Here is a 72,089-nt window from a genome sequence, read left to right as displayed (position 1 = left end):
ACGGCTAGGGTTGGGCTGCCGGCAGCAAAAATGGTGGTGGTGGGGCTGGGTTAGGGTTAAGAATTTTTTTTTTTAAAAAAAAAATTTTAAAATTTTTCTTTTTTTTTTTTAGATTTTTTAAAATTGAACCAATCATATCATGACATGTGTCATGATTAAACCCTAATGACTAACAGAATTAATGGTCGTTAGTCATTAATTACACTCGGTGATTTTTTTAAAACTCGCTGGCATTTGGTGAATTTTGAAAATCTTAATGGCATTTGGTGAATTATTAAGTGCTAAGTGGCATTTGGTGAAATAGCCGTTAAATCATCCCCAATAACTTTTTTTAATTCACCTCACATCCTTCTTCAACAAAATCAAATCCCATCAAAATTTCAACTCCAAACCCTAGAACATTCATCTTCTTCCCTATTCTCTCTCTCCTCAATTTCGACCTCACCCTCTCCAATCAATGGTCGGTTCCCCGACCTCGACGGGTTGACCAAGTTTTTTAATTCAGTCAAAAGTGATCTTTCTTTTCCTTGATCCCAACCTATCCTCTTTATAGGACTTACTTATAAGGCGGTTGGACAAAAGACACATTTGAGTATGAATTTTAATGTTACAGAAATGAATGGCTTGAATAAAGACACTTGATCGGCCCGACTTTCCCAAATTCTCACCATCGGCCGTGGTGATTTTTTCTAATGTAACTCCAGATTTTGTAACATGCGATGATTTTTTTACAGTAATTCGGATGAAATTTTCTAACACATAATTTATTTAGTTTTATGCTAGTATGTGCACCAACCCCTATAACTATAAGTGGTGATGTGGTATCACTCCACTTAAAAGGTTGAGTATATGGTGGTGATGTACTAATTTGCATCATCACTCCACGTAATTTTTCATTTTTTTTTTGTTTTTTTTTTTTTATATCATGCTTTTGTTATTTTCAATTGAGGAGTTAGGTTTTTTTTTTAATTATTTTATTTTTATTTAATTTTCAATTGACGAGTTAGGTTTTTTTTTTAATTTAATTATTTTTTATTTAACATCGTTAGTAGCAATCTAAATGGAGTTAGTTTTTTTTTTTTTAATTTAATTTCTTTGAGGAGGGTAAGTTGTTAAAACAGATCAATGCTACTGCCCTTAATCTAATTCCAAAGGTTGAAAATGCAAATATGGTCACACAATTTAGACCAATTGCTTGTTGTAATATTTTGTACAAAGTAGTTTCTAAGTTGATTTGTGGAAGACTTATGGAAGTGCTTCCTGAGCTGATTGATCCTTGCCAGGATGCTTTTGTGGCTGGTAGGTCAATCCTTGACAATATCCTAGTTTGTCAGGATATGTTAAAGAATTACAACAACATGAGGAAGCCCCCCAGATGTACTATCAAGGTGGACCTGAGAAAAGCTTATGATTCTGTAAGCTGGGAGTTTATCAGAGGAATGTTGTAAGCTTTGGGCTTCCCAGGGCAGTTTGTTGGGTGGATTATGCAATATATGTGTACACCTTCCTTCTCTCTCATGATCAATGGTGGTCTAAATGGTTTTTTTGCTGGGAAGAAAGGGATTAGGCAGGGTGATCTTATGTCCCCTCTAATCTTTGTGATAATCATGGAATATCTGACCAGAATTTTAAGGAAAATAGGAAAGAAAAAGAAGTTTAAGTTCCATCAAAGATGTGATCAGTTAGCATTAAATCACTTAATTTTTGCTGATGATTTGATGCTTTTCTCATATAGAAATAAAAGGTCTATTGAATTGCTAATTAGAGCTTTAAAGACTTTTGAGGGAAGATCAGGGCTGCATGTTAACATTGAGAAATCTGCCATTTACTTTGGGAATGTTCCAGAGCAAGTTAAAAATGAGATTCTGCACATGTTTGGTTTTGTGACAGGAGATATGCCTTTTAGGTACTTGGGTATTCCTTTGAATGACAAGTATTTTGAAAGTGAGGGACTATGATTCTCTAATAAACAAGATGTTAGGTAAACTGCAGTGCTAGAGTAGTAGAAACCTGTCATATGTGGCTAGAGCAACATTGGTAAATGCTATTCTATGAGCCTACATACTTATTGGGCTCAATGCATCTTGATTCCTAAAACTGTGATGCTGAGAATAGTTCAGCTCTGTAGAGTCTTCTTATGGGATGGGAAAGCTGTCCTTCACAGAGCCCCTCCTTTAGCTTGGGATTGGGTTTGTAGACCAAAGTATGCTTAGGGATTGGGAATTAGGAATTGTATTGCTTGGAATAAGGCTATTCTGGGAAGCTATGTCTGGAAAATTGCAAAGAAAACAAACTCTTTTGGGTGAAATTGGTTCACTCAGTTTATATCAAGGACCAGGATTGGTGGGACTATGTTCCTAAGAAAGAGGCAGGCTAGGGCTGGAAATTGATGTGTAAGGTGAAAGATGAGTTAAGGGAAGGCTTTGAAAGCAAGAATTGGCTCATCAAAAAGTTTAAAATAGCGGACTGCTACAAATGGCTGCAAGGGAATATGGAGAAGGTGCATTGGTGTAAGCGGGTCTGGAACAAATGCAATGTGCCTAAACACTCCTTTGTAGTCTGGATGGCCATGTTGGGAAATTGAAAACAAGGGATAAATTGGCATAGTTTGGTGCCTGTGAAACTGATGTTTGTATGTTGTGTGGTGAGCAGACAGAATATGTTTGTCACTTATTTTTCAATTGCGGGTACAGTAGCAGATGTGTGAACAGTATTTGCAGCTGGCTCAAAATTCCAATTCAGTAGTTTAATATTGAGAGTGATTGGAAGATCTGGCAGAAGCAGGGCAGAAATAAAATTCAGCAGAATGTAATGTTAGCAGCACTTGCAGCTGTAATCTATCATATTTGGCTTGCTCGAAATCATGTCTTTTGGCAGCAGGCTGTTCTGCATCCTGAGGGGCTGGTTATAGCAATCAAAAGTGAAGTTTTAGGAAGAATTTAGCAGCTGATTAGTTTGAAATGGACAAAATATGACTGTAAATGGTTGTATAGTCTTAGAAATGTGTGATTTGTGTCTTGTTTTGTGGTGGGATGGTTTCTTAGCTCTTTGTTTTCCTGTCTTTGTTTCCTGTGTTCTTCCTAGAAGATTGCACGAACTGAAGGCAGGGAAGTGTTCTCTTCCCTTGGGTGAACCCTTCCTAGAAGGTGGCACCTTAAGGGACCAAAACCTAGGTGGGTGAGTGGCCTTAGGGTCTTGTGGAGTTTAGGAGGCTTGGCCTAAGCCTATTCATAGGCTTGTACATTTGTAAATTTGTACAGTTTTTTTTATTTATTTTTTTTTATTTTTAATATACTGCTTACTTACCAAAAAAAAAAGAAAAAAAAAATCTAAGATATTACTTTCTGAGATTTGCCTAGAACAATCAGTTGAAAAAAATTGAAAAAAGGTGTGTAAGTGAGAAGAAGAAAGTGTAGGAGTTTATAGGTACTACGCAGCGGAAATAATATATATGAATCATATTCAATAGAGTACCTAATCCAAGGATCGCATGCATAACACACAAGACACATAATCATACCTTTGAAGCGTGAATTCCACGAAGCTATTCGACAGGCAAATCAGGGAGAGAATAGAGCCCCAAGTGTTGCTCCTCTACTTAGTCCACGAGATTCGAACGAGCCGTCCACCAATACTAGATTGGTCGAGTGATTGAGGAAAACCGCGATCACCACCTTTTCGGACAACCGACCACCGCACAAACCACCACCACCACGAGACATCACCGGCGCCTAGGAGGAGGAGAGAGCCGTAAGAGAGGGAGTATGAGAGGGGGTTGGTTTCGTGTTTGCTAATTAGGGTTTGATCTAAACGATCAGTAAATTTCCTTCTTGCAAACCTAGGCACCTAGTCTATTTATAATCCCATTATAATTAGACTAGTGCACGAAGCCCAATAGCCTCTTAAAGCCCCTACATGGCCGGCCACCTAGAGTGATGAGGCCCATGATGGGCCTCGTCCTCTAATGCTCGATCTAGCCCCTTTGTGTGACCTTATAGGATTCGTCCAATTGGGCTTTGGCCTATTTTACTAGTCCAAAGATCGTAAGTACCTCTAGCTATGGCAAAACGACGACCCAAATGTCCGGACTTAATTATCTCCATAATTTGATCCAATTATATATCTAGTAATTGCACACGACGAAGACATAACTCCTTCAGAAAGAGCATCCAATTAAAATTTTAAAAAGCTTTAAAAGAGTACAAACTACAAAGAATAAAATTTAAGAAAGTTTTAAATGAGTGATAAAAACTTGTGAAAAAAAATAATGGTTTGAGAAAACTTTAGTATGTAAAAGTAATCAATTAAAGTTTAATTTATAAAACATGAATTGATGAGTAAAATAATAAAAGTAAATACTAAAATTAAATAAACAAATGAATGTATGATCATGACACGTCATTGACATACATTTTTTTTTCCCTTCAATTCATACCACCCTAACTAACACCATAAAAGAAATAATAAGTGAAAGAAATTATATTTTGATTGTTTTTCATATAGATTAAGGTTAAACACAGCTCGTTTAACAAGGGGTAAGATTGTAATATCAAGGGTAAGATTGGGGCAAAATCACTATCTCAGGGCTTGTTTGGCATCATTTTTGGTTTTCAGTTTCTTGTTTTTTTGAAAACCAAAAACAGGAAACAAGAAAAAGGTGTTTTCACTTTTCTGTTGTTAGTTTTCAAAATTATCATGATTTTAATAAGTTTATATAATTTTTGATTCATGATGGGACATATATCATATACTTTTAAAAAACAAAAAACCAAAAAATAGAAAACCACAACAATGCCAAACGAACTCTCAATTAGTTGTTTTACCTATATACCATACAGTAATTACACTTTATTTACGATCTTTCCATTTGTGATAAATATCAATTGTTTAAGGAGATAAACTTAGATTTTCTCTTAATTGTGAATTTGTAAGTCTGTAATTTAGAGCAAAATTCGTGGAGAAGATGAAAATTCATCACTGTCTGGAGGAAGGAAGAGTGAAGCGAAAAATAATAATTACCAAAAAAAAAAAAAAAAAAAAAAAAAAAAAAAAAAACCTACAAGATCTGAATGGGAGAGAGAGATCGAATAGCAGGGATTAGGAATAATAAATTCTTAAAATTGCATTTCATCAAAAAAGCTTTCCTAAAAAAAAGGAATAAAATTAAGTTAATTAATGAAATTGACCCCTTTTTTTTTTTTGTTTTTTTTTTGAAACATAATGAAATTGACCCATAAGAACAGGTGGTATATGGATGGAATGCCGGAATGGCATATACAAAAGCATGAGACAGAGGATTCGAACCGACTGTACTATTACTCTGTTAGCATTGTTATAATATTTGTGAAAGATCATTTTTACTTTTTAGGTGAAGTCAATCCAGGCTATATTGTTTTGAACATAATTTTGGATACTCAACTACTCATGTTAATCTCAGTAGGGTTATGCATAGAATTAGAAATGCACAAATAATAACTCTTCTCATAATCCATACAAGCATGTATAAAAATACATCATTTATTAAGATACACTTATATTATTACAAATCTTACTTGTTTTGTCACGCTTTTATTCAATTCTACTTAATTATTAGCTTGTGTATACTATTAATTAAGCATGAACACATAGCGATGACATATTATTCATACGACATTACAATGAAAGTGAATTAAATCGAGACACAAGTTCAGCAGATCAACCACGCACTGCACTGATTATTGATGTACTTGATGGCAGTGTAGTTAGTGATTGATCTTAACTAAGCGACACACACACCACCAACAATACCCGGTGGTACACATGCTAAATAATTAGAGCAACAATCAGGTCCAAAATAAATGTTACAGTATCCGCCTTGTTCTACGCACTGTAAATCTTTCTTCATATACGACTCAAGGATATCAACAATTGGTTGGACTCGGCTCGCTGCCATTTTCATTTTATAAACCAATGGCAATGGCAGTTCTTCAGCTGAAGATGTTGTCTCCCTTTCAACTACTGGTGCTGCATCATTCATACAATGAAAATGTATTAATTAGTGAAGACTATAATTTACCATCTAAAGGGTACAATATAAATTTCATTATTATTATATCAACATTTATTTATAATTTTAAAAAAAAAACGAACTCAACAAAAAAAAACAAACAATTTCAAATAAAACTTGGGAAATTATTAACGAACTAACTTGTTGCAGTATACAGCATGAATGCTAAAAAAGCAAGAGCAACAGGGTTGAATGAGACCCTATCCATTTCTGAGAACTAAAAAGAATTCTATTAAAAGAAATACTCGTTTTATATTTATTGTACTTATTTGTTGATCAGCTAATGCCTTGATCTCTCCCATCATTTCTTCACGCTGCGCTTCTATTTATAGTAGCTTGAAATTTATAAAACATTGACATGATGACATATGTCCAAATGTATTACAACTTGATACTCCCTTCGTTTTTTTTAAGTGTCCCATTGAATTGCGTGTGGAGTATAAGTACGTAAAAGAGTAAAGTCATACGGAGTATATAAGTAGGCATGATCAGGAATAAATTTTTTTTGAAAAGTAAGAGAAAGAAATATGAGTGGGAGACCATTAGGTACAATGTGTGAAAAATCTAATATTATATCATATCATATCATAGCATATCACTAATATATAAAGTCGGTTTCGCAGTCAAGCCGCGAAACATCGACACTTGGCATTCCAGATTTAATCAGTAAAAATAATTTTGTTTGGTAAAAATACTTTCATTTCTGTAAAAATAATTTAAGTTCAATAACAATAATTTCAAGTAATAATTACATAAATATCTATTTACAAACATAACTACAAAAAATACACTATTCTATAAATAAGCGATAGGATATCATATGTCTAAATATCTTGCGTGCATTATTAAAAGGGATTACATGACCGTATTAATAAACATTCAAGCAAAAAAGTTTATCCTAAATTTTTATCAACAATCCGGGCATCGTCCGGGCACAAAACTAGTATATAAATAAAGCAGACATTTTTTTAGAGCATTTGGTGCGCCACATAAGCAAATGCATTATTTTGACCAATTACAAATTAGATTCGTGTTTTATTTTACAATCAAAAAATTCACTCACTACCTAAGCAAAAGAGACGAATGAGATTTAAGAATTTTGCCACATAGGTAAAAGCAACGAATAATAATTAATGAGGGTTTAAATTATTTAAAAAACTAGATACTATCCTTTTTATTTAAAAAAAAAAGCTAATAATTATCTTTAGATATTAAAATTTTTAAAAAAGCTAAAAATTTTCTTTAGATGTTACAATTTAAATTATTTAAAAAAAACTAAAAAATTTTACAAAATAATTTATAAAACAAAAAAAAAAAAAAAAAAAAAAAAAAAACCGCCATAAGAAAAATGAATGAATGAGAACAGGTTAAATAACATATAAAAAGGTATGATTAATAAGAAAAAAGATATTACAATTTATTTTTGAATTTAAAAATCAATCTCCAATGGAGAAAAAGTAACGAATGAGATTTGAGAGTAAACCAATGAAAAAAAAATTCACAATTTATTTTAAAAAAATCAATTGCCACATAAGAAAACTTCACAAATGAGATTTGAGTGTTTAATTTGATGTGCCATGTACGCTAAAAAAATACCAATATTGATTTTTTATTTTAATAATTTAAAACCAAAAAAAAATTATCTTTTCACGTTGAAAGTTTTATCCAGCACATTTGGTGAACACTTATAAAGTATGAAAATGATAATAAATTTTGTAAAGAAATTCTATTGTCAATACCATGTCAAAAAATGGAACTCTACCTACAAATATGTGTTTTGCTCACAAGTTTTGATCACTACAAAAGTAATATTACCTCTAAAAAGTAATCGATAGTTATGGAAATTTTTGAAGAAAAATAGTTAGGGGATGGTCCAGCTTAATTAGTGATTTAGGATTTTAAAATATATTTTTCTTCTATTTTCAGCTATTATATTTATAAATTTTTTTATTAATTATAAATTCAATTTTCACATAAATAGCATCAACAGTGCATCATTTGTATGCTTATTTTACTTTATATATATATATATATATATATATATATATATAGGGGCGAAGCCAGGATTTTCAAGTGCGGGGGGCGGACTTGTTAAACAAGGGATTGAAGGAAAAAAAATTAAAATGTACTAGTGTTTTGAGGGTTATCAGTTTCGGGAATTGAAGTACCAAATCTTTTTTGCCCCTCAAAATTTGTGTTTTGCTCATTATCATCACTGAAATTACTTTCGGGATTCAAATTTGCCTTTGAAGTGGAACCCTCTTCTTGTTGATTATTAACTTTTTTGTAAAAAAAATACCTGTTTTTGTTTGATTTGCTTACTTGAACCCAGGTTGCCTGGGTAGGAGCATCATCACCTAACCAATATGACAAGATTCATTTGTTGTATCATATGTGTCTTCAATACGATATATAATAATATCTAGGGGGCCAAGAGTTAATAATCAAGGGCCGCAAATCTGGGCCGGGGAGGCCGGGCCTCCACCAGCCCCCCCCCCCCCCCCCCCCCCGCGGTCCCTTCGCCCTTGTATATATATATATATATATATATATATATATATATATATATATAATTGGAATTTAAATTATTTAAAAAACCAAAAATTATCCATTATTTTTAAAGAACTAAAAATTCAATTATTTAAAGAAAATAAAAAAAATGTTTTGATATTAGGATTTAAATTATTTAACAAATACAGATTAAAAATATCTATTGATATTAATGATTTTATTTAAATAATCCGAATAAAAATATCTATTCGGTTACTATAACAATGCATACCAAGGAAAAATGAAAATGGAGACTATGCATATGGATATTTTCCGTTTAAAGAGGGTAGAGAATAAGATTCAGATAGAAAGTAAGGCCCTGTTCAGTTCACCTTAAAAAAAATAATATTCAGTAAAAATAATGTAAGTTTAGTTAAAATAAGTTCAGTTCAGGAAAAATAATTTCAGATCAGTAAAATTAATTTCAGTTCATAATAAATACATCCAGTTCAGTAAAAAAACTAAAAATCAGTAATTCTAATGATAAATACAATAGAGAATCAGTAAAATAATTTTAGTTCAGCAAAATTAATTTCAGTTTAGTAAAAATAATTTCAGTTTAAATTCAGAAAAAATAGTTTTAATTCAATAATTTAATTCAATTTAGCAAAAATAAGGTGAAGTGAACGAGGCCTAAGGGATTTATTAAATAAATTAGGCCCATAAAGTGGGTTTATAGATAATTTAAAAAATGAATAAAAGGTGGTTACGGGCTGCCATAAAAAGAATAAATTAAAAGTGACCGTAAACACACACAACAAAAAATAAAATAAAATAAAATAAATTTCTGAAAAAAAACGGATGTAAAATTTAAAAAACAGATGTAAGCCGAAAGTGAGTAGCACTTAAAAAAACGGAGGGAGTATCTATCTTGCACGTTTAATCCATTTCAATAATTAGGGTGGACCTAGGTCTAAAGGAGATTACCTACACTAGTATGAGAGTAAATGGGACAATGTTTGTTAAGGTTTGTTTTGTTTTGTCTTGTTTTTTGTAATATAATATTTTTGAAAACGAGGTGTATGGCCAATATTGGGATAATCTTGTCCAAGATTGAAGAGATAACTCTCGTTTGGTGTAAGCTTTATTGTCCAAGACTCCAAGAGATAAGTTTGGGTTTTAAAAATAATTAGGTTAAGTTTATTGCAAGTCTTGAGCAAAGTCTCAACATGAGTCTTGCTAAAGACTCTTGCAATAAACTCATCTAAAAGTCATGTGAGTCTTACATGGAGTTTGGAAAATCCAAACCCATTTCAAGACTTTGCAAGGCCAATAATTGGCCACCTCACTAACCAAAAGTTTAGAATAATTTTTTTAAAAAAAGAAAAACAAAAAGATATTGTACAAAAAAATAAATAAATTTTAAAGAGGATTAAGTGAGTTTGGAGTGAGTTTTGGGATAATATATGTTAATTTGGAGTGAGTCTTGTATGAATCTGAACAATAAAAAAGAATTTCAAAGTTAGTGGAATACCGATGTAGCAGAGTTTGAAGTCTGGGTCCACTGGGGATAAACTCACCCTTACAGTGCATATACTCACATCAAGGATAAGACAATATTTAGACTTCACTGTTGCGATTGGTCCATAGGTTTTTTTTTTTTCCAATTTTTTTCGAAGAACGTGACCAAGTAATCAACTTAAAACCCAAGTATTCCCTCTACCTATAGTCCACTATGTCTTTTGTACCATTAAACTTATTATGATTTTAAAGACGCGTGTTAATACATACTTCCTCCGTTTTCTTTTACTTGCAACACACCTTTTAAGCACGCAGTTTTAGGAGATGATTAGTGAGGGTAAACGAGCGATTTTATCAATATAATTTTTACACGAAAATTAGAATAGAGTTAAGTATCATTTGTAAAAATTATAATGAAAAATTTGTCCATTTACATTACATAAACCAGAGCTCAAAACACGTGCCACAAGGCTGTGTTGCAAGTAAAAGAAAACGGAGGAAGTATACATCTCCATTTTCAAACGCGTAAAAATTATTGTATAAAAATTTAATATGAATGTAATTTACAATAAGACGAATTTAACAAAATATCACATAACTATATTATCTTTTAGACTCTTATATTAGTGATTTTCAAAAAACCATAATTTGGTAATGAAGGCTTAAATTGGCCTTTGTTTTTGGTTCAAAAAAAAAAAAAAAAAAAAAAAAAAAAAAAAAAAAAAACCCATTTTTATTTGGAGAAAATTGACTTTTTTTTTAATAGAGGAAAAAAAATTGACCTTTGTTTACATTTTTTATTTTTTGTTGAAACCAACGACCTTTGTTTACATGGTATTAAAATACTGATTTCTACAAAGTATATCAATTAAATAATTATGGATTCTTCTTCTTCTTCTTCTTCTTCTTCTTCTTCTTCTTATTATTATTATTATTATTATTATTATTATTATTATTATTATTATTATTATTATTATTATTATTATTAAATGGATTCTTATTTCTTAATATGGTGTATTAGGCAATACCAAAAAAAAAATAGTGTCTATTATTGACGCCTATGTTAGGGCCCAGTTCTCTTTAGCTTAAAAAAAAATAAAATTCAGCAAAAATAAGTTTATTTTAGTAAAAAAAAAAAAAAAAAAAAAAAAGAGTAATTCAGTAAAATTCAGTAACTTTAAAAAAGAAATATAATAGAGAATTAGTAAAAATAAGTTTAGTTCAGTAAAAATAAGTTCAGGTCAGTAAATTTAAGTTTAGTTCAGTAAAAATAAGTTCTATTCAGTAAAATTAATTTCAGCTCAACAAAAATAAGTTGATAATAACAAAGCCTTAATAATACAAAAAATTACCTGTCATTATAAAGTACTTCTTTCGTCGCAAAATATAGTTCACGTTTGAAAAATAACACGAAATTTAAGAAATGAGTTGAGAAAGTACTAAAAATACATGGAAAAACAAAATGGATAGTCATTTGCCAAAAATGAGAGAGAGAGAGAAAAAATATGTACTCTCTTCGTTCTTTTATTACATGTCTGTATTCCTTTTTTGGTTCATCAAAATTAAGTGTCTATTTCTATTTATAAGTTGTACTTTTTTATAATATTATTCTCTTTTTAATGATTTGTCATCTTTTTTCTTTTTCATTTTTGTACTTTAACTTCAATTCCCAATACTTTCTCTCTCCTAATTCCCAACCACTTTTTCTTTCTCTCTATTTTTCTCTAACCCCACATGCATATTTATACTCCCAATTATTAGTAGTAAGGAATCTTTAACTTTCTTAATTCACGTGCAAAATGAAAAATAGGCATGTAATAAAAGGACGGAGGGAGTACTTTTTTTTTTACTTTTTCAATGAAAAAATAAATACTAATAAAGTAAAAAAGAAGACTAATGAAGCAAAAAAATAAGAAAAATTAGACGGTACTTTTAGCACTTCACCTAATAAAGACAAGAATTAAGTATGAGTGATTTTCAAGGAATATTAAATGGTCAAAAAGGAAATATGAACTATATTTAAGACCACCAAAAATAAAAATGAGAGCTATATTTAGGGACAGAAGGATTACTAGATTATTTCGAGTTATGCCCAAATTTTGAAATGATGAGTGATTGAATTATAAAAGTTTGGAAAATTTGAAAATTATCACGTACAATTGTTGCTATTTTAGCAATTATCACCTACAATTTTTATTTTTTTATTTTTAATTTTACCACCTACTATTTTTTTAAAATCAAAACTTCCCATCTATTTGGCTCTCAATTCAAATGTGACATCATGTGGGGCCCACTAACTACCTTTTCCCTCCCTTTCTTTCTTTCTTTCTTTCTTTCTTTCTTTCTTTATTTCTCACTCGATTTCTCATTTTCCTATGTTGTACTCCTCTCAATATTGGGGAAAAACTTCTATTCGTGAAGTAATTAACATGAATATATAATTTAATTTGAAGTTTTTCCCCAATTTTGAGAGGATTATAATATAGGGGAATAAAAATTGAGAGAAAAAGAAAAAAAAGGAGGAAAATAATCAATTAAAATATAATATACTTCACAATCTAATATAATTTTATTACTATGTGTAAATCTGTCAATCGGGTCGGGTTAGGAGTTATTTCGGACAGGGTCATTTTAAGTTAGGGGTCAAGAAATGTTCAAACTTAGCCCAAAGTTTTGGGTTCATGTCGACCCAATAGGATTAAAACAATTTTTTTATTTAATTTATTTTTGCTACTTTTTAGAATTTTAAATATATTTAATCGAACATTTTCACCAATATTATTATTAGGTATTACATGCCTGGTGCATAGTTTAAATAGTCACAAAAACACATCAATTCCTAACTAATTTTGTATCAATGATACATTTTAAAATTTGACATATAGATTAAAAATTTATCTTTAAATTTAATAAATAGCCCGAGCATCGCACGGGGCACAAAACTAGTGATTTTTTAATCACAAACTTTTAAAAATAATCGGGTGTACATTAATTATTGTACATTCATCTTAAAGATAGCCTAAAGTGATCAAAAGTTACCCCTGCAATGAATAAAAGTTACCCTAATATGCATAAAAATAACCCAATGTAAATAAAAATTATCTACGCTTTATTAGTAAAGAATCATATTTAAAAGGACAAAAATTCAATTATTAGTGATTGAATGTAATTAAATCACCTTTATAAAACTTTTCTTGTTGTCGATTTATATAAAAATTGTATTATATTTAAAGTACCCAAAAAAAGGCCAAAAAGTTACCCTAAATTTGCTAAAAGTTACCCTTATACTACTTAATGTACACTAATATTAGTGTAAACCAGGTGTATACAAAAGTTTTTCTTTTTTAATTTGCCGTACATACACATTATCAAATTACACCCTTGCTATACTATCAATTTTATTTTTTCTTTTTAATAACAACCCTAGATAGGTTAATTATGTTTAAGATTAGATTTATTATTATTTATGGTAAATTGATTTATCTGTTGTAGGTTTATATTTGGAAAGTCAAATGTACAGTTATATACGGTTTAGGTTACCTTATGTAACCTATAAATATTAGCCAAATTCATCCATACATGTCAAGCAATTATATATCTCATTAATATTTTACAAAAGGATAAAATGGCCGATGACTTTCTTGAAATGCTATTACAATGGCCGAAATCTTCATTGTCGATCTCATTACCGGCAACCCAAGTGAAAGGCAAAGAGTTGAAATCACCACATCAAAATCTCAAACAACCTTTGTCATCACCACAAAAACCTTCCATGGAAGACTCGTTATATTGCAAGAAGTTGGAAAATACAAAACGTAAGTTGGAACAAGGGTACAAGAACTTCGAAAATGGAAGGAAGAAGATATGTTTGATTAGTTTGAGTGATCTCCCTCCACTACCTACAAGCCGAAGAAAGCAAAACAAGTTTAAAGAAACAAGCTTGAGAAATCGTAAAGCGTTAAGAGAGGTCAATAAGAATAACTACTCGTCAAATTCTTGGTTGTTAAACAAGCAATATACTAGTAGTACGGTACAACAAGAGAGAGAGCGAGATTACGGTATCGGGCTACCGGCAACGAATTCAAAGATCAAGATTAAGTCACGAGAACAAGTGAAGAATTAAAGATGTATCATCATCAAAATTAGTTTCTTCTACTAGAATTGAGGTCGATGAAAGATAGAATAGTGGTTAATAATGGATGTATAGAATGCCGTTTAATTTGGTTTTATGTACTACAGTACTTCTTTATGTACTACTTCTTTATGATGAAAGTGATTATTATTATTATTATAATTAGTGGGAAGCCAAGATATAATCTGGGTTCCCACTCCTCTAGTTATAGCAAATTCTATCCTACTGAATATATGAACAGTAGCACGTGTTATCATTATTATTATTATTATTATTATTATTATTATTATTATTATTATTATTATTATCACATTACTAACTAAGTACTAACCTAATCAAACTCATTTAAAATGCTAACCTATAACATAAATAAAGGTATAATAATTCTTGTGTAAGGAGGGTTTACGTTATTGTAAAACATTAACTATTTTTATGATAATTATAACTTTAACCCCTTAAAGGATAAATTTTAATTTGTATGTAGTTGGTTTGAATTTCATTTTAATGTGTAATTTTTACATAGATTCATAAATATATACTATAAACGCTAATATGATCAAAGTAATACATTATAAGTTTTTTTGTAAGATAAATTTATTGTTACAAAAATAATAACTTTTATAGTATAAAGGGTAACTTTAAATATTTTAAGATTTTTTTAACTTGTTTACTATAAATGTATACCCGTCTTTTTGGAGAATTTGTGATAAAAGTATAGGTAAGTCTACTAGTTCCTAACTAAAAATTAATAAATAAAATGCCTTGGGGGAACTAGTTCAAACATACAACTAACTAAGAAATTATATAGATAAATTAAAGAAAGTATAGGTATATTATATATGTAAAAATATGCTACTTCATTTAGAATGTTACTAACGTTGTTAACTTAAAAATAATTAAAAAAAATTAATAGTTTTTTTTTTTTTTTTTTTTTTTTTTTTTTGTTGTTGTTGTTGTTTAGAGAGCCATAAGGGCGGGGATGAGAATCAACCCCACAATCTCCTGAAATCGGAAGAAAAGCTCTAACCATTTGAGCTATCCCTCACTCTCTATAACGCTACTTTGTAACATAAACATAAGCACAAGTACAAGATTTAAAATTACGTGGTGTCGGAGTGATGATATATATTAGTGCATCGCCACTATATACTCAAGTACTCAACCTTTAAGTGAAGTGATGCACATCACCACTTATATTTATAGGGGGTTGGTGCACATATTAGCATAAAACGAAATTATGTGGTAAAAACTTTCATGGGACATGTTACAAAATCTGGATTTATATATATATATATATATAAAATCACCACTGAAGGGAAGTATCTAGTATCTATAGTATTTGGTTGTTATAGTATATGAAGCTAGAATATGGAGTATAAAAAGATAACCTTGGCAAGAAATGCATGATCATTAACTTCGGCTTTGTTTGGCAACACCACCTAAAATTGAGCTGAAAATAACAAGATAGTACCTAATTAAGATTGATAAATATTGTACCTAAGGTTATCTTAATGTACTTGTGTTGAAGCTTAAAGGTTTTGATGATGATGAATATAAACTAGAAAACTTCAACTAATAAGAGTTCTCTAAGTGTTGTGATTAGAACAGGTAAAGTTGATTTTGGAAGTGAAAGAGTAACCTAGCTATGAAGACTTATAGAAATCTCAAGGAAAGTTAAAGAAGATAGGAGAAGAGTTCCAATCAGGAACTAACTGAGTTCTCTAATAGGAATTTGAAGACACCAAGATTGAGGAGCTCAACTTGGTCTGCGTTGAAGACAGTAAGTTTCACATAAACTTGGCATGCGAAGTTCTAGTTGAGAACTGGAAGTGAAGAGACAGCAGGAATTTAGTCCTGAACTGCGTGAAGCCCAAGTAACCTGGAATGCAGTATTTGACGAAGCAATTTAGTTTTTAATAAGTTCATACTTTTATTTATTGCTGTAAATATGATTGGTAAGTTTAGATATGAGATTTATTAGAAACGTGACAAAAGACTTGGCAGGTTTAAAATAAGGAAAGTTTTAAAAAGATAAGTTTTTATGAAAAGATTTTCTAAGAAGATTTTATTTTGGAAAATCCGGATTTCTAAAAGATAATATTCTTTTCATAATTTATCTTTGTTAAGTTTTCCTAAAATGATTTTCTTCTAAAAAGATTTACATTAAAACCGTGCTTTGCGATTTTGGTAAAATAACATAATTATCATTTTGTAGGGAATAATTTAAGCATCCCACACTTGAACCCCACTGTGATGATACACTTAAGCATGGTGGCGTCTAAAGGGAAAGAAGCTAGAGCAAAAGAGTTCCCAACAAGTTTTAGGAACTTGTAAACCGTTCACAGGGTGAAGGTTACACCCCTTCACGATCCATGAGATCGCTAACTCCATAGTGGTCCGAAATCATGACTGGGTATTCGGGGATGAAGGTACAAATCCAACCTAAAAGAGATTGAACCTGCCTTAAATAAGCCTCTAATTTATTCTTCTCATATTCATGTGCGCTTTCTGACTAACATACAATCACTATATTAATCTTAAACCTATTTAATCTATGTTGGTTGAATATTAATGCACAAACAAATCTATTATTGGCGATCACTTGAATTAAAATCACATTAGCCTAAATAAAATTATTAATTATCTTATTAAGCGTGATTTCAAGTACAAATTCCCTTTAAACCTGCAAGAGAGAGCGTGATCAAGCAATAATAATAATATATCAAGCAACATAATAATTATTAATACAACAAATCATCGTCATCATCATCATCATAATCTCAATAAAGCATAATAATATTATTAGCAAGATCCCAGGCATGATACTAACAAGATTAATAACAAATCCTAACATGTTACTAAACAATAAAAATCAAAGCTTTAACCCTAACATGATACTAACATGATAGAAGAAATAGAAAGCAACCTAAGCATGATACTAGAAAGCAATAAATGATATCCTAACATGATACTAGGAATTAAAATAATTTAAGCATGCTTTCTATAGAAATATAGCAATAAAACAATTTACTTTGCTGCCTCGTATCTCTTTCTATCAAAACAATACACACGTTAGTAACTTCAAGGAAAATATTAAATCAAACAATTAATTTAAATAATTGAACTAGGAATTTGGGACCAAACCCTTAGAAATTATCAACCTTTCACGTCGAGGGCAAAGACAATTTCGAACTTGGCTATGTGTGTCTAAGTCTTGTGATGGAGAAATAGTGTTTTGAAAAGGGAAGGCTTAGAAAGAAGGGGAAAAAATAAGCTTCTAGCTTGAAGAGACAAGAGAATAGAATTAGATGATTGTTGATGATTGTTGGTGATCGAAAACGGAAAAGTAACGCCCCTATTTATAGAGAAAACATCCGAAACGCTTCGAAAAGAGTCAGAATTTGACTCGAAGTAAAACAGACCCTATCGCGACGCGACAAGCCTATCGCGACGCGATAGGCTCTCCGTAGCGCGATGGCGCAATCAGGTTAAAAATCCTGTACGGAGTCCTTTTCCTAATATAATTAGGTAATTAGACTCCATAATTATCTTAATTAAAATCAGTTTTATCTTTTAAAACACTTGTTTTATTTCAAATTGAATTCCTTATCTTTTCTAAATAAATATTTAAAATATAATTATTAATCCTAACTCTAATAGAATTTAAAATAACCTTCTAGATTAATCTAGAAAATTAAAGTAATTCCTAATAACCTTAGGAATGATAATTAATGGGCCCTCCACTTGATCATTGAGCTATATAAAACCATTTTGGGCCTAATTTAGTATTTTGGCCATAATTTCCCTATTATTCTTTGGAATTGGGCTTATAATATATCATTAGAAAGGTCTTTTCAAGCACCATCCAACTACACTATTATTAGACCCATATCATAGACCAAACTAAAATGAACTGGACATTTTCCATAAATAAGGTACGAAAAGAAATATTTTCAAAAACAGAAAGAAGTATTTTTATTAAAAACACACGCATCACGAGACTCTTTCACATTTCGCCTCGTTCGATAATCAATGACGTGAAAGATATTCATCACTGAGTTTGGTTTTGGGGAGACACAATAAGGTGTCTACACTTTTGAAAACCCTACTTTCTATATGAGCTAGTCTTATATAAATTGTAGTGATCACATATCTTAATTTTCTGTGAGTTTATGCGTGAAGAATTCGAAGAGTGCTTAAAAGTGTAAGTTTGCCAAGTTCATACTTTGTCATATTAGTTTCGGATTTCATGTGTATCTTACCTTTCGTATACTAGAGTCAAATCATTGTATTGATTGGGTTACTAGGTGTGTGTGTGTGTGTGTGTGAATTACATCTTTGCATACAGTGTTGTAGGCTTCAAGGTGAAGCTGAGAATTAGAGTGCTCGGGGAGTACGAGTGAATCTAAGTCAGGGACATAGGTTGGGTAGGATAGGGTCCTACTGTGTAGCAAGTTCAGTCTGGAACTTGTGAGTAAAGGTCTGAGTATAATAGGTTGTAACTTGTGTGTTTGCCCTATTATAATGGATTGGTTTGGTTTTGGAAATCCCTTAGAGGGTCGAGGTTTTACTTCCAGTTGGGCCCTGGAAGGTTTCCTCGTAAAATATTGTGTGCATTGCAAGTTCCTTTATATTCTGTTTTATATTCCGCAAAAATAGTCAATAGGAACTCACATACAATTTACCCCCCTCTTGTAGTGTTCGTCTCAACTAACAATTGGTATCAGAGCACGGTTCTCACGTGTAAACAGATAACTTTGCTGAGTAAGTTCCTAAGGAGAGATGAATTACAAAGAGAAACTTGAAGAAGGGTATTCTACCCAACATCCACCCATGTTCAATGGTAAGTTTTATACCTATTGGAAGAATAGGATGGAAATATTCATCAAGACTGAAAATTAGCAGGTTTGGCGTGTCATTGAATCTGGTGATTTCGAGGTAACCTCAACCAATGAGAAAAACGAGGTAGTTCCTAAACTTATATCTGATTTTGACAAAGAAGATTATCAAAAACTTGAATTAAATGCTTTGGCTATAAAATACTTACATTGTGGACTTGGACCCCATGAGCATAATCGAATCATGGGATGCAAGTCCTCTAAGAAGATATGGGATCTACTAGAAGTTACTCATGAAGGTACTAATTAATGAGGTAAAACGTTTTAAAATTGATCTATTGATGTCTAGGTATGAGAGGTTTGAAATTCTATCTAAGGAGTCCATAGAGGAAATGTTTACAAGATTTAATGATATTATTAATGAACTGAGTTCCCTTGGTAGGCACATTCCTTTAGATGAACAGGCCAGAAAGATCTTAAGGAGTCTTTCACAAGATGAATGATGGAGATCCAAGGTAACTGCAATGCAGGAATCCAAGGACTTCACAAAGTTTAATATGGAACAACTAGTAGGATCATTGATGACTCATGAATTACACTTAAGTTTCAATGCCGAAAGTTCCAAGAACAAGAGTCTTGCTTTGAAAGCACAAGACTCTGAGGATTCTGAAGTTGATGAGGAAGAGATGGCTATGCTAATAAGAAGATTCGAGAAAATGATGAACAATAGGAAGTTTAATAGGAACAAGAAACTTTCTAGTTCCAAAGACACTACCTGTTTCAAGTGTGGCTCAAAAGATCACTTCATAAGAGACTGTCCACTAAAGGAGAATGACAAAGGGAAGTTTAAAGGAAAAGATCAAGGCAAGGAGTCCAAAGTCTATAAGCCTTACTTCACAAAAGAAAACGTGAAGAAGGCTATGATGGTTGCATGGGGAGACTCAGATTCTAAAGAAGAAGAAGACCAACCGTCAAAAGAAATGGCTCATCTATGTCTTATGGCAAAGGCTGATGAAAAAGCCAAATTACAAGAATATGAGGTTGAGGTATGGTATTCTCCAAATGAATTAAGACATTTCTCTAAAGAAAATTTGATACACATTGTGTTAGATATTCAGAAAGATTTAAAGGAACTCCATAGAGCCTAAGCACTAAGTGACAAGGCACTTGACACTTACAAAGAACACAGTGAATGGATGCACAATATGAAATTTGATATTCAAAATAGGTTCTTTAGTCTTTTTGATGACAATGTAAATCTAAAAAAGAATCTTGAAAGACTAAAACATGAAAATACTCTTTTGAATGTGGAACTGTCTTTGTTAAAAATTGGTGAAACAGTTCCTAACTTTGAAGTTCCTCTTCTTGATCAGTACCCAAATTTTGAAAAGTTAAAATCTGATTTAGAAGAATTAAAAGTGGAGAAACCAAATCTTGAGGGGGAACTTGAAAGAGTTATGAAGGGTAAACAACCCATTGAGTACAATGTACCTGAATGGATTGTTAATGTTCAAACCTTCATAGAACTGAAGGTTTAGGCTATAAGAAGAAGTTCCATAAAGAAAAGAAGTATGTTAACCTACCTAGTAGTATTGTCTGTTATTTCTGTGGTAAGACAAGACATAAGCAACCTAAGAAAGAAAAGAGCACTTTAAAGAATGAAAATCATGTTAAATAGATTTGGGTTAGGAAATCTGATTCAACATATATTACACAGGAACCTAAGGAAACATGGGTTCCTGACACTAACATTTGACTCTTCATGCAGGTTCCAGTGAGGGGGAACAACACTTGGTACCTCGACAGTGGTTGTTGTAAGCACATGACTGGAGATAAATCTATATTTCTCTTACTGGATGCCTACTATGGTGGAACTGTGACCTTTGGTGATAATATGAAAGGTGATATAATTGTTATTGGAAAGGTAGGAAGGTTAAGTTCTCATACTATTGATAATATATTTTTAGTCAAGGGTCTCAAACACAACTTATTAAGTATTTCACAGTTTTGTGACAAAGGCAACTCTGTTAGCTTTACTTTTAATAAGTGCAAAATCATTCACAATGACACTGGGAACATTATATTAGAAGGAACTTGTAAAGGGAACACATATACTATGGATATCAACGAGGTTCCTAATAGCAGTTTGACATGTCTTAGTGTTATTGAGGATGATCCTCTATTATGGCATACAAGATTTGGTCATGCAAGTTTTACTTTGCTTAATAAGCTTAGATCCAAGGAATTAGTAGAAGGGCTCCCTTGTATTAAGTTCCTATATGATAAAGTATGTCATGCATGTGTCAAAGGTAAACAGACTCGAATTTCTTTCAAATCAAAGAAGATGGTAAGCACCAAAAGACCTTTAGAACTTGTTCATATGGATCTTTGTAGTCCAATGAGAATCCAAAGTAGAAGTGGTAAGAGATATGTAATGGTTATTGTTGATGATTACTCAAGCTTCACTTGGGTGTTCTTTCTTGTAAGCAAAGATGAAACGTTTGATGAGTTTGTTGCATTTGTGAAGAAAGAACAGAGAAGAACAGGTAACCCCTTGGTGCATCTAAGATCAGATCATGAAACAGAATTTGAAAACTCTAAGTTTGATGAATTCTGCATAGAACATGGAATGGATCACAACTTCTCCTCCACAACAAAATGGAGTAGTTGAACGCAAGAACAGAAGCCTTGAGGACATGGCCAGAACAATGTTGATCTCAAGTGGTCTGCCAAGGAACTTCTGGCAGAAGCAGTGAATACAGCTTATTATATCTTAAATAGAGTATCAGTTAGAGCCATCACCAACAAGACTCCCTATGAACTCATCAAAGGGAGAAAACCTAATATTTCTTACTTTAGATATTTTGGTTGTAGATGTTTTGTTCATAACAATGGTAAAAGAAACTTCGGAAAGTTTGTAATACCCCGTATTTTCATACGTATTTTCCTAATTAATTAATTAGGAATTATCTTATAAAAAGGGTATTTTAGTAAATTTATTAGTTGGAGCCAAAATAATATTTGAATTTTGGTGCCAAAAGTATTTTGAAAACTAATCATTATTTTGGATAAGATTTATTATCCATTTATCCTATTTTAAAAACTGGATTATTTACATATTTTTGATATTTTAATTAAAGCAAAAGAATATTTTAATTAATTAATTATTATGGCCGAAATTACCTAATAACTAGCTAGGATTTTCGGATTTTCCATGTATGAAAAATCTGATTTTTCTTGGTTATTTATTGGTAAATAATTGGTATTTAATTAATTAATTAATTATTATTCTATATTATTTATACAATTATTTTATTCTTTAAAACCGAGAAAAATATTCCTAAATATATCTAGAGGAATTCGAAATTAGAGCTACGGTAAGCTCCATATTTTCGGCTCTCATGAAATATTTTGGGGGAATTTAATTGGTAAAATTATATTTTTAATTATCTCCCAAAATCTCTTATTTTCCTTAATTTCAATTCTCCATCTTTTTAATATCCAATCATCATATTTTCTTGCCATTCATTCTTCTTAATTATTCCCCAAGTAATTCCAATTTCCTTAATATTTTTCATGACATACATACCTTCCATATTCAATTATACACAATCTCTTTAATATCAAAACTTTCCTTAAATCTTTACTCACTTCTCCAAGTAATCCCTTAAACCCTACTTACCATAATTCTTCCTACATTTTTCTACCATAATTCATACACATACTAGCCTATAAATACCCCTTTAATTCATGATCAAACCTCACAAAAAATTCTCATAATTCTCTCTCAAAACCTCTAATTAATTCCTTGTTCTTTTTCCTCTTTTCTTGCGCCAACCACCACCACCGAACACCACCTCCCACCACCGGCGCCACCTGTCGCCACCGACCACCACCGGCAGCAGCCACCTGCCGTCGTGCTGCTGCCCTTGCCGCACCTCCTCCTTCCTCTCCTCTCCTCCTTGGTTTCTTATCTTTCTTCTCCTTTTTCTCTTATTCAATTATTATTATTATTATGGGAGATTTATATAAAAATTGTTATGAGTAGTTTTAAACTTATAAAATCAGATTTTAATAATGTTTATGTTGAATTAATTTAAAAGGTTCATGTACACATAGTTGGGAGGGTTTAATTTAATTATTTGTGATTATTTGTTAACCTTATATTGATTAAGGTTATATTTATTTGTAGGGTGTTTTTGATCAAGCTACTTGAGAGTTCTTTTGAAGTGTTTTTGGCTAAACGAGGATCAAGGTACGTTAGGTGGTTAGATACCTTGAAAAAGATTGGTTTGAATAAGCATGTTTGAATGATTTCTTGTGATGATTGAATTAAATCGAATTGAATTATGATGATGAAATAAAAGTATGTTTAAATAAATTGGTTTTGATAAATAAATTGGAGTATTGATTTTATATCATGCTTTAAATGATTAAAATTATTATTCATGTTTTAGAAAGGTTTGATATTGAAAGCATGTTGAATTTAATAAAGGAGTTTGAATTAATTGGAATTATTGGATTTAAAAGAGGATTTATTGAATCATTGAATTAAATTTATTATTAATGCTTTATAAGCATGTTAGTAATCCCACTATGCGGATTTGGTTTATTGATAAGGCCTTAGACTTTGTATGACCGGGTCTTTCCTCAAGAATAGCCTTGTAACATAAGGAGACTAGCTTGGGGGGTGTGCACACTTGGGAGGTGTGCACACTTGGGAGAGGAATTGGTTTAATTGGTTTTATTGGTTTATTATTGAGGAATTGGTTTTAATATGAGGAATTGGTTTTAAAATAATTGGTATTGGTTTTATTGATTATTGATATTGGAATATTAAGAATCGGTTTTGAATCATGAGTTTGAAATTATTGGATTAACTATTGGAATTGATCTCAAAAACATGTTTGCAAATAAATTGAGTTAAATTATCTTACACTTACCGTACTTAGCATATTTTGGTAACCCATATTTCTTATTTGTTTTGGTTCGCCCTGTTTACCGTAATGGTAAGCAGTGTTATTTCAGGTGGAGTGAATAAATTGATGCATTGGAGTCCCGGGATTTGGTTTCATCTAAATTAGGAGTTTTGGTCTTGTATTTAATTTGAGTACTCATGACATTGGTTTCTATTTATAGTTATTATTAATAAGAGAAGAGTATTGAAGTTTTCCGCTGCAAAGTATTGGTTTTGTTTAGTAAGTTTGAGTAGTCTTGCGTAATCACACGGCGGTAATACGCCTAAGTCTATTTCTACGGTATAATTATACGTATTATACTAGTATTTTCGTAGAGGGAGATTTGGGGGTGTTACAAAGTTTGATGAACGTAGTGACAAGACAATATTCTTAGGATATGCCTCAAACAGTAAAGCCTATAGAGTTTATAATAAGAGAACAATGTGTGTTGAAGAATCTGTACATGTAATTTTTGATGAAACTGAACAATTGACTGATGTACAGGAGGATGATGATGATTTTGAAATAGGACTTGTACGAAAGTATGATCCAGATGAGGAATCAACATTATTAGAGAAACAACATGTACAAAATGAAGGTGACCTGAACACTAAAGCAAATGAAGTGAAAACAACAGAAGATGCACAAGGAACATCAGCTTAAAATCAAGATCAAGAGCAACATGAAGTTCTATAAGAAGTTCAAGCTGAATCACAAGATGAAGTTCCAACATAAGTTCCAATTAACAACAATCAAGAAAGGTTGTATCCAATCAAGGACTTTGCACCAAAGTTCTAGAAGCATCAGAAATCACATCCAGTTGATGCAATCATGAGTAATATCACTAAAGGAACTCAAAATAGATCTCAACTTAGGAACTTCTGTGCATTTTATACATTCCTATCCTCAATGGAACCTAAGAACTATGTTGAAGCTTTAACTGACGCTGACCGAATTAATACTATGTAAGCTGAGCTAAATGAATTTGAAAGAAATAAAGTTTGGCATCTGGAACCTAGATCAGTTGATCAAAAGACAATTGGATTGAAATGGGTATTTAGGAACAAACTAAATAAACATGGTATTATTGTCAAGAACAAAGCAAGATTGGTTGTACAAGGTTTCAATCAACAAGAAGGAATTGACTACGAAGAAACATTTGCTCCAATAGCCAGGTTAGAGGCTATTCGCCTACTTATTGCTTATGCTGCTTACATGGAATTTAGGTTGTACCAGATGGACTAAAATGTGCATTTTTAAATGGTTTACTAAAAGAAGACGTCTATGTGGAACAACCTCTTGGATTTGAGAATCCAGAGTTTCCAGACCATGTTTACAAGCTTGACAAAGCCCTTTATGGACTGAAGCAAGCTCCCAGAGCATGGTATGAAAGACTATCTAAGTTCCTTTTAGAGAATGGTTTTAAACGTGGTAAAATTGATAAAACACTATTTTTAAAATCAAATGGAACTGATATCTTAGTTGTACAGATTTATGTTGATGATATAATTTTTGGTGCAACTAACGAATCTTTGTGCAAGTACTTTGCTGACCTAATGAGTGGAGAATTTGAGATGAGCATGATGGGAGTATTAAAATTCTTTCTTGGTTTGAAAATTAAGCAAACTAAGGAAGGTATTATGATCCATCAACAGAAGTTCATTAAGGAACTAGTTAAGAAATACAAGCTTGATAATGCAACACCAAATAGAACTCCTATGGGTATATCCACAAGGTTGGATGAAGATCCATCTGGAACTTGCATAGACCAAACTATGTATCGAGGTGTGATTGGTTCCCTACTTTACTTAACAACAAGTAGACCTGACATGTCTTTTAGTGTAGGTTTATGTGCTAGGTTCCAAGCTAATCCAAAGGAGTCTCGCCTAAAAATAGTAAAAAGAATCCTTCGTTACTTGAAAGGAACTGATGACTTAGGTCTCTTCTATCCTAAAAGTGACTCATTTGATTTAAATGGCTTTACTGACGTTGATTATGTAGGTGATTTGGTTAATAGAAAACGTACTTCAGGTATGACACAGTTTCTAGGACCTTGTTTAGTTTTGATCTTGGGGTTCCAAGAAGCAAAACACAGTTACATTATCTACAGCTGAAGCTGAATATGTGGCTGCAGCAGCTTGCTGCTCTCAAATGTTATGGATAAAACAACAGGTTAGAGATCTTGGTATTTTATTTGAATGTCTCCCTATTTATTGTGACAATACTAGTGCTATCTGTATTTCTAAAGATCCAGTTCAACATTCAAAGGTCAAGCATATTCACATTAGGCATCACTTTCTAAAAGATAATGTGGAGCAAGGGAATATTAAGTTAGAATTTTGTCCCACTGAAAATCAAATTGCAGATATTCTAACCAAGCCCTTGAACAGAGAAAGATTTGAGAAATTGAGATTGGAACTTGGGATGATCAAGCTGACTTGATTGCTTCTGAAGTTCCAAGATATGGCAAAATCAGAAATAATGCAAAAAGAGCATCTAGCACAATTATGGTGTGCTAAACATAGCTGAAGTGTCACTGTTGGTGAATTCCTAGAGGTTAGTTCACAAACACTCAATTGCGTGTGTTAATAGTAATGTACATAACATGTGTGTAGAAAGTGTGTTCCAAATACGTGTTTTTGGTAATTAAATTCTTTTGGAAATTAATTGAATTTGAAAATAAAAGAATTTTGGCAAAAATCCTATTTAAATTTTGAAAATCAATTGAATTTGTTCAATAAATGACTAAACGGTACAAAACTCTTTATTTCACTTACACCGCTTCATTAATTATAAAAGGCATCTTCACCCACCTCTACTCATCACTGTCAAAATCACATTTACCCTTTGTCAAAAATCTCCCAAGCTTCTCTAAACTTCTGATTTCAAACTCATGGCCATTATTACCTTAATTAGCTCCTCCGAACATTCCCAAAACGACCCAAAATCTGATCCCAGAATCGTCTCACCTCTAACGATGGTTTCATACAAAGAACCAGAGAAAACTCAAGACGAAACTACACCAACCTCTTCCTCAACAAAGAAAAACCCTAAGGAAAAACAATCGTTGGTTGAGGAAGTGGAATCTTTCGAAATTCTCAAAAGACTAAGAGCCTGGAAAGAGAAAAAAGAGAATTCAAAATCATTAGAGGAACATATCAAAGAGGTTGAGGATTTCGTTGCAGGGACTATTGAATCAGAGGGGGAAGACGACCCAATGAAGGAAGAGACAACGGCTGATCAAACGGAGCTTGAGGCACAGGCAGGAAGGTATGTGGTTGGTCATAGGCTTGATATCAGTTGGTGTAGAAAAGCTAGGTTTTTAGAATTCTTGGACTTAATTAAATTTCAAGGTTGGGAGCATCTTTTATCAACGGCCTCAAACAATTACAGGTAACCACTTGCCATGAATGAATTCTGTAAAAAATTTCAAGTAAAACAAGGGGTAATTTCGAGTGAAATTGATAATATAAAAATTGAATTTGATGTAGAAACCCTAGGAACTATACTGAAAGTTCCAACTGAAGGTTATAAAACCTATGTTAAAGGGAAATAAAGTGTGAAGGTGGGAAACTTTTTGGGTGGGGACATAGTTAAATTTCTGGCAGGTAAAAGGGGGGAAGAACATTATAAGTCATAATGATCTAAGTTCCATGAATAACTTCTCTTCTATTTGGTTAGAAAGACCATACTGCCTCGAACTCAGAAAAAGGGGGATGCTTGCTTAATGGATATGGCTGTGATTTTTTGCCTAACTAAAAAGATCAAATTCAATTTTCCTTCTTTGATGTATCAACATCTTGCCCATTGTGTTCCAAACAAGAACAAAGTAGGTTATGGGGTTGTTCGGTCTACTGTGTTTGAGTCACTTGGAGTGCAGCTTAAGGGAAAATATGGAGGGCTGAAGGAGAAGGCAGAAAACATAATCAATGAAGAGACCTTTCTAGGAATAAGCCTTGAGGTGGTGAATGGGAAAATTCAGAGGGTGGAAGAAAAGAAATCAGTCAGTAGGAAGAAGAAAGAAAAGGCAGTTCCAGAGGAGCCTTTGAGAAAGAGTAGGAGGTTGTCTGCCGGTACACTTCCACAAACAAGCATGGAACAACCTCTAGAATTGGATGAGGAAGATGAGAATGTCATGGCAGGACAGATTTCTGAGCTATCTGACAGAGCTGAAGTTGCAGAAAGGCAACTCAAAAAGGTAACAGGGAAAATTCAGAAGCTGGAGAGAGGAGTACAGGGTCTTGAGAAGAGTCTCAGCGAACAGAAGGTGGAGTTCTAGAAGGCTATCAAGAACTTAAAAGATAAACTGGAGGCCAGCATTGAGCATTAAAAGGAGGACAACAAGAAGATTCTGGAGTTCCTTCAAAGTTAACCAGTTTATATCTCTCTAGCCTATCATAATTTTAGCCTATCATCTCAGCCTAGCCCAACCTTAATTTCATCTTTCCGTCCAACTATTTTAGTTATGAACATTTTCAGTTTTTGTTTTATGAAAATTTGAACCATTTTGGCTTATAATCGAATTAAGCAGGATTATCTTTTGGGTTTTTAAATGAATATTTGGAACTTTGCATATACATGTTTGTTTTGTATGTTATGAAAGCATGTGCAGGAAAGTGGAACTAAATGAAGGGGGTTTAGTAGTGCTGCCTTCAGTTTCCCACCCTCGATGAATTGCTTGTAAGGCTGTGGCTATTTGCTTAATAACTTGAAGTGCAGGACTTTTTGATAATGCCAAAAGGGGGAAATGAAAAGGAAAACTTGAAGGCTAAAGTTTTTCTAGGTTCCGGTCGATAGAGTATCAGAAGTTTCTCTGATGCTATGCTTTTATTTAGTTTTATAGCTTAAGTTTTGTTTTATTCTGTTTCTGTTCTGTTTTTTATGTTTTGTTTGTTTTTTATTTCTGCTTGTGTTTATTTGATTTATGCTTGTGTTATTTTTCTGTCACTAAATCAAAAATACAAAAATATGTCCTTCTATATGATTTAACTTTCCTTAGAAGTTTGCTAAAGTTTGTCATCATCAAAAAGGGGAAATTGTTGAAGCTTAAAGGTTTTGATGATGATGAATATAAACTAGCAAACTTCAACTAATAAGAGTTCTCTAAGTGTTGTGATTAGAACAGGTGAAGTTGACTTTGGAAGTGGAAGAGTAACCTAGCTATGAAGACTTATAGAAATCTCAAGGAAAGTTAAAGAAGATAGGAGAAGAGTTCCAACCAGGAACTAACTGAGTTCTCTAATAGAAACTTGAAGACAGCAAGATTGAGGAGCTCAACTTGGTCTGCGTTGAAGACGACAAGTTTCACAGAAACTTGGCCTGCGAAGTTCCAGTTGAGAACTGGAAGTGAAGAGACAGCAGGAACTTAGTCCTGAACTGCGTGAAGCCCAAGTAACCTGGAATGCAGTATTTGACGAAGCAATTCAGTTTTTAATAAGTTCATACTTTTATTTATTGCTGTAAATATGATTGGTAAGTTTAGATATGAGATTTATTAGAAACGTGACAAAAGGCTTGGCAAGCTTAAAATAAGGAAAGTTTTAAAAAGATAAGTTTTTATGAAAAGATTTTCTAAGAAGATTTTATTTTGAAAAATCCGGATTTCTAAAAGATAATATTCTTTTCATAATTTATCTTTGTTAAGTTTTCCTAAAATGATTTTCTTCTAAAAAGATTTACATTAAAACCGTGTTTTGTGATTTTGGTAAAATAAGATAATATCTTTTAAAAACCCTACTTTCTATATGAGCTAGTCTTATATAAATTGTAGTGATCACATTTCATAATTTTCTATGGGTTTATGCGTGAAGAATTCTAAGAGTGCTTAAAAGTGTAAGTTTGCCAAGTTCATACTTTGTCATATTAGCTTCGGATTTCATGTGTATCTTACCTTTCGTATACTAGAGTCAAATCATTGTATTGGTTGGGTTACTGGGTGTGTGTGTGTGTGTGTGTGTGTGTGTGTGTGTGTGTGTGTGTGTGTGTGTGTGTGTGAATTACATCTTTGCATACAGTGTTGTAGGCTTCAAGGTGAAGCTGAGAATTAGAGTGCTCGGGGAGTACGAGTGAATCTAAGTCAGGGACATAGGTTGGGTAGGATAGGGTCCTACTGTGTAGCAAGTTCAGTCTGGAACTTGTGAGTAAAGGTCTGAGTATAATAGGTTGTAACTTGTGTGTTTTCCCTATTATAGTGGATTGGTTTGGTTTTGGAAATCCCTTAGAGGGTCGAGGTTTTATATCCAGTTGGGCCCTGGAAGGTTTCCTCGTAAAATATTGTGTGTATTGCAAGTTCCTTTACATTCAGTTTAATATTTCGCAAAAGTAGTCATTAGGAACTCACATACAATTCAACCCTCTCTCTTGTAGTGTTTGTCTCAACTAACAACTTGTTTTAGTTATCACAATGATGAACAAACGTAACAGGTGTTGTTAACTCATTTATTCAAAGATGTTGCTAGAAGAGCACTTGGACTTGTCCAATAAGAAAGTGAATGAGATCAAAGAAGGAATGAAGCTAAGGAACTTCACTTGAGGTAAACTTCAATTAATTTCTACATCGTTTATTATTTCTCTTTGACTATCATATAAATTTGATCTTTTGGTTTACAGATTGAAGCTTTCGAGAAGTTACAAGTTGTATTGCCACTTTTAAGCTTGAATCGAAATTTATACCTCACACCCTTTTATCGCGTAACGAAGAATTGTTAAAGGAGATAAAATGCATGAAGGTTGGTATAAGACAATGGAAAAATAAACGCAGTGCAAGCTCTTGTGATTCCATAGCAAGTCCAAAACAGCTGAAAAAATGACCTAGATTGGTGTACAATCATTGCACCAAGTAAGAGACATAACCTGCTGGTTCAAGTTTTATTTAGGTGAATGCAGACTGCTGATGATAAAATTAAATTAAAAGATCTTAGCATTGTATTTCTCCATGAACTTCACACGATGAATATAGTTCTCTTAGTTAACATGACGATTTGAAGTTGTATAGATTGGTTTAGGCGGCAAGAATGGAAAATTCAAATTTATCTCTAAGATATTTCTGTAAATATGTCTCCACGCACATAATAATATTTTTCTTTTGTTTTATAAATAAAAAAGTGAAATATTAAAATGGCACAAAAATCAATGCATAAAGTTGTGAGAGGAGATAAACTGGAATGTTAATATCAGATATTAATCTGGGCTCCCTCGGCAAGAATTTATCCCTCAGCAAGAATTATCTGATCTCATTTATTATTGAGTGTTTTGTCAGAAACTACCTTGTAAAAGCAATTTTTTGTGAGAAACTACCTAATAAAAAAAATATTGAAAGAAACTACTATTAAAAGTAAAATGTTGTAAAAAACTAACTATTAAAGCAAATAATGTTGTAAAAAAGATATTATTCGTCGAATTTTCGTCTTTGACTAATTTCTCCGACGTTGAGGCTATTGACCATAATGCTCGGCCGGTCACATGATAGGTGGCATTGTTAGTGGGGCATGGAAAAATAAAGGTTTTAAAAGTTCACGTGATTGGCAAGTAGGTGGCAACGCCGGAAAAATTAGTCAACAGTGAAAATCCGGTGAAAGGGTAATCTTTTACAACATTTTTTTTTTAATAGGTAGTTTCTTACAACATTTTTTTTTTTTTATTCGGTAGTTTCTCACTAAAAATAGCTTTTAATAGGTAGTTTTTGACAAAAAGCCCTTTATTATTTCTCTTTGACTATCATATAAACTGAAGCATAGTGTTATACACTTATACAATACTATTTACAGATCTTAACCTAGGACTTATCAAGCCGAATATTTGTTAATAATCTAGCTTCAAATTATCTACTGACAGCGCTGAAAACTGTACATCTGTGAAATTATATGATCTTGGCTTTAGGATGAAAGTACGATACGCAATGTGAAGAAACTGCCTCACAACTAGCTCAAGCGTAAATTAAACCTAATATATCTTCAGATAGGGCAATTCAAATAGCTCTTCATCAATTTCCAGTGACTTAAACTATTATACATGCTTTGATTTGGCACAGGACGAGCTTGATGGTATCTTACTCAACATAAAGAACAAATAGATCATTGAAAAAAAATTGAAGAACACTGATAACTTGATAACGAGAAATTCCCTATTTCTCATATTGAGAAATAAAATTTGTTTTTCATGGGAGCATTTTCGTGAATAAATTAACAACTTTTTCATTATTGTACGCTCCACAATTGAATAAAGTTGACTAAAATTGTTGTTTTATTTACGAAAATATCATATGAGAAACAAATCACTATGAGAAAGTTAGGCATCCCATTGATAACAAATGAAAAGGAAAAGGAATCAAGCAAATTTATATTGGATAACAATAATTCAAGGGGCATCAATCACATCATACGTGACAAAATTGACATGTACCTTTTTTTGAAAGAAAATCGACATGTACCTTATTATCTACTAAAACAACCAAATTCTTGTGGCTCAATGCAATTTGATCAGATCAAAGTATCACAATTCACAATAAGTAAACTTGCACAATTTTATGCATGACATCAAAATATCATAAAAGGCAATACACATACGACACAAACAATGGTTGGATCCATGTCAAGCTTAGTGTAGTAATGAGATCAAAGGGAAATTCCCTGTTTCTCATATGTATTGAGAAACGAAATTTGGTTCTTATGGGGTATTTTCGTAAATAAATTAACAACTTTTTCATTATTGTGGACTCCACAATTGAATAAAATTGTTTGTTTATTTACCAAAATGTCTCAATATGAGAAATTGGGGCATTATCGAGATCAAATGCCCCTTAGTCTCAACTTTCAGCTGATTCAGGTGAGCAAAAAAAAACTGGGTTAAGAAATATGAGCATCCAGTGTGCTCAATACTCGAGAGCTGCAAGCCTTAAATGCAGGTTTGCTAACCATTTTAGCTAGCAAAACGAACTTAATAATTTTCTGTCGACTTAAATGCCCATACATTAGACAATGGAATTATGTCATAAAAAAATGACATATTTCATTAATATGCATTAGAGAAGGTTTTGCTACTTGGAAAAAGTCTAAACTATTGACCAACACAAATAGACAGAGGAAAAAAAAAAAAAAAGATTTACCACATGCAAACGAAACATATTCAAAGGCACTTCCAGAGTTGACACATATGATGATGGTGCAAATGCCGGCATATTTGAGAAATTGTTATATATATCTGGGTGTACCGTATATCCATGTATACTCATGAGTATTTTGTTCTTATGTTGATGATTGTTTTTTATTTAATCATCAAATGAGAGCAAAAATTATTTTGAGTGTACGGTGCACCCGGGTGTATATATCTAATTCTAGGCATATTAAGAGACTACATTTATGGTAAGACAGGTTAAAGTTATCTTAAAATATTTAAAGTTACCCTTTATACTACAAAAGTTATTATTTTTCTAACAATAAATTTTATCTTAAAAATTAAAATTAAAGTTAGCCTTTAAGATGTTAAAATTATCATTACCATAAAAATAGTTGAAGTTACTCTTAAATTGACCGTTTTACACAAACTTATTGTACTTTTATTTATATTACAAAATACATGTTAGCATTTAATAATAATAATAATAATAATACAAAAAACAGCAAAAATCTCTTTCAACATAAAGAAGTAGTACATAAAACCAAATTAAACGACATTCTATACATCCATTATTAACCACTATTCTATCTTTCATCGACCTCAATTCTAGTAGAAGAAACTAATTTTGATGATGATACATCTTTAATTCTTCACTTGTTCTCGTAACTTAATCTTGATCTTTGAATTCGTTGCCGGTAGCCCGATACCGTAATCTCGCTCTCTCTCTTGTTGTACCGTACTACTAGTACATTGCTTGTTTAACAACCAAGAATTTGACGAGTAGTTATCTTATTGACCTCTCTTAACGCTTTACGATTTCTCAAGCTTGTTTCTTTAAACTTGTTTTGCTTTCTTCGGCTTGTAGGTAGTGGAGGGAGATCACTCAAACTAATCAAACATATCTTCTTCCTTCCATTTTCGAAGTTCTTGTACCCTTGTTCCAACTTACGTTTTGTATTTTCCAACTTCTTGCAATATAACGAGTCTTCCATGGAAGGTTTTTGTGGTGATGACAAAGGTTGTTTGAGATTTTGATGTGGTGATTTCAACTCTTTGCCTTTCACTTGGGTTGCCGGTAATGAGATCGACAATGAAGATTTCGGCCATTGTAATAGCATTTCAAGAAAGTCATCGGCCATTTTATCCTTTTGTAAAATATTAATGAGATATATAATTGCTTGACATGTATGGATGAATTTGGCTAATATTTATAGTTTACAAAAGGTAACCTAAACCGTATAAAACTATACATGTGACTTTCCTAAACCTTATAAAGATAAATCAATTTACTATAAACATAATAAATTAAACCAGGGTTGTTTTAAAATAAAAAATAAAAAAAAAAAAATAATTGACAAAATTGATAGTATAGCTAGGGTGTAATTTGATAATGTGTATGTATATGGCATTAAAGCGGTAAATAGAAAAATCATTAATGTCTAACTAATGAGATCAATTAGGAAAATATCTTTTTTTTTTTTTTTTTTTTTTTTTTTTTTTTTTTTTTTTTTTTTTGAACAAGAAAATACTACCCTTTACTATCTAAATTATTCAAATAAATTGTAAGTAAAATAAAAAAAGTTTAAAAAAAGCGGGTTTACAATAAGTTATTGAATGGCAGTGGTTATGGACTTATGGCCCAATTACACATGTGAAATTTCACTCTCATATTTTCTCTCTCCTGCCTTTTTTCTTCTTCTGTTTTTTCTATTTCCTCTGCTCTTCTTTTTCTCTCTCCTCTTCTTTACCCCTCTTTCTAGTTTCTATCTCCTTGGTTCTTCAATTTCACTCTCGTTTTTCTATCTAATCTTGGTTTTCAACTTAATTTTGTAATTTCTTTTGTTAATTCTTCTTTTACATCCAATTTTGAGGTATGTATGTTCATCTATTTTTTTATATTTTTGGTTATTTTAAGGTATGTTCATGTAAATTCGATTTTGATTTTAGTTTTCGAATATAATGGCGAATGTGAAGCTTTTTAAGAAGGAGATAATTGCTCCTCATACTACTAGTTCAAACGAAAAAGTTGAAGGTATATTTTCTGAATTTTGTAACCCATTTTTTTTTTTGAAGGTCGGCGGACAGTACTGCGTTTTTGTAAAATATGGGTCACTTTTGTGAAAAAAAGGGTCACTTTTGTGACAAAAAAGGGTCACTTTTGTAAAAAAGGTTCATTTTTGTGAAAAAAAGGGTCACTTGACAAAGAAAAAAGGGTCACTTTTGTAAGAAAAAAGGGTTACTTTCCGCAAATTGTTCGATATACAATAAAATTATTGTAAACCGAGGACATGCAAAAGTAACCGAATATAATAAAGGTTGTGTAACAACGAACCAATGAGATTAAGTACACTGTTTTTAGGGTTGTGTAATAACGAACCAATGAGATTAAGTACTCTATATTTATACTTTTTTTTTTTTTTTTTTTTTTTTTTTGAAAGAACTCTATATTTATACTATCTTTTTATATTAGGGACTTGTCCGAAGCAATTAATCTTGACCTTTGATTTTAACTAATCCATTTTACTTCTCTACTACATTTTTTTTTTGAGAAATTTAGAAATTAGTATAAAAAATTTGTATTGTAAACTTTTCATAAGTATTCACAAATTTGGCTAATTTCATCCTTTTATCATAAGGATTTTGGTTAATTTGGCGACGAAATTGCTATGATGTCGTCGGTGGAAGGTGGATCGAGGAGATGAAGAATATGGTGTCGATGAAAGGTGGAGGCAATGTAGATGGTGTCGAAAATGGTGGAATTGGTGGTGTCAGACTGTCGGTGAAAGTTTCAATGGAGGAATAATCTCCAATGTTGATGACTAAGCATCCAAGCGTGATCTTGACATTTTTTAGGTCCAGGTGAGCCAATATTAAAGGGCCCATATTTTATTAAAAAAAAAAAAAAAAACTTTCGTTACTCAAATTATAGTCAATTCCTATAACATTTTTTAGTTATTTGATTAATCACCTACAAATTTTTGCTGTAGAAAGTAATTTGATCTATGTCCTAAGTATCACCCTTAAAGAGTTTAGCTAACTAAGCTAATTGATCATCCACTTATTACCTACATCTACACTATTATAATCATAAAATTGCACTACATCAATTCGTCCAAGGGCTAAATAACATTATTCATCACATGAAGAGTAAGACATTGGCCATTGGGCTAACATAGGAAACTTTACTCGAAGAAGAAAAGAATTTCACTCCATATATGACTAAAACGGATTTGAAATTGCTTAGTACTTTGATTGCATGAGAACTAAGGAAACATGAACATTGGAACTAGACAAAATCAAATAGTTGGGTTTTAGAAACAATAAATCATCGAGCATTAAACTATATATTCTACTTTCCAATTTAGACTTAAAAAACATAAAAACACTTGTATTTGTTGTACTTTTTGTAAGAATATATTAGTTATATGTTACGAAGTAATTCTAAACACTATAGGTATTTACATATGACATTTTGGAGCCCTCCTAATTTGGGACCTAGGACGATTGCCCTTCAAAACATAGCTCAAGATCGACACTGCAATCATCATACTAACCAGTGTCTAACTAATAGATTAACATATTTTGTTGGAATTAGGGGTGTCAATTCAAGTGTTCAGATCGGACTTGATGAGATTGGATTGGATTGAGTCTAATTTCAAACTTAAGTTATATTTTATTATTAAATTAAATCCATATGAGTCAGAATCTGAATTGGATATTTTTAAAAGTTGATTTGGATAGAGTCGGTCAGTTGAGGTTTTGACCCTTTAGTTGATCTCCTCAATAAAAAGTCCTCCCTTGAAAGTAAATGAGCATCCATCCCGCGATGTTCCTGAGTAACGCTTGAAAGTGGGAGACAAAATAGAAAGATGAGTTACGTGGTAAATACGCTAACGAAGAAGAAGGAGGTGGACTCCATTATCAGAGATACCATCGACAAACTTCTCGTCCTCCGCTTCGGCCGTTCTTCCGACCCCGCTTGCCTCCATCTCGACGACATCGTATTCTCTCCCCACCCTTTATTTTCATTAATTTCATTGCTTAATTTATTGCTGTAACTACAATTTCTCAAGGAACAGTATTTTACCATGATTGCTTGCATTTCTATATTTGATTTTTTTTCAATTTTAGACAATTAATGTTCAAACCCTTTTTGATTTCCCTTTTTTTTCTTTTTTTTTTTTTTTTTATTTTTTTATTTTTTATCCTGATTGCCAGTTTGATTCTGGGTATTATTTTATAGAAATTTATTGTTGGAAAAAGATGATGATCTTTGATTATTCAAAGGGCTGTTTATATATTTGTTTGTTATTTTCTAGGGATCGCTACATGTGTCTATTATACACTCGAGTGTAATATTATTCCTTCCGAGATGCTTTAGGGGAGCTAGTCTACTGTAATTGTCAAATTGATAAAGTTGGGGTGTTTGATTATAACCATATAATGCTCAATTGCAAATGGCTTTGATTACTTTTAGACATTAGTTTGGTTAATTTGATGGATATTGTTTATGTCTTTCTTGATGCAGTTGGCGAAATCGTCTCATGATGTCTCCAAATTTGCTAGTATTGCATTGGTTGATATTGATTCAGAGGATGTGCAGGTGTATGTCAAGTACTTTGACATCACACTAATACCTTCAACTATCTTTTTCTTTAATGCACACCATATGAAGATGGATTCTGGGTATGCTTAATTTGTCTAAGAATGTTTGTTGTTCATATTATTATTTTTTCCAATTAGCTGTTGGCATTTCTTGTCATTTCATGTTATTTTTTGGCTTAGTTACTTTGATTATGTTGTCAAATCCTTTTCTTGATTTGGTTTTGACGGATAATACGTTTGCTGATTGATTATGATTACACTGTGTGTATTACCTGGGGTCATGATTCATGAATGATATCTCAAATTGCCCACTTCCGCATATCTTTTCTTCTGAAATCACAGTTGCAGACTTGCAGTTAATTAGTTGTGTATAGTTGATGCCTTTCATGAATCTCTACTGTTTCTCTGGAATTGTTTACTCAACCTGGAATATCTCTGAAAATGCATTTGAGCTTTGGATTTAGCTGAAGGATAGTTCAGTTAGGTCTGATCTTCATTAAACCCTTAGATTAAATACACAACTGTGTTTAGGCTGTGCTCTCTATATCACCTTTTCTCCGTATTGCTCTATTTGTGTAGGAGTTATGCGAGACAAAGGTGGATCTGGTTCACCTAATTAGTTGTAAGATTGAGGTTTCTTCATTATGTTGAAACAGGACTGCAGATCACACTAAATGGATAGGAGCATTTCACAAAAAACAAGATTTTATTGATGTCGTCGAGGTTAGTGACAACTGGAATACTTTTGACTCATTGTTATGTTACTTGGATTTTGCAAATCTATCATACTACTATGCCAGATTTTAGCTGGGGAAAGTAACACTCATTAAGTGAGACAACTTTTTATGTATAGTTTGCATGTTCTTCAAGTAGATTGATCAAACTGTTCCATTTAAGATACTGGTGGTATCTGACTGTCAGCTACATGAATACTTAGCTTTGGTCTAGAGAGGGGAAGGAATTGATAGCTGATGACATCAGTTGGTACAAACTCAGTGCAGGAAATCTCCGAATATGCTATAAGCTAGTTGGTTCTTAGCTAATGCTACCTTTTAGTAAATTGTAATTGAGATGTTTTACTGGTAAACAGAGAAGAACAACAGACCAGTTTAGTAACACAATTAGAAACAGGAACGAACTGTTAGGGAGAAAACAAGCAAAAGACAACAAATAGCATGTGAGTAGCCAAACATCGTGAGGGAAAAAAAAAAGTGCATGTTATATACTTATATATAAAAACAGATTATCAAAAATTAAAAGGGTAGAAAGCTGTCCATAATATTAAGGCGAATATGGTTATTTGTTGACAAAAAATACTAAATCAAAATATTGCATAACACGTACTTGCATGTGCTATATTGGATTTGAGTGGGTTAGGTTACATTTAACAATATTACATGAATATCATCTTGGAGGGAATAGGATTAGGTTCCATATCTTCTTATAGTTAGTTCTTTCCTAAGTAGTCTCTGATTGACCAGTGACGACAGATGAGACCAACACTTCGAAAATATATCTGCTGAAAAAATGAGTACAGCACTTTGACAAGTGTTTTCTTAAAGGAGCTACTATTCCTGCAAATGAGAAAATCTTGGGGTCTTCACAGAAATTAAGCCTTCTAACACACCCATCATATTTGTTCACCAGTTCACCTACGAATTGTTCCTGAAGACTTTCTAAGGTTGAAATACTTAAGAAAGCACCTCTAATTTAAAGTTTGAAAATGGGGTATCATATGAAGTGAAGTGGCAGAAAATTGTTGAATAGGGAATAAAATAAAATTGCTTTCTATCCAAGCTCAGACACTGATCTTAATCCATCCAGAATCTTATATGTGGCGGAGGGAAAAAAAAAATTGAGATCAGTATTCACAGGTTGGAGTTAGACAATTTATGGCAACTTTTGCAAATTTTTTGAAAAGGAGCACAAGATTACCATTAAAAATTTACCAGACAACTAGATTACATGAGAAAATAAGGCTTTAAACACAAGTTACACAACCGTTAAATTTGGTTCACCAACTTCCCAACACTGAAGCTAGTTTTTGAGGTGAAAACTCTCAAGGAAACAACTACCTGATGAAGAATTTCAAATTTTGGCCATATTGTTGAAGAAGGAAGGAAAGAATGTTATCTATCCAAGATTTTTTTCAGACCCCAATTTTATCTCATCCAGGACTATATGTTAAAGAACTATGACAATATTTGAGATGACACTTACCAGGAACTGGAGTAAAACATTGGATATGGCAGTTTTTGCAATAATTATGAAAAGGAGCTACTAACAAAAAGGACCCCTAATCTACTGGACTTCATAGTAAACTACAGAAACACTATTAGCCCACCCCTCCCGATTTTGCGTCCTTATCGATACAGGCATGTATCAAAAAAAATTCTTAGAGCCTGATCTTATCCCTGTCCTAAGTTTTATGTGTGACAAAGGGAAAGAATATTGAAGTTTTCTGAGTTGTGATGTTCTAGAATCCAATGTTATATTGCATACAATTGCCTGGTCTTTCATTATAAGCTGCTTACTGTAAGATTTAATCCCCCTTTTCCTTTAAGGTGTGCTTATAAATTACTAAATCCTAAGTGTCTTGATGATCACTCTTGTAATGAATGGTATGATTTGAAAGCTATTATTGATATTGGCTTGCTTTCTAGCATTACGCCCAAATATCCAAATGGATATTAGCATGAGCCCCTTTTGCTATATTGGTTAATCAATAGAAGTATTCTCCCCTTTTGCTGCTCTTCTTTGTTCTTCCCCATTACCATTGTTTTTCTGCTCCCTTTGATTTAACCATATAGATCTATAAGTGTACTATCTTAAGTGAAGATTGCTATGTACAAGAGCAGTATTTCAATACAAAGTTCATCTAGCTCTCTCAGTATCAAATGTATATCATGGTTACATGTCTTTAACCACCCATTTAGGTTCTGCTGTTTCCCTTTCTCACAAATAATTGTCAAATCAATAAAGATGATGAATTTATTTTAAATCATAAAGGATAAAATACAATATGACTTTCTTTTCTTGCCTAAATGTTGTTTTGGAGCATCTTCAAATTTCCTATTATTGCCGGATTTTATTTTTAACTATGCATTTGGCAAGACATAATAAATTTTCACTTCCCATTTGGCTATTAGCCCTAGTCATACTAATTTTGTAGTACCTTCTGGGTATGCGCTATTCTGATCTACTTAATTTGACCTGTTTGAATGTATTGGGAACTTATCGGAACGTAATGGAACTTATTGTACTGTGTATCGAGGTCCTTTTCACATATATTAAATATTTTGACTGTGTACTGTCCATTGATTGTACTCTGGATTCTGGTGTATCTGCTTTTTAATCAAGCACATTTCTTGAAAGTTTTTTTCTAATTAAGTTCTTTTATATGTTTGCAGGCTATTTATAGAGGAGCAATGAAAGGCAAACTGATTGTGACCTGTCCTTTGCCTCCAGAAAAAATACCGAAATTCCAATTGCTATACAAGGATGTATAAAAGGTAAATTGGTAATTTTGGCCCTCTTGCTTATGGGAAGAGGGTTTGATTGTGTAATATCTGTGTGGAATTGAGTACCCCACAATTTAATCACGAACCAATTAAGTTCATGTCATTATGTGGGATGCTTTTGGCCTTTTGGGGACAATATTTATTTCCTCAAGAAGCAGGCATGCACTTGGTAGCCCACTGAAATTGATCCCGGAAGTCTGCTCTTATATCTGGTGCTCTTTGCTGATGTTTAGTTCTGGCACAGACTGAGTAACTTGTTGAGTTAATGTACTGTAGAGATTAATAAATCGAGTATCTGCTTCCATATTTTATTATTGATGTTCAATTCGGCTGAATTTAGGGCCATTGTCATAGATGGATTTGCTTGGGAGTTGGGAGGGGGGAGGGGGGGTTCACTTTTCTGCCTTGTTCATCCACCTTTTGATGGCTGATTCCTGCATATTGCTCTTTTGCCTTCAGCTGAGAGATCTTTTTTACATTTGAGAAAAGGAGAGATAATGACTCTTGTTTCATGTCGGTCTTTAAGATATCTATATCTCTCCATCTTTCCGAATACCAAATGCCAAATGGTCTCTGTTTCTTCAGGACATCAAGTAAAAGTCAGTTTAAATCTTCACTCTTGTCTTTTATTTCTGGTGCAAACTTCCAGCTTTCCACTTTGTTGTTACATATTTCATTTGATTTTTACAAGCTAAACCAAACTTCCGCTATAATTCTCTTATCCGATCAAGCCTCTCTCATGGTGATTAGCAGATGACAGTCGCCAATAAAAACGCCTTGTAAAGTGTTCAAACTTAGCTAAAGGTAAGATATAACATGATAGAAGACTATTTCGGTTCTATTGATTAAAGAATTTCGTTCATGTGCAACCAAAAACTCCACAATGTGGACAAAAGTATATGTCTCTCGTCTTTGACCTCTTTTCATTAGGTAGCTTGTGATAATTTGGACCAGCTCCAGATTCCCTGTTTGAATTCTCAGATCTCTGCATCCCTAAACATGCTTGGTCACCTAGCACTCTCTGAATAAATGATTCTGTTTTCTCGGAGAGCCCCAATGAACTAGGATATATCTTTTCCTCAACTGTGCCTTTGAGGGGATTGCATTATTGATAATCTTCCATACCAACATCAGACCTTTGGAGCCTATTTCAGCTCCCAAAATCTCTTCCAGTATGATACTATGTAATTGCTTGCCTTCTTACTTGCCTATCTAGAGCAACCATGCTTACCATGACTTTGTGGTGTACTCCCCCGAGGGGCTCTTGCCCACACTGATGTAGGTATCGAGGATTACCTTTTCCACCTTTTCCACATTCCTTTCAAAAGACCTCCATATCAGTGATTGGTTCCTAGTTCTGTTACTCCCTCCGTACCCATTTAAAAGCCTCATTTTCCTTGGGCACATACATTGAGAAGATAAATATTGGTGGGGTATTGTTGATTAAAAATGGGTAAAATAAAAAAAATAAAAAATAAAATAAAATAAGTAGTGGAAATATTTTATCGTCTTTAGGAGGAAAAGACTGAGAAGATATGGCGGGGTTACAAGGGTTTTGTTGCTTAAAAATGAATAAAATACGAAGTATAAGTTAGTGGATGATAGATCCCACCGAAAGGAGAAATGGAAGCTTTTAAATAGGGACTAGCATTTGGGGAGAAATTATATTTTTAACAGGGACGGAGGGAACATTTGACATAAGGTTGGAAACTGGTAGTCAATTGATCCTCATCTTACTAGGTTAAGGTAGACTTGAACTGGATCTTGTTGGAGTAAACCTAGTGTCTCTCAATTTTGAGGGAGTATTTGACATAAGGTTGGAAATTGTAGTCAGTTGATCCTTATCTTACTAGGTTAAGGTAGACTTGAATTGGGTCTTGTTGGAGTAAACCAAGTGTTTCTCAATCTTTTCACAATTTCGCCATAACGCCATTCCCAATTATCATTCGACTACACTGCCACCTTGCACATTCCTCTAAACGCCCAAGAACATTTGGTTAGAATTAATCAACCTCGGGCTCTTCCTCTTCTGATTGGCAATCTAGAATATCAGCACCTCATTGAGGGCTTCCAAATTCTTTAGTCCCAACCCTTTTATTTTGGTAACTGTAATGAACTCTTTTTTCTCCAATATACGAGTATTTCTTACAATGAGACGAGATTTTCTTCGTTACACCTTTTGGCATGAGGAAGACTGAGAATGTGAAGTGGGACGAAATCATGGAGATCATGCTGAAATTTCTTGAAAGATCATGCTAAACTTAGAGGGAAAGATCTTGGACACCACCTTCTCCACCCTTTCATCCAAGGCTTCGAGATTTATGTCGTTGATTTTCATAGGACAAACAAGATAACTTGCTATACTTGTTTTGCTGCACAGTAAAAGCGGTTTCCTGAGAATCTTGATGAACCTTGCTGGAGTGTTTGGGCTTAAAATCTCAAAAGAATGTAAATTGATTCATAAAGCTCCTAAACGTGATAGTTTAGTTTAATAGATTAAACAAAAGAACTGACTGTTTAAAAAAAAAAAAACAGGTTAGTAACGAATCCCAATAGAGATGAATGTGAGCTTTTCTTTTTATATGTTTAAAATCTAATCTAACAAAAAATTTTCTGATATGAACTAATCTAGCTAATTGCGTATTTTCACCGAGCTTTGACTTTACATATTCGCTAATTCATAATGAAAACATTATCAAATGAGGTATTGAAAGATTTGGATATATATATACTAGCTTTGTGCCCTGTACGATGTCCAGGATGTTTATTAATTTTTAAGATGAATTTTTAATCTATATATCAAATTTTAAAATATATCATTGATACAAAATTAGTTAGCAATTAATATGCTTTTGTGACGATTTGTTATCTAGTAGGCATGTAATGACATAAAAAATATTAAAAATTAGCAAAAAAAAATAAATTAAATAAAAAAAATGTTCAAAGCCCGTTGGGTTGACCCGAACCCAAAACTTTGGGTAAGGGTTGAACATTTCTTGGCCCGTAACATGAAATGACCCGATCTGAGATGACTCATGACTCAATCTTGATTGATAGGTTTACATAATAATAAAATTATATTAGATTGTGTAGTATATTATTTTTACGTTTTGAACTACTTTTTTCGCTTCAAAAAATATTATCATATCAAAAATAAATTTATATGAATTTTTTAGAGAATTATAATCTAAAATAATTTTTGAATAAAATTATAATTCAATTTGTACTTTTGAAATATTGGTATTTCATCAAAAATAAAACTCTAAATTAACTATTTTATCCTAAAATTCTATCCAAATTTGATTGAAAATAGAATTTTTCTAATTTTTTTTATCCTATGAAGTAGAAATCTTTTCAATGCAGCGCGACACTTGGCGAAAAGTTAGAACGCCAAGTGTCGTTGTTTCATGGTCTGGCTAAAAGTTTAGTTTTATATATTAGTTTATGATGCTATGAATGTAATTTTCATAATTGGTTTTCACAAAATAGTAGATATTTATTACTATTCAAAAAAGTTTTAAAGATATTTATTAGCACTAAAAATCATATATAATAAAACGATAAAGTTTAGTTTTGCCCAATTAGAATATTATTTGATTCAATTTCTATTGTATTTGTTTTGATTTATATTATTGATAGATGTCATATGAATCTTTTATCTATGTATTAATTTTACTTTTAAAAAAAGTTTAATTTTTTTTTTCTTTTTGTATAATTTCATCTTATTATTATTTTTTTTTTTTCTAATACTTCGAGTTAAGTAATTAGGTAATTAAATAAGGTGGACTTTTGGAAAAAAAAAATATAGGGTGGACTAAACATAGCGCAATGTATACTAAAAATTTCATCATTCACCCAGGTGTACCATGAGCATGGTACACCTGGTCAAAATACATGACTTATAAAAACGCGAAAAAACATTGTATACAAATACAAAGTATGTTTCGGGTGTTTTTGTCCCTCGGGAGAGTTACAGCTCGAGGACTGATCCGACTGCGCCTGTACCTGCAAAACAACGGAGACTTCGGGTGGTGGGAGCTCTGCCTCCGACGATCAAGTTAGTATTTGAATGCGAGTAGGAGAAGGTGCGGAAAATGAAATGAGATCTTCTTGGATTTCGAGATCAGGTGTTTCTCTGATGTGAGAGAATGTAGGGTAGATGTAATAATTGATTGGATGTCCCCAAAATCTGAGGAATATCTCCCTATTTATAGGGTCATTGGTGAACCTGCCCTTTCTAGGTCATTTGACCTAGATTTGGTGGGCTGCGCCGTTTTGCGACGCTAAAGATGGGCAACGGGCCGTGCCGTGCAGTGCCGCGATGGTGGGCGTGTCGTGCCGGCTCCGCGGCTGGCCGTACCGTGCTGTGCCGAAATTTGGCACACCCCAGGCCACGTGCCTGGCGAGTCGTGCCGTGCCGGGCCGTGGGCCAACCCGTGCCACTTTTTTTTTTATTTAAAAAAATATATATATATATATATGTATATATATATATAAAAAAAATTGATTTATTGTGTTATAATAATTAAATAAGTTTATATAAATTAATCGATTTATATAAACTTATTTAATTAAGTTTATTTATATTAACTTATTTAATTAAGTTTATATAAATAAACTTAATTAATTAAGTTTTATTTGGGCACGGGCTGTGCCGGCGTGCCGACGACCGTGCCCGTGCCGGATTTCAATTTTTTGTTCATAGCACGGCCCACGGCCCACGGCCCACAAGTGGGCCGCTGTGCCATGCTGGAGTCGTGTTGGGCCCGTGCCGACCGCGTGCCGGCACGGCCGGTGCCCATCTTTATGCGGCGCTCTTGGGAATTGGGCCTTGAAGGCCGCAATTCAGGAAGCATCTGAGGATGACACGTGTCAGCTGGCAGTTGGCCTAAATGGACCTCCCTAGGCTTGACACGTGGTCCTCTCTGATTGGTCCACGTGGACAGGGTAATTTTTCCCAAAATAAAGTACAAGAGCAAAAAAAATAAAAAATCAAAACGATTCTCCTCTTGATTTAAAAGATTGTTTTGTTATTTTTATTCCTTGATTCATTATTAACATTCCATATTACTTTTGATAAACAAAATTTGATTTTTTTTTTGTTAAGAGAAAGAAATTGGGTTTATAGAGAGAGAGACTATGGTAAATTTTGAAGTTTAAAGTGATTTAATGTTATTTCGTAGTTGATTTTATCGTTTTGATGAATCATTTAATTGAAAGATCGATGTAATTGACAAATTTGTTGTTGAGAGAAAAGGTATTTTCAAATATTTTTTGTTTTCAATTTTTATGTTTTGGTGTTATTTTCTAAGGTTGAAGATGACGTTCTTCCTATTTTGATGAATGTTCTTTTATCATTTTTTTAATTGCAATGAAATATGTTTTTTTTTAAGTGTGATCAATATGTTCTTTACAATACAAACATTGTAATATTACTTATATAATATGTCCTTTAAGGTAATATATATTAATCATGTTCTGATTCAAATGTAATATTTTGAAATGATAGAGAAATTTTAGATAGAAAAATTAATTTTAGATAGAGAAATTTTTTATATCTGAATATTTTCAGATTTAAATGTAATATTTTGAAATGATTTGACATTAAATTATTGGTAAAACTCAATTTGTAATTATATTTTACTTTGATAATAAGTATCTCATAATATATTGTGTTCTTTATATTGTGTTCTTTATTATGTTTCAGTGATATGTTATTTTATAAATTAATGATGTATTTTATAATTATTTGCTATGTTCTTTCCGCTTTAATTTGGGTGTATCATACGTATGGTACACTTGGGTGTACAAATTACCAATTGGTATATATACATCATTTGCACCTCAGAAATTAAGAAAACAGACAAAAAATAACACACAAATACGTAATGACACAAACGTCAGATATATAATTAGATTCGAAAACTATTTCTGGTTATAGTGTGTAAACTATTTCTGGATTTTAATATTCCTGTTGATGTATTCTATGTTTTTATTATTCTACATACAATATTTAAATAGAAGTTATTTCAAGTTGCTTAGAAGGTAAGATTTTCTATATTCATGATTGTGTAGCGTGGAACATGATATTATACTACCTTCCATACGAGAAATATAACACGCTTTTTGAATAAGTCGGCTTTTCATCATTTACAAAACTACTACGTATAATATTCTTTATCACTCCCCATTCTTTATCTGGATCCTCCGGGGGCGAGGGCCAAACTCCACTTCGCTCTGCTCTAAGGGTATAGCAGTCCGGCGTTCGAAACAATAGTTGGACAGTCACAAACCCCAACTAAAGGCCCCTCTTCCGCTTTTTTCGAGATCCGGAGTTTTTCGAGAAAAGGTCCCATCCTTCAATATCATGATTGGGTCAACCAGGCCAGATCGTTGATCCAATCCCGTAGATAGAAGTAGCTAGACGAGTCATTTCGATTCCTGTACCGCCCACGATATCTGATAACAACCTCACCGCTCCCCCCGTGGGTGGGGGTCGCGTCCTTCGAAAATCCGAATTCGGGCATTTCTTTCTGTGTGGGACGATGCCGCGAAGAAAGAGGTCGAGTCCCTCGATCCACCCCTCTAGCCACTCCAGGTTTGGAAAGTAGGGCAGAAAGTACAACAATGCCCCAAACAGTGCAATCATAGTATAAGGATGATGAAGCTAAGATTGAGTTTGAATTCTAAGATTAGGACTTTTTTTTTTTTTTTTTTTTTTTTTTTTTTTTTTTTTTTTTAAGTTGAAACAAAAAGATTTGGTATGATTTTATTATGTTTTGATCTGAATTTTTCTGATCTAGTTTGATCTGATTAGATTTAATAATTTGACTAAACTGTGACCGTATTTTAATACTAACTTATAAAGAAAAACATTATCAAAATGGATTTTGTTAGATTTATCTCATTATAAACTTTCCAAATATGTAATTTTCATAATTTTTTTAAATACGCAATTAACAATATTTAGCTATAAGTAAGAGATAATTAAAAGTTCTTATCTGGTCTCATTTGAATTTTTCTAGTATGATCTGATTTTGATATGAATTTATTAAAAAATAAGTAATAAATATCATAAATAAGTTGAAGAGAACATGTCCTAAGTCTCGTGGTAGGTCTTTAAAATAATGCATTACTATTTAGGAATACCAAGAACCCAAATCTAACTCGTCAAAAGCAAATTTTTTCGAAACAATTTTATATCATCTTAATATGTTTGGTGTTGAATCAGGTTATAAGACAAATGAAATTAATGTCTTTTTCATTATAAACAAAAGTAACCTGATGAAGAGATGTTGCTCGACATGACTAAGGAAGATGTTTATAAATTGCCTAGATCTTACCAAGTCAAAAAAAATGAATGTTTAAGTACAACATCTCTTTAAATCTTCTACCAAAATCGTACAAAACGCTCCAAATTTGGCAAAATCACCCAAAAAATGACTACTGACCATCAGATAATTTACGCATCTTCAGACGTTGAAGTCCCAATTAACAGCGATGATTGCTTCCTGCCTCCGCCAACTCGAACTGTCCCTTCAGCTTACTTAGTACCATTACCGGTCAAGCGAAGAAGTTGCTGCCAAGCCTTCTGCTACCTTTTATCTATCCTCCTTATGGAGCCAAGTATGTTTATAGCTGCCCATAACCACTGAAGGTAGTGGCTGAGGTTGTCGCTTTTAATGTGGGAATTATGACTATGAGAGGATGAAGTAGATGAATCTGTTGCCCTTAGGTTCTCTCATCAGCTTGACCACAAAACATTACTACCTTCGTTTCTTAATACACTAACTTTAACCACAAAATTTTATGTGTTTAAATCTATTTGTTGTAAAAAAAATTGCAATAATTGTGTTATTCGAACCAAGTAGATGCTGCTTATTACAAGCAGATTTATACTCTTAGGCCAAACTCGTACTCTCATCCCGGAGTCAAGTCTGATTCACGACCGTTATAGAGTACAAATACTTCTAATGGATTTGTAACGAGAAATATTGGTTGTCCTTTTGGATTATAACTTTTGGTTTCTATAGAAAATATGATAAATTTTTTCGTATATATCTTGTTAATATTTTTTGTGTATTAATGTTAATACTATATTCTCATATATTAGGCTGCAATCCATATATATATTGTGTAATGAGAATATCCTAACCATGGAAAATTACACAGACTTACATGGTATCAGAGCTTAATAGGTTTTTTTTTTAAATTAAAGGACCAACTCAACAAAAAATGTAAGCTTATGATTGAGGCCCTGGATTGGTTTATATAATATACCACGCTCCTTATTTAAGAACACTTTGGGTTTGAAATGTGAATGTAATATGAGCCCTTTGCATCCTCAATTGCCTTTTTTAATAATCAATGTATAAGTTAATAAATCTTACTATAAAGATTCACTTGGTGATTTCAAAGGTTTAACTTTTGATATTTTGAATGGAGGACATATAAGTATGATGATAAAACAAAGCTTTGGAGCTAATAGGGTTGTGATTTGTGAAATATTCGTAATTCAACAAGTTAGAAATTGAGCAATCCTATCTATTCATTGTAAATGAAGGGTCAATATTACACTATGTAGTATTTACTCTACTTCGTTCAAGTGTTAGGAAAAAGTTCCATTAATACTTCTATCTCTTTTGCCTTATCATACTCTCCTTTCATCCATCAACAACATTACTACCTGGGAGACCTTGCAAGCGCCCACACATTTATGTGCACGTTGGATCAATGAAGGGAGTAGGATCGAATCAATAAAGTCAGATCATAGAATCATAAGATCCTACAAAATTGATAAAAAGAAAATAATAAAAAGGTAGCTACATAATTAGATACATATTTTTTTTTAATTTATAAAAATGCTTAATTCTATAGTTTAAGTAATTGGATATTAATTTTTCTGGCTTAGAGATTTAAAAAGTAAAAAGTAGGATCAAACGATCATGACCAATCATACACGATTATGTCCAATCCTATACTATTCAATAATAATCCAAGTGAAAAATAGGATCATACGGTCCTATATTGATCCTGTACAATGATCTTGCATGCTCTGCGATCTGCATCAGATCTAAATCGTTTGCAACCACAAGCAACAAAACAATTTGTTCACTATCATGTTTCCCAATAATACGGCCGCGACTAGGCCCACCCAATAGACACAAAAGTGCATTGTGTTATATATTTTTTTTGTATTGTGCTAACCCAACCGGTTCTATCATTAACTTATTTAGCTTAAGATATCATTTGATCCTAAAAACTAACCTAAAGTACTCAAAGTGTCAAATAATCTTCTCTAAAAGTGTCAAATCTTTCCTAGAAATCTTTCCTAGAGCAGAGCAGATTTCAACAGAACAGAGCTGATCAGATTTCAGAACAGAGCTGAGCAGAATAGCTCAAAAGGACAGGGCCTACATTCAGTATATATGGCTATCAGCCCATCACCATAGCCGAAAGCATAAAACCATAAGTAGGAGGTCATGCCTTATGATTTTAGTCGGTTTATTAATGGCAAATCTTAAATCCTAAAATTCCAAATAGAGACTAGGATATGCTTTCCAAAATTATGTACACGTTTTAACCTTTGGTGGACCTTACCACAAGCAACAAAACACAATTAATTAATACGAGTATGACTAAATCTGGTTATCTTTTCACTTTCTATTATCTTCAATCAAATTATTTTATCAAAATTATCATGAATTCAATGCATTTCACTTTGACAACAACAAAATACATAAAAAATAATTAGACAACTAGACAAAGATTAGATATAAAAACAATTTACCCCCTCATCTTTGACCATTGTAGCTGCCACATTAAACCAATTATCAAATCACAAAAGTGAAAAGTTCTTAATTTCTTACAAATATGAAAAGGAAAAAGAATTACAAGTATATGTATATCATAGGGACACGTTATTAAATCACCTAAACCACTCAAAGTCAATAAAACGAAACTTCAACGTACCCAATTCCTGACTTTTTATACTCCTATAATATCCTTTATATTTCCCTCTTTATAACAAAAGTCACAATTACATTCAAAAACATCTATCTTATTCAAAAAGTCTTAAAACAACCGCCCAAACAAGATGTCTACCGATCACCAAAGGATCCACCCGGCACCGGACGTGGAAGCGCCACCACCATCATCCGCGCCGTTGATCCCACCCAACACACTCAAGTCCGATAGCACCGGTCGCGAACACTACCCTCCTTTACCACATCGAGCCGGCCCTCCACCCGCCTACCCCATACCACCCCCACCATACAAACGTAGAAAAAGAAGTTGTTGCTGCCGTGCATTTTGTTGCATATTTTGTACACTACTTGTACTAATCGTCGCTATCGGTGCTACCATAGGTATACTCTTCCTCATATTTCGCCCTAAAATCCCTGATTATTCCATTGACACCCTTAAAGTCACACAATTTTCCCCTAACAACAACAACTCCATCTCCGCCACGTTCGTCGTAAACATTACCGCTCACAACCCTAACAAACGCATAGGTATTTATTACCTAGGTGGGTCTAGTCTTACTGCTTGGTACAAAGACACCCAACTTTGTCAAGGGTCTTTGCCTAAGTTTTACCAAGGCCACCGTAACACCACCAATCTCGACGTCTCGTTATCCGGTACCGTTAACGATGCATCGGGGTTAAGCTCTGCATTGCAACAACAACAGCAAGATACTGGAAATATTCCCTTGGTTTTAAGGGCAAAGGTTCCTGTGAAGATTAAGTTGGGAAAGTTGAAGTTGATGAAAATGAGGTTTAGGGTTACGTGTCACTTAAGTATTGATAAATTAGCTGATCAAGCTGAAATTCGAATTGGTAGTAGCAGCTGCAAATTTAGACTCAAACGTATTTTTTGATTTTTTTTTTTCTTTTTTTGGAAATTCATTCTGTTCATTTCCATTTCTCATTTTTTACATGATTTTGATATATTTTTTGTTGCGGTTTATTTTACTATTTCTTATTATATAGTATTAGATATTTTAAATAAAGATTTGGAGGATTGTTTGTGGATCTTCCAAGGCATATAGATTATTATTGTATATGAGCGAGCTACATGTACATGTTACATCGACTTTTGATGGATATGCTATATTACATACTATACAATGAATAAGAATGTTGTACATTTATTTTATTATTACGAGTAGGATTTTATTTATTTTTGCTTTCATATGAGTATATGACGTTCCAACTAGATCAATTAAGTAATTTAAGCTGACATGTGTACTTTATTACATTTTCACGAAGCTTTATAAAATTCACAATAAATAAATAAATAAATAAAAATAAAAATAAAAAGGTTGTAATGACTGCTAATTTAATTCACCTCCGTCTTGACTTCTTGAGTACCTGAAGTGAATTGACATGTATTGCCATAGGCAGTTATCAAGTGTATTAATTGATTAGGTCAACAACATGAATTGTTCAAAACAAATACACGTTTAAGAATAAATGAGAGATCAAATTGTATACGTAATCATTATAAATTTTGGTTATTAATAATGTTACGTTGTTAATAACTAGTTTTACTATTAAGAAATTGCATACTCCTTTTAAGACTGATTGTTCTTATATGAGGATTTGGTAATAAAGGTCCTAAGAAATTAAACATTGATGTTTTTAAATATGGTCAAAAAGGTACAGGAATTAAGTTTAAACAATAAATTTGATGAGCACACATAGAAGCATTAAAATATACAGTCTAGTCCTTTTTTATTTTTATTTTTTTAAAAAAAAATTCGACAACAAGTAAACAAGAGGATCGAAGTCAGAAAGGCCAATCTTCTGGCTTTCTTCACAGCCAATAAGAAACAAAAAAGAACAATCTTCTGGCTGTAGTTGCTAAATCATGGGCTACAATGCTACATGGAATTGGGTGCTTGTGTCCAATTTACTCTAATTGGGCGGGTTCACAAATGAATCAATCGTAAAGCCCAAGGCTAAGGTTCAACTCTCCAAGTCAAGCTAAGTCAGTCAAAGGCCCTATCAACATGGCAACCGCGTTTGATCCAAAGCCCATTTGTCTATCAAAGTAAAAGTATAAAAGCCTTCACTCTCCTCTCTCTACATTCATTCAAACAAAACCTTAAGCGATTAATACTCTTGCATAATTTTCTCTCTCTAAACCTCGTACTAACTTTAGCATCGAAGGGCATCCTCAGCAAAACCCCCGAGGCTAGTTTACGTTTGTTTGTTGTGTAGGAAATCCTCGACCCAGTCATCACTTGGACCTAGAACAGGCTTCAGCCCACAGGAAAGGATCTGTCCGAAGGTCCCATTGTTTTTACCCGAAACACGGGGTATTAATAAGTGCTCCATTTCTCCACGACACATATGCTTATACAAATATTTGACCAACAATATCTTTAATTATCAATAAATATATATTTAAAAAAATAAAAATTAATAATCTATTTATTATGTGATAATTCCAACAAATACTCACAAGACTATATTTTTTCTTATTTATATAAACAAACATTAAACAAAGTAGGTCAAGTACCCAATAATGCAAAAAATGTTAATAAAACACTTGTTAATAAACGGAGGAGCTGCGTAACAAAGTTTATTTATAAATAGGTGAAATAGTTACATATCAAAAGAATATGTAGTAAGATGTTCTAAACTTCAATTTTCACCCTTTCAGAGTAATAATTATTTTTAGTGAACTTAATTGGGGTCATGTTCTCTTGAGCTTTAAAAATAATACGAAATATTTAACAAATATTATTTCAATTTAGTAAAAATAAGTTCAATTGAGTAAAAAAAATAAAATATATTTAATTACTCCGTATTAAAAATCTGTAATTTTAATGAACAAAAATAAATAGAATTTGTAAAAAAAAAAAAAAAAAAAAAAAAAAAAAAAAAAAAAAAAAAAAAAAATTAATTCAGCAAAAATAAATTCAGTTAAATAAAAATAATTTCATTTTATGAGCAATAGCTAGCTAACCATTCCAATCACCTTTATCACCAAGAAATGATAGTCTCCGATCGTACATATGTAGTATAAGATTCAACAGATTGTAACAACCAAAAAAAGTCTAAATACCCCTAAGCTATGTTTCAAAACAATCTTCCCTTAAAAAAAAAAAAAAAAATAATAAAAAAAAAAAAGATTCAAAACAATCTATTCCTTGCCTTGTTTGCAAACCATGAGTATAGTTGTGCACTAGTGCTTTTATTGTTGTGTGCACTAGTGCTTTTATTGTTGTGTGCACCATTCGCCACTGGTGGACCGTAGAAGATACTCCATCCATCGATCCTTCCATTCTATATATATTAATGGCAAAATTGTAAATAATATTTTCCCCCATTATTCTTTTTTTCCCTATATTTCTCACTTCCTCTCAATCTCTTTCCTCCCTGATCATCATCACTCTTCCCCATTATCTTTTTCCTCAGAGTTCAAAAAAAAAAAAATTCCCCATTTCTCTCTCTCTCTCTCTCTCCTCCCTGTCCCTTTCCCTTTTTCTCCTCCGTAATTATCTCTTCTCCCACCTTTTTTCTCTCTCATATTTCAAAAGGATCTTCATGACTATGATAAAAATATATGTCATGGACAATACATAGAAGAATACGGAAGATTATATCCAAGAGTAAGATTAAATATACACAACTTTGAAGCTATATGTGCATTTTTTATGGTAAAAAATGTGCATAATTTACAAGTGTGCATATTTAATAGAAGTCATCAAAGCCTCTGTACTAATAATGCATATGTTAATCCAATCCAAGTAGTGAACGTTGGAAATCCGATCCTTATTACTAGGTTTGCAATTTTTGTTTCGGTGATGAGGAAAATGAAAGGAAAAACGAATGTGCATAATTTTTTATTTAAAAGCATAAATTTGTACTAAATGTGCATAAATTTTGTACTAAATGTGCACAATTTTTGTGATGAATGTGCATTTTGCGCAAGTAAAAATCGAATAGAATTGCATAAATTTTAAATAAAATGTGCATAATTTTGTACTAAACATGCATATTTTTTACGCTGGATGTGCATTTTCTATAGGTTAAATGTGAAGCATTGGATTCATTTGTACGGTCAAGATTCCTTCTCATTTTAAGATCCTTCTCACTAGACAATCCAACCCTATATTTAGGGTCAATTGAGAAGTTTGTTAAAATGAGAAGGATTTTATATGCATATATTTTGTATTGAATGTGCAAATTTTTTTTAATTGAATGTGCGTATACTTTTCGATTTATATTCGATGTGCATAGAATTTAAACAAAATGTGCATAATTTTACTTCTAAATATGCATATTGTTTACTCCTCTTATTCATTCACCTAAGAATATGTATTTGGGCAGAGAGGGCACGACATTACCAATTCCAATAGACATTCCAAGTTATCCTTTAGATTTAATTTAGTTTCTTAGTTTTCTTATTCATTTACCTAAAAACACCCTGCTTATCTTTCTCTCTCATCCTCTATTTCCATTACATAGTTATGGAACAACATTAATTGGCGAACGTTCTACGAAGCTTTGAAATGAAACTCTATGATCTAAAATGGTGAAGATGATGATCAGATTGCTTCTACTTGTGGGAAGAATTGAAGACAAGGAGAAAAATAATCATGAAACTTGTGGAGGAAGAGAGAGAAAAGATGAATAGTAGAAATTAAGGACAACGGACGGTCTTGATTAGATGGAAGAGTAGCGTGAATTTGTGGGCACTAAGCTCTATAAACAAGGATATTTGATCAGTAGAGAGATGAAGTAGAGTAGTGTATTTTTTGTTCTAATACCAGCCACTAGATTGTTCATATGAATGATTGAGATTCCTTCTCATCCTTCTCATTTTAAGATCCTTCTCATGGATCACAATATATACTTTTAAGGTATAAGAGAAACAGTTGTTTAGAACATTAGTACTGTATTACTCCATATTATATATAGTTTTATGTAGATCATGTGTTGGGGTAAGTACATTAAGAGTTTGAAGAAAAGGATTTTCTAATCAATTTAAGATAAGATTTGGAAGAAAGGGATGGAAGGGTAACTTTCTTTCTTAAGTGGGGCGCGAAATAATCGTAAAATTGGTTGCACGAGCAACACCTATATGACATATGCTATGTAATACTTCTCCCTTAGTATCTTAGATGAAATGGAGAAGATGTGTTGTAGCTTTTTTTTTGCCGGTGCAAAGCTGATGATGAGTGAAATCTTGCATGGGTAGCTTGGGAAAAGTTATATCATTCAAGGAAAGATGATGGCTTGGAATTCTATGACTTAAGACCTTTCAATGAAGCACTCTTAATTCACGGTGTGGTCAGGCATGTTTTAAATTTTTTTACTGCCACATATAATTACTAAGCCGGTGAAAAAAGAGATTTTCGATTTGGTGTTTAAAACTAATAAGCTAGAGTGAACCCATGTAAATGCAAATGATATATATTATCCAGAAAGATATTTGGATTGATGGATAAAAAAAATATATATGTTTTCAGGATGTTGGAAGTTCATTTTGAAATAATACTCCCTCCGTTTTTAAATACTTGTTCCATTTCTCCATGCGCGGAGTTATAAGAATAAAAAATTATAAAAGCAAAAGTAGTGAAGAGAATTGGAGGAAATAGGGTATCAAATTAATAAAAATATGATTTATGTTGGGTCCACTAGGTGAGAGAAATGAATTAAATATTGTAAAAGCTTTCCAAATAAGGAAATAGAGCAAGTATTTAAAAACGGAGGGAGTATTAGATTCTAATTGTTTTGATAAATTGTTAAATTATTAATAAGGTTGTTATTGAGTAATTTGGAAAAACAAAATACAATGTTAGAAATTGGATTTTTTTTTTTTTTTTTTTAGGAAAATGATGGAAGTTATAAGGTTTATTTTTTTTAAAAGAAGCAACTTTGGGGTTATTTTATTAAAAAAAAAAGGAAAAAATGCACAAACTTTTAAGGTTGGGGTTTTCATGTGCTGTGATGAAACGTTAAGGAAAAAAGTTTTAAAAGTATAAAATAGATATTTCGTAAAAAAAATTATCTTATAATCTATGGATTTTTATATATTCGACGAATGAGATCCATAAGAGATGTACAAAAACTTAAATTTAATACTCGTAAAAAAACATGAATTAAATAAAAGGATTATAATTTAGTTTAGAATTAAAATATTTAATCGTCATATGATCAAAATTAATGACTAAGTGCTTAAATTAATTAAACTAATAAAATATAATTATTTGATATTATAGATATTTTCCATAAATTGAAATGAAAAAATAATATTCAACTTGTAACTAATTATAAACATTGTAAATTAATATGAACACGCTGAAAAGGATGATGAAGCTAACGCCGACAACGGCGATAGTTATGACAATTCAGGCAAGGATGAGGACGATGAAGGAGAAGAAAAATAAGGAGATGCGGAGAAAGAGAATGATGATCAGGTTCAAATGGATGGTGGGTCGGATGCGAAGGGTGATCCAGAAGAAGACAACGAAGAGGAAGAGACGGTTGAAGAAACTGAGACGTCTTTTAACGAAGACACAAAAGAAGCGAATGAGCGAAAGCTACTGGATCCCTTCGATGTTGAAGGGTATGATGACGAAGGCAATTGGGGTGAAGAGAGTGTCCCAGAATGGAACTACTCGGACGACAGTTGGTATGACTTTGAGCCTGACATGGATGACTACCGTGATGACAGTGATAACAACAGTATGTATCGTCGCAAGTCTCCAGATTATTGAAGGTATCTTTAAAGATCCATAGTAAAAATAAAAAAATAATAAAAAATATATATATATTTTTAAGAAGCCCCATTTTATCTACTTGATAAACAAAATTCGTTTATCAAATGGTAAAACGGTAAATAAATCAACAATTTTGTCTAGTCATCATGTCATATTTGTAAATAAATCAACTATTGTGGGTCAATTTTCAAGTCATAATGGAATATTTGTAAATAAACCAATTATTGTGGGGTCCATTTTTATTAAAAAGTTGTTGATTTATTTACAAATTTTTCATTTGATAAACATATTTTGTTTACCAAGAAGATAAACTTGTATTTTCTCATATTTTTGTGTAAAAAACTAATGTGATTTTTTTTTTTTAAAAAAAAAGTAGTGATAAAAAGATCGCAATAACTGAAAATCGTGCATTGCACACATCAGATTTACATCTAAAAATAATATAGTAGTAAGGTGATTAATAACAAAATGTAATCCTATAATATTTCTAGATTATAAGGAAAAGTGTGTCACTTTAAAAAATTGAAGTTGTAGTGTCCCTTATGAATATTAAAAATACCCTAGCAACTCCCTTTAAAAATATTTTAAAAAATGATAATTAAAACAAAAGGTTAATCAATTGAAAAAAAAAACTAACCACCCAGAGAATAATAAAAACTCCAACACCCAATAATTAAAATTAAGTCCAAATTAAAATAAATAAATTACATTATATTTTACCAATCATTACAATCCATCATAACACTACAAAATTACTTTATAACTCACAATTATCAACCGCAAATCCAAAGATTTACTTCAAAATTATACATATTATATTTATATTATTATTGTTCATATATTGCACATATATTGTACTTATTATTTTACATGTTCTATTTTCAAAATATTCTATAATTGATATTATTTGTACATTAGTAATATTTCAATTACAAATACTCGATTTATAATTGATTTAAATTACTTTTTTTTATTCTCATATCAATCAGTTTTACATCGCAAGTATAATATAGCTTTTGTTTTATCCTCAACGATATAATACTGACTATTGAAGTATTGAGTACGTACTCTATTTGACTTTTTATGCAACAAATAATATTTTAATCTATTTAAGTAACCTAAGGATATTTTTAAAATTGATAAAGTAAAATAAAAAAAAAAAAAAAGCAAACTTATCTAGGACGGCCTCATAATATATTGGCCTCATGAGAAAGCGAAATACATACCAAGATGTAACAAGACAAATTATGGAAATAGTCCACTGAGAAGCTATCGATTAGAGGGTTTGACTGCAACAAATAAATACGCCAGCCAACAATATGGATTTGGGCTTGCGCAGCTAAGTGGGCATACGCAACACCTAGTTCGAGCCCATATGTTGGGGTCCTTGGGAATGAACAAATACCAGGTTGCAAGATTAATTAAAATGAAAATCAAAACTTCTGCAAATAAAATGTTGCAAAACGTTATACATATTTGGAGGAGGATTAGTTTTTTTTTTCTCCTTCGTTGTTAAATTTGTTTAAAATTACATTGGTGGTATTATAAAGCAACATTATGAGTTCTACTATAATGTGATGTTAATTGACAATAGAAGAAATTATGGGAAGTATCTTTTACACATACGTAGTATTACCTTAATCTAGTAGCCTCTGCATCAAAGCCCATAGCAACTTCTGTTAAACCAAGAACACCAGCAATTACACATACTGTGGCAATGATCTTTCCTTCCATATTCTTTCTTTTTCTTTTGCACGAACTTAAAATTTTGAAGAGAGAATTTTAAGAGAGAAGATATACATAGAAGAAGATGTATATAAACCTTTAGTTTAGAAACTTGGATTTTCTTTAGAATTATTGACGCACTTGCCTTTTTTTACACTATATATTCATATGTATACTTCACCTATTTCTCAATAATTGTATTCGTTTTAATTAAAATAATAAATATAAAGTTTGAAAATTTGATGGTATCATTAAAATTAAACTAATAACAATTAATTCATTACTTCTTTTTTTTTTTTAGGAAAATTCATTACATTTATCATTATATATTAGTATATATAAAATTAGTCAAAGTTTAAATATAAATCGTGTAAAAAAAGGCATAACGAATGCATCTATTAAGAAACAGAGGAAGTATTTATAATATTTTTAGTAACGTCTTAAAAATAAATTCATGTAATATGTGTTGTCGATGGGCCAAGACCGCCAGACCCCCAGACTAAAAGCCCAATTTCATTGAAAACAATTTAAGTTATAAAAATTTATATCCTAATTTATGCTACATGGATAATAAAGTAGCTCAATGATTATAGCAGGGATTTAATTAGCCTCGTGTTTTGGAGTTCGAGACTTGTTAGGCTTGTTTTTGTTTCAGTAATTCTTTTCTTCTTTCTAATTTAACCGTTTTTTCCTTATTTTAACCCGTTCTTCCTTTCGTATCTAATACAAAAATGGTCTTTTAGTCGCCTTCCCATTTAATTATTTAATACTCTCCCGTCCTATAATATAGTACAGAAAAACAAATTGAGGTACTTAAAAAATAAAAGGAAATATTATAAAAGTATGTAAAATAAAATTAAAACGTTTAAAAAATAAACACAACATTTTAAGACAATAAAAGAGAAATGCAAGCAATATATTATGAGATAAATAGGGTATTATTTTTGTAATAACTCTTATAAATAATACTTTCAAGTATAGTTTTTTATGAAATTGAGTGTCTAATTAGTATATTATGTAAACACACTAAATTAGTATATCGCGTAAACACTCTAAATTTTAGGCCCCCCTAATTGTTAGTTTGCCCCTAGGCCCCTAAAATGTCAGAAATGGCCCTGGTAATGGTAATAGATTGTTATATAGTTATTACAATAAAGTTTCATAATAACTACTTTATTATTATTATTATTATTTTTTGAACTATTTATTGAAGGAAGTATGTGTAATGAATAATATAGTCATATAAGATCTTATTACAATTGTCTTAATTTTTACTTTTAAAATATCAATTTTTTTTAATTTTTATTTATTGAGATTTAAACACAATAACGATACATTGACAAGAGAAAAAATCAATATGATGCAAAACAATGGAGATACTTTGTATACATGCAATTTCAGTTCTCTAAATAGCATAATTTGGTATCCTTAGTACAGCAATTGCTTTATTTGTTTCTAAAGGTTTAGCTTTGTATGATACGCATAATGCATGATCTGTACACCCGGGTGTACCATGAGCATGGTACACCCGGGCAAAAACGACACAGCCCACAACATAAAACGCAGACATCAAACAAATTAAAAAATGCGGAAAGAACATACTGTTTTGGAACAAAGAACACAACCAAAATGAACATGTAGCTGTGAAACAAAGAACGCGGGAAATTTTTGGTATATTCATTAAATTTTGGAAACAAATCACCCATGTCCCACGTAAATTGATACTGTTTTTCCAAAACATTTTAGTTTCCGGAATATTTGTCTCTTTCTAAAATTATTTTCTCCAAAAATAGTTCGAAATTTCATTTTCAAAATCTAAAAATTCAAAATCAAAACTTCATTTTCATTTTTAAAATTTCAGTTACCAAAATATTTTTATTTCAGTTTCTTTATTTTTACAAAAATCCCTACTAAAATCGTTCATATACTTTCACCATTTCTTTTTTCTATGTATTTAATTATTATGGGTCTTAAATATATGGTCATGTGTAATTTTTGTGTTCTTTATTTATTCTAATAATGTTCTTTACTAGAAAACATGATGTTCATTTATATTTGTTTGTAATGTACAATTAATTAATACGGAGTACTATTTTTCTTCCACGTATCCACTTTTATATCATGTAATGATTTTTATTAGATCTTTTGATAATATATTTTAAACGTCCATGTTCATTGATTGTAATAATAATGTACTTTCATTGTCATATAATGTTCATTTCTTATTGTGAAAATGTTTGTTAAATTTAGTCTTTAGACCGTGATGGTTATTAAATTTAAATAATGTTTATTGTAATATCATGATGTTCTTTATTAATATTTTGGATGTTCTTTGAATTTAAAAATCAATCATCAATAGACTATGTCCAAAAAATATTGAATCGTCAAAAACCTTCATGGTCCTGAATTTCAAGAAAAAAAAACAATTATTATATGTTAATTAATATCAAAGAATATAGAATATATAAATATAATTCAAGATGAATTTTAAAATGATATGTGCTATAAACGAAAATGTGTATATCACTCAATACCTCAAAGAACATAAGAACAAAATCAAAGAACATTGTGGATAAAAAAAAGAACATAAGTGATGTAACAATGAATAATACCCAAAAGAACATAAGAATTAAAACAAAAAACATAGAACATAGAACATAGAACATAGTATTCAAGTAAAAAGAACATATTTCATATTATTGAAACCCAAAGAACATTATATCGTAAAGAACGTAATTTGTAATGTATAGAACATATAATTTAGGTAAAAAGAATATATTAATCAGACTTAAAGAGCATAATTCATTACAATTAACAAAATTAATATGAATCAAATAAGTGATAAAAGAACATTCGTCATAATTAGAAGAACATCATCTTCAATCTTAGAAAATTATGGAATCTCCGAAATCTATAAATTATGAAATTTAATAAAAAGAAATTATCTCCTTTGATTACAAAACCTACAAATTATGAAATTTAATAATTTAAAATAACATTATCATCATCATCAACAGTATAGCTATAATTATGAAATTTAAATACGACCGGAAAAAAAAAAAAAAAAAAAAAAAAAAAAAAAAAAAAAAAAAAAAAAACTAAGAGGTACCTTTCATTTTATTACAAAATCCTCAAATTCACCATCATCATTATCAAAATCTTCATTCTCATATTGTATTATCAACGGATCTACAATTTGTATCTTGTCGAAATTTCTACTACGCTGCCATTAATTCTTCCTGCTAAAATATTTCTCTCTTAAATTTCTCTATCTAAAAATTCTCTTTCTGTATTTCGAAATTGTATTTAGATCTCTCTAAAGATTTCAAATCTAATTTTGTTAACTATTAATATGGAAAATAACAAATCCCTTAAATTAAGGATGAAATCATTTTGATTATTTTTTTATTATTTATTTTATAAATAATCATCTAAGAATGCTGTTATTTTTAGCAAGGTGTACCATGAGCATGGTACACCCTGGTGTACCATCTAAATTTCATGATACGCATGAACTATAAGAGCATTAAGTAACTAATAGATTTGTACACAAGAATGCTCTCAAAATTGATTTCAAATCAGGGTGTTTTTAGAAAATAACACCACAAAAAAAAGTCACAAATTGGATTTATAACACCATAAAATTTCAAACTTTTATTATAATACCACAAAAAAAAAGTCACAACTTGGATTTATAACACCACAAAATTTCAAACTTTTATTATAATACCACAAAAAAAACCTAAAAATTGAATTTCGTAACCATTTAACATATCTTTGGATAGAATCCGTTAGTAGGGCTCACCATGTACACGTGTCAGTTGTTTATTGGTTTCAAAAAAGAAAAATTTTTAAAAACTAAAAAATGCTAAACCCTTACCAAGCCACTAGCACCACCATCACTTCCATTTCACTGCAGCAAGCCCAACCAAGCCACGGCCGGATAAACCACGCCCCATCACCATAGAAACATCACCACCACCGTCGTCGCCCCATACCACATCAACTGCCCCACTATATCGAAATGCCAAAATCCAAGCCCCATCACCAGCCCCTACCCACTGCCGGAGAAAACCATGCCCAATTCCACCCACAACCCTACCTAAATTCAGTTGCAACCTCGCTCACGCCTTGCTGGCGATGCAAAACCGCGAACCTTAAACCACCGAAAAGGATTGTTGGTGGCTATTGTGGTTTTGACGAAGATGGGGAAAAGGAGGCCAAGTGGTGGTGGCTACCTTTCCTTTATGTCGGTATAGGGATCGTGGTTTCGACGGTGAATGAGGGGTTGTGGTGAATGGGAGTGACGACCGATGATTTCAACTGCCGGGGAGGGGTTTTAGCGGTAGTGGGGGGTGGCGGCGATGAGGTGTATGACTGTCGATGGTGGTTATGGGACTGGGTTAGGGTTTTGGAGTTTTTTCTTTTTTTGAAAAAAAAAAATCATTTTAGTTTATTTATCTTTTTATTTGAAACCAATGTGTTATTGACACATGCCCATAATGGGTCCCACTAACAGATTCCATCTAAAAATTGTTAGGAGGTGATGAAATCCTTTTTTTTTTTTTTTTTTTTTTTTGCGGTATTATAATAAAAGTTTTGTTTTTGTGGTTGGGTGTGGTGTTATTTTTTAAAACACCCTTCAAATCAAAATGCAAAAAAAATAACATATACACAAAATTAGAAATATAAATAGCCTCTGATCACTTGAGACTCTTGCTAGATTGAAAGGTGAGTTATAGAAGCTCGCTCATTTGTAGATTCTCTTCTTGCTTGATTTGCTCTTCTAATTATATGATCTTTGGAAAATAAAGCAATGTAATAACTTATGATTCCAAGGGCGATACCAACAAATGACAATGCATCTTCCTGCACCAAGGTTAAACTCTAATCCTTGATGAAGCATCAGTGAACGATATACTCACTCCATTTTTAAATAAGTTTTGATTATTTAGAACAAGGCACATATCATAAGTTTGCATTCTGTAATGCTCCCTTTCCGATTATTACGAATAATGTAGAACAATTATGTGGTGTGATGCTAGTATAAGATGGGACACACGTGGCACATAGAAATTTTTAGAAACGCCTTTTAATAAGGAAGACATTTGAACTCAAAGGTAATTTAAGTAATGGTAGGATTAATGAATCCATATGTAGTTTTACAAAGAAGTTGATATAATTGTCCAATTATCCAAGTAATTTTATCTACGCCTAATTTTATGTAAATTACCTATTCACGAATATTCGTAGATGATATTTTAAGGTTAATAAAAAATGGTCATACTATTTATTTATTTATTCATTCATTCATTCATTCATATTGCTTATCAAATGAGTTGAAATGATCCCAAAAAAAAATAAAAAATAAAAAAATAAAACAGAGTTGAAACAAAGTAATAAGCAAGTATGTGCAAACATGCTAATATATTTTGAAGTGGAGAGAGTAATAAAACAAACATAGAGATTCATAGTGTAGGACTTTATAGGTACCATAAGTGGAATTTCATGAATCACATTCATAAACACCTAAACCAAGATCGCATGCATAAAACACAAGAATCATATAATCAAACCTTTGAAGCGTGAATTCCATGTAGCTATTCGATTGGTCAATCAGGGAGAGAATAGAGCCCCAAGCTTGACTCCTCTACTTAGTCCACGGGATTCGAACGATTCGTCCACCAATACTAGATTGATCGAGTAAAGGGGAAAACCATGAACACCACCTTTAATGGACAACCTACCATCGCACGAACCACCACCACCACCACGAGCACACCACTGGCGCCGAGAGAGGAGGAGAGAGCCGTGAGAGAGGGGAGTTAAGAGAGGCTTGGTCTCGTGTTTGCTAATTAGGGTTTGATCTTACTGATCACTGAATTGTTCTGCTCAACCCTGGGCACCTAGTCTATTTATAATCATATTATAACTAGACTAGGAAGCAAGCCCAAAACCTCCTAAACCTACCATATGGCTAGCCACCTAGGGGATGAGGCCCATCATGGGCCTTGTCCTCTAATGCTCGATCTAGGCCCTTTGTGTGACCTTATATGACCCGTCTAATTGGGATTTAGGCTATTTTACTAGCCCAAAGATCGTTAGTGTAGGGAATATTTCAAGCATCCCACACTTGAGCCCCACTGTGATCATACACTTAAGTATGGTGGCCTCCAAAGGGAAGGAAGCTAGAACAAAAAAGTCGCTAACAAGTTTTAGGAACTTGTAAATCGTTCACAAGGTGAAGGTTACACCTGTTTTGGGTGTTTTTTGGATCTCCTCGGATACTGGTCGCGCTCTTTAGGCAACGAGACTCGGACACCTGCAAATGAACGAATATTCCTTTACCGGAATATTCGCCTCCGACGATCAAGTTAGAGATCTAAAACGGAAAGGCTAGAGAGAGAAAGTAGAGAGAAGTTGGAGCTATTTCATGCTCTTTTTATGTAATGTCGTAATCCACACCTCCCATCATAAATGATTGGAGTACTTATAGGGGTGGGAGTTTGTGCCCCTTTAGGGTTTGTACCCTAAAATTCCGTGACGTGATTGGCTGCGCAATCAGGCGATGCCACGTGTAGTATGGGGGCGCCGTTTTGCGGCTTTCATGAAGATCTCTCGGGATTTGGGCCATGATGTAATAAGGCCTTTTTAATGCTGATTTCAAGGGCTTTTCATGCCTTGGACACGCGTCATCTTCCCATAGAGACACGTGTCGCCCTTTGATTGGGCCACGTGTCGCTACGGGATTGGTCCACGTACATGGGGTATTTTTACCCTAAACAACAACCCTTCACGATCCATGAGATCGCTAACTCCATAGCGGTTCTGAACCATGACTGGATATTCGGGGATGAAGGTACAAATCCAACCTAAAAGAGATTTAACTTGCCCTAAATAGACCTCTACTTTGTTCTTCTCATATTCATGTGCGCTTTCTGACTAACATACAATCAATATATTAATCCTAAACCTATTTAATTTATGTTGGTTGAATATTAATGCACAAATAGATCTATTATTGGCGATCACTTGAATTAAAATCATATTAGCCTAAATAAAATTATTAATTATCTTATTAAGCGTGATTTCAAATACAAATTCCTTTTAAACCTGCAAGAAAGGGCGTGATCAAGCAATAACAATAATATATCAAGCAACATAATATTATTGATACAACGAATCATCATCATAATCTCAATCTCATCAAAGCATAATATTATTAGCAAGATCCTAAGCATGATACTAACATGATTAATAACAAATCCTAGCATGTCACTAAACAATAAAGATCAAAGCTTTAGCCCTAACATGATACTAACATGATAGAAGAAATAAAAAGCAACCTAAGCATGATACTAGAAAGCAATAAATAACATCCTAACATGATACTAGGAATTAATATAATCTAAGCATACTTTCCATAAAATTACAGCAAAACTAGTTACTTTGTTGCCTCGTACCTCTTTCTATCAAAACCATACACACGTTAGTAACTTCAATGAAAATATTAAATCAAACAATTAATTTAAAGAATTGAAATAGGGATTTGGGACTAAACCCTCAGAAATTATCAACCTTTCATGACTAGGGCGTAGGCAACTTCGACTTTGGTTAGGTGCGTCTAAGACTCGTGAATGTGGTATTGTATTTTGTAAAGGGAAGGCTTAGAAAGAGAGAGAAAGAATAAGCTTCTAGCTTTGAGAGAGAGAATAGAAAGATGATTGTTGATGATCGAAAATGGGGAAATAACGCCCCTATTTATAGAGAAAACATCCGGAACGTTTAGAAAAGAGTCAGAATTTGACTCGAAGTAAAACTGCTCCTATCGCGATGCAATATTTTCGAAAACAGAGAGAAGTGTTTTTATTAAAAAAAGTGCATCATGAGACTCTTTCACATTTCACCTTGTTCGATAATAAATGACGTGAAATTCATCACTGGGTTTGGTTTTTGGGGAGACATAATCAGGTGTCTACAATTAGTACCTCTAGCTATGATATAACGATGACCCAAAAGTACGAACTTAATTATCTCCATGATTTGATCCATTTATATATCTAGTAATTGCACTTGACGAAGACATAAATCCTTAAATCTCCCACTTATCTAAGACAAGTGTGCAATATTCAAATTCCTTAAGTCAATATGTGTCGATTTGATAATATGATTACATCCTTATGTCGAGATCATATTAATCTACAATTTGTTTCTTGAAATCTAAGTTAGAATTACAAAATCAAATGATTACTGAGTAATACATTTGAATGTGGCCACGTATTTTCTGAATCCTCCCTCTTCAAGCGGACATGACACATTCCCAAAGTTAATAGGTAAACTCAATCCAATCTTGTGGCAACCAAAGCTCCCACTCAACTTTTGAAGTAACCAAGAAACACCCTTTATAATCTCCAGTTACGGGAAGACGTTAGAATGTACCATATTGAATGAAATCAATGTTCCACTCATGTCTTAGGAATCCACTAATATATATGGAAGCTCTATACTTGAACTTGAAAGTAGGTCAATAGCTCGATTATGCATCATTTATGCGTATCCATGTGATTGATCGAGCATCTCTATGCCCCTATAGCCCATGAAACTGCACTATCCAATCAATCTTACATACTAGTCCATTTATTGAAATCATTTATGTCTACTTTAATGATTTCGAACTAGGAACTTATATGATATATGAATTTTGTTTACCTGTGGGGTTTCATTCATCAGGCCATCAACCTGATGAGCCCATCAATTCATAATTATTTTGGACATTTTATTTAATTTCAAAAACCATAATTAAATAAATAAGAGAAATAATTTATTTTTGTTTAAACATAATTCTGCAAATTGATGTATTCTTTATGTGATATGTTTTCTCAAAACATACACAACTTAAATGACATAACTTGCTTCAATCCAAGACTTTAATATGACTCTCATACCTTAGTCTGTGGAAGGGTTTTAATAAGTAAATAAGTTATATTCTCACTCATAATAAAACTTTGCAGATCATGACATCCCGCTGGCCAATGATCTCATAAATAAGGTGACATCTCATATCTATTTGTTTGGATATGTGATGTCGCCTTGGCTCCTTTGTTTTGGCAAAGGCACCCTTTTAGTCACGGGACAATTTGATCCAAACTTCCTCCTTAACTACTTTTACTAGCAGCTAAATACTCATATTCTAACATTAAGTACGTAATACCCGAATATTTTAAGATTTTATCAAATATATATTTTATGGCTAAAATATGAAATTATCAATTTTTATATTCTTTTTTTTTTTTGTTATCTTATATAAACTATCTTGAAACCCTAATAATTAGCTAAATTACTTATGTAAAATATATATACTTTTATTTCTTTGCACACTTTGGTTTGCCGTACGAGATTCCTCACAAGGTTGGCAGCAAGATGATTTTTCATCTAATTCACACTTCTTAGTTTTCTAAAAGCAATTATCAATTACCTAACCTCATGTTATCCTATTTTCTATTATTATTGGGTAACCTTGTTTCCTATCATTCGGATCAAGCATACTCGGTGACTTTTTGTTCCCCAAATCCAACAATGTCCCTTGCTCGTATGTAATATTTTTGGTGTTTCGATTAGAAAGGTAATCACACTCGTTGTCTTGGAGTTGTTTGCTTACTCTTACTATTATACGTAATCACACGATCTTAATTCTTGGAGTTGTTTGATTATAGATTATTGTTTTTATTGATGGTACTTCGAATTATTGTATGTAATTTTATGATTTGTTTATATAGATTTATATATATGTGATTAGTTATGTATGTATTGTATTATATGATTTAATTGTCGTATTAATTGTTTGTGTTATAATTTCTAGGGTTTTTAATGTTGTTTCTATAGGGAGTATTGTTTTATCGAGGTTTAAGGGTTGCTAATGCGGAGTATTATTTTTGGGTTGAAATTTGATTATATTTGGATCATTAGTATTATTCCCCTAAGAGTTGAGATATTTATGAATTGAATTGTTATGTTATTTGGGAACATGTGCCATTATTATGATACGTACTCAAATTATTTATTAGCTTGTGAATGAATAATTTATCAAAAGGTTGAGATATATTATTTTGTTCTTGGTTTGAGGCTCGGCGTTGTATACCTTAGTCCTTGGCATGTTGGTAAGAGGATGATAATCATGAGTTAAGAATGAGGTACAACCTTTATTATTTATTTTTCTATGGTCCCCTACAGTGGGAATTGGCCCGTATGTGGTCTGGTTCAGGGTGTTTTCTGGTTATTGAGAGTATTCAAGTTTTTATACTTGTTGGTTTATTTATTCGAATTATCCATGTCCAAGGCTAGGTATAAAACAAAGAGCATGGCACACTTATTGGTTATGAGTTAATTGAGTGAAGGATTGTATTATTATTCGACGTTGAGTTGACAAAGGTTATTTTCAGAGTACAATGTGTAATATAGTTTTGAACTATATTGTTTAATTGAGCTAGTAATGTTGATTATCCTATTATACTCTGTATTCTGATATGTGGTGATTACTCAGCTTTTTGCTGACATGTGTGTTGTTTTGTTGTGCTATTTGTGTTTGCGGCCATGTCTTTTTCTTATGGTGGCCTTATGGTGGCCCTGCGACGATCTATTTTGGAATTTGTCCTTAATGGTGAGCAATCAAGTTTGTATAAGCAGGTTTGATCAAGTGATCGTAGCTAAAGGAGCTCAAGTGTTTCGATTAGTTTGTTATAATGAGTTTGTAAAGTTATAAAAATAGCTCACTTAGATTTATTGGATTGTACTTATTGGGATTTTTGTAAGCCTTAGCACTTTACAGGTTGTCGAGTGTGTCGGTAATACCTTCGATTTAGGTGTATGCTTCCGTAGTTTTATTCAAAGGTTGTTTATTTTTCCTTTATTTGTTGTTTATTATTAGCTAGTAAATCAGGGGTGTTATAGAGTATGCAACAACACTCTACTTTGAACTCTTCAAGCTCACTGTCCTTCTCCATTCAGACATAAAATGTATCCAGATCAACATCTAAAGTCATCTTGTCTGTTTGAAAACTTACATCCGTATAACCTTTTGACAACTAATTTACTTTTGCCACCATAATCTATAAACATTTCTTTAGTCCTTCTCAAGTACTCAAGGATTTGTTTTAAAAGCAGCTTTCAGTGTACTTATCCTTAATTTGCTTAAAACCTACTACACATGCTCAAGTCATATGTAACATCTTGCTTTGTACATACCATGACATATATAATGGACCCTTTTACAAATCCAAAAGGTACATTATCCATACGACTCAGCTCTACTGGCTTTTGAAGGCACTAAGTTTTACTGAGCATAACACCACGAGACATGGGAAGAGATCCTCTCTTAGAGTCTTGCATCTTGAACCTGCCAAGAACCTTATCAAAATAAGTTTCTTGATTAAGTCCAATCATTCTTTAAGATTCATTTTGTGAATTGTAATTCCCAATATGTACTCAACATTTCCTAAGTCTTTCATATAGAACAACTCCTTAACCATTACTTGACTTACTTAATGTAATACCCCGTATTTTTATATATATTTTCCTAATTAATTAATTATTATTTTCTAAAAAGGGTATTTTAGTAATTTAACTTACTATTTAAATCTTGGAGCCAAAACTCTATTTGAATTTTGGCGCCAAAAGTATTTTAAAAACAAATTATTATTTTGGATAAGATTTATTATCCATTTATCCTATTTTAAAAACCGGATTATTTATATATTTTGGATATTTTAATTAAGGCAAAAGCTATATTTTATTATTATTTTAATAAGTCCGAAAATCCCATTTATTTGACTGATAAATTTCGGATTTTTCTAAGAGAAAACCTGATTTTATTAGTTAAATTATTTGGTGAATATTTGGTATTTTATTATTTAATTATTTATTACAATAAATATTATTTACACAATTATTTTAATTCCTTAAAACTAGCAAAATAATTTCCTAAAGTACTAAATAGGAGGGCCGAAAATATGAGCTTAGGAAAGCTCAAAAATTTCGGCCATCCCATGTAGATTTTGGGAAAAATATCGTTGGTAAATTGTATTTTTAATTATCTCCTTAAAATCTCCTATTTTCCTTAAATCTAATTCTCCATCTTTTTAGTATCCAATCATTATATTTTCTTGCCATCTATTTTTCTTAATTATTCCCCAAGTAATTCCAATTTCCTTAATATTTTTCATGACAATCATACCTTCCATATTCAATTATACACAATCTCTTCAATATCAAAACTTTCCTTAAATCTTTACTCACTTCTCCAAGTAATCCCTTAAACCCTACTTACCATAATTCTTCCCAAATTCTCTTACCATAATTCTTGCATGAGCTAGCCTATAAATACCCCTCCATACCTCTCACATTCT

The 72,089-nt window shown here is 32.1% G+C and overlaps 1 protein-coding gene, 1 long non-coding RNA gene and 1 pseudogene across 2 annotated transcripts in view; all 3 read left to right on the top strand.

Annotated features, from left to right (window-relative positions):
- Nucleotides 1-36,904: 36,904 nt before the first annotated feature.
- On the top strand, nt 36,905-41,578 carry LOC145576443 (uncharacterized). Its single transcript, XM_081634205.1, has 4 exons — nt 36,905-37,100; nt 37,628-37,785; nt 38,361-38,427; nt 41,115-41,578. The coding sequence occupies exons 1-4, from the start codon at nt 36,969-36,971 to the stop codon at nt 41,211-41,213; spliced, it is 456 nt and encodes a 151-aa protein (XP_081490331.1). The 5' UTR covers nt 36,905-36,968; the 3' UTR covers nt 41,214-41,578.
- A 9,587-nt stretch (nt 41,579-51,165) lies between these two features.
- Nucleotides 51,166-52,477, top strand: LOC145576442 (NDR1/HIN1-like protein 6 pseudogene; annotated as a pseudogene).
- Nucleotides 52,478-71,789: 19,312 nt separating this feature from the next.
- LOC145576441 (uncharacterized) overlaps nt 71,790-72,089 on the top strand; it is a 1,611-nt gene continuing 1,311 nt past the window's right edge. Inside the window, exon 1 of the long non-coding RNA XR_014098387.1 lies at nt 71,790-72,089. This exon is cut by the window's right edge and continues 248 nt beyond it. This is a non-coding gene — a long non-coding RNA (uncharacterized LOC145576441).

This window comes from Chenopodium album, chromosome 13 (assembly GCF_948465745.1).
Source record: "Chenopodium album chromosome 13, dcCheAlbu1.1, whole genome shotgun sequence".
In the NCBI taxonomy this organism is placed as follows: Eukaryota; Viridiplantae; Streptophyta; class Magnoliopsida; order Caryophyllales; family Amaranthaceae; genus Chenopodium; species Chenopodium album.
The sequence above is the reverse complement of the archived record's forward strand: the minus strand, read 5'-3'. Positions and strand labels throughout refer to the sequence as shown.

Coding starts and splice junctions, on each gene's coding strand:
- LOC145576443 (XM_081634205.1), top strand. CDS start 36,969: ATGAGTTACGTGGTAAATACGCTAACGAAGAAGAAGGAGGTGGACTCC. Junction 37,101..37,627: donor GCCTCCATCTCGACGACATC/GTATTCTCTCCC, acceptor TTCTTGATGCAG/TTGGCGAAATCGTCTCATGA. Junction 38,428..41,114: donor ATTTTATTGATGTCGTCGAG/GTTAGTGACAAC, acceptor ATATGTTTGCAG/GCTATTTATAGAGGAGCAAT.